Raw genomic sequence first — 72,089 nt, forward strand, 5'->3', positions numbered from 1 at the left:
AAAATCATACGATTACCTTGGGTAATTGAACATAAGATAGATCTAAGGACCTGCCGAAGGAGTTTATTGAGATAAACAGAAGAGCCTTTGTCCGACTCATATCACTTGGTTGAAGAGAGTTGGTACCAAACAGATTTGTTGTTCCTTTACTGTTTGGAATACAAACCAAAGGAATTGTTCCAAGTACGTGACTTATTCATAAGTTGGAGGCGTGGGAATACAGACGGAAATAGGTGAACTATAGGTTTAGTTGCTTGGTCTCAACTATACGAAGTTGTATTATTTTGTATAACGGCTTAATCCTGAGAGTATTCAATTCTGGACAAGGTCCCGGAGTTTTTTCTGCATTTACGGTTTTCCTCGTTAACAAAATCTTGTTGTGTCATTTACTTTATATTTCGGCATTATAATTGTTTTATTATAATTAAAGTAAATTACACAAACGTTAATTCATATTTAATTGATAAGAAATCCTATTGTGTTTGGTTAAGTCCGAACCTTTGTATCAAGTAAATATACTTCGTTGTTGTACTGTCTAGATCTCGTACCCATACACGATCACACGAAGTGTGAACCGATTAGTTGTATTGTCTCGACTAGACAATCACTTTCGGAGAAAGGACTTATAGGAAGGAAAAGTTTTAGCTTGAGGTATATTTGGGTACCCTCGCCTTTTGAATTGGTATCAGAGCAGGCAAACACGAAAAGGTCTAACAATCTGTGTTTGGTGCGATCCAACCTATAAGAATTGAATCTAATGAATGATTCAGTTAACGTAAAGCAAGACATCAAGAGTTTTGAATTAACACTTGATGATGGCATCTACGATTCAATATCTGAAGAAATCATCTCTAGAGATTCTACGAGACAAGTTAATCTTGTTAATAATGTAGAAACCGATGACGACTGGAAAATACATCTACAAGAAAGGTTAGATGAAATTTCCGACGATGATGACTCAGAATTTGAACAAGAAGTAGAAGAGGATATCTCAGAATACTCTAAACTGCTGGAACCTTTGAAAAATGAAAAACTGAGAACTTCGGATTTTAATGGGTTTTATGACTCCTCTTTGTCGTGAGAAAAGAAACTGAGGAAGGTTTTTCAAGGATATTATATTGGTTTCCGCATCGTTGATTATCTTCTTAAAGATCGTACAGACGAGCTAAATTCTGAGAAATTAGAATGTGAAATTCTTCGAAGAGATCTATTTTTGTCGAAAAAGAAACTTGTTGAATCTGAAGCAAAGGTTACTTCTCAACCAGAGATTTTGAAGAGAAAAAAGGTGTATATCTCTCACGAGAAAAAAACTTAGAGCTGATCTAGCTGGTGCTCTTGATAAAATCAAGACGTTGGAGGTAGAAATTTTGGACCTTAAAAAGTTCAATTTTAGCTCAAACAATTTAACCTCAATGTTAGAAGGAAGTAGAAATCATCGTGATACATGAGGATTGGGCTATAAGGGAATAGATGCTTAAAATATTATCAAAGAGGTAAAATTTGTTAAATCTACTAATTCTTCTCAACCAGAGGCTTCCACTGTTGTCAAAAATGATACTATTTCTTGTGAAGAAGTAAAACCAGTCAAGCCTAAGAATTGTGTTCAACCAGCAGCAATCAAAGAGACCACTTCTGATAATGTCAAGAAAGCAACAACGTTGAAGAAGAAGAAGAAGAAGAAGAAGAAGAAGAAGAAGAAGGAGAAGAAGAAGAAAACTCGTCGAGCTCCAATGCAAGAGGATCCACAAAAAGGTAACACTAAAACTCATACTTCATATGTTTATACTAAGCATTGTTATTATTGTGGTAATAAAGGACACTTGCAATGGGGATGCAAAGTTTGTAAGATGCAAGATGCACTTTCTATTGTATCAAACGAATTGGCTAAGTTTTCTCCTCATAAGAACTCAGATCGGTATTGTCCTAAGTTTAGACAAAAGAATTTTATAATGATAGTTCAAATTTTTCATATCAATCGAAAAGATCATTTCATAAAAGACCCAATTATAGAAAGAGAGATGACTTTTTAAATGCATAAACAAGATCTGATGTTCCAAATTGGAGAAAGGGTGTTTCGCAAAATATTCAAAAGTACAATGATCCTAATGGTATGAAGGAGAAAGCTTCTCCTGCGAAACCCAACTCTAAATGGGTCCCTAAGTCCTCCATAGCCAAAAAGGGACCAAAAGTTAGTCACAAGAATGACTCTCAGCTGTTAATTGTTGGTGACAATAATTACAAGAGTCTTCTTGAAAGACTAAAGAAAGACATCATGTCTGGATTCTCTTGTACTAGTGAACGTTGTGATAATGACACTCTTTATCACAAGTCAAAGAAGAAAAGCAAGAGATGGAACAAGAGAAAACAAACCAAGCAAGAGGTCAAGAATGATGATTCAGTCTTAGTCACTCGTGACGAACAAGACAAGGATTAACTCAACACAACCTAGTTGTGTTGGAATGTGCATGCTCACCTTTGTGCTCAATCTTATGAAGTGTGAGGAAGCATGTGAATCTGAGCACATGATCTCTCGGTTATTATATGACTAATTAACATCTTTAGGGAGATTTGTTTTCTTCTATACTCATACTTTCTCTATCTATATTTGAGATTTTGATAGAAACGGTAATTTTGAGTTTGTTATGTTGATATCTTCTGATCATATATGTGTAGCTCTTGTTTTTACGGTTAAAACGAGCCAAAAATCACTGAATTCGGACATCGTACGCAAAAGTTATGTCAAAAACAGTTTAATGTTGTGATCCGTCACAAGTAACTCTTGGGAACCGATCCTAGTACCATGTCCTAGGGTGAGAATCGATCCTAGTGAGAGGTCCCCATACGAAGAAGTGTAAAAATGATTTTCCCATAACTTCTTCGTCCTAACTCGGAATGACCTCATTCTTTTGCGTTGTTTCCGCAATTCAATTCCCTACAAGATAAGAGGTACTTTCAATACTTGATTTCATGTTGAATATTTATGTTGTATTGCAAATTGATTTATGATATGTATGTTTTCAGTTTTATTACCTTGATATTCGATCTCATAATGTTGTGAACCCTTATGGTTTGGGTGACTTTTTGAGTTAGCAGGATTAAGTTCTAGCCCATGTTGGTAGGATTTATCAAAGGATCATGAGGGGTTCTGATAGAAACAATATGTGAAAAAGTCACAATATGTTGAATCGGTTTGGTTTAGCATAAACGCATATGTCTTTCGTAAGTTTTCAACTTTTGCTTGCAATAGTTAAAAACCGGTTTTCAACCTTTCTCTGGTAAAGGTTGGTTGTTGTTATTCTTTTGTTTTACATAAGGATGACAACATAATGGTATTTCGATATCAATTCTCCCTGGAAGAAGAAGATGCGATCATATTGGAGAAGTGAATGCGAAATTGAGGTAACAATCTTGTTAGTTAATTGTTTTCCTGTTTAAGAAAAGCCTAATTTTATTGCTTATATCTTTTTGCTTTTGCTTAACAAAATTTTGGTACAATTGATGTTTTATTCCATTATGTGTGTATGGACGTGTGTGTGATTCAATTGGTTCCGGTTAGAAAAATTATTGTTATCTTGCTTTGTTGGGTGGTGTCAATTTTTTAGGCTTACAAACGTTTTGGTGCAATTGCAGTGCTTTAATGTTTATGTTGTTTCAATTGCTTCCGGTTGAGGTGAATAATTATGCAAGTTGATTTGTTTTGGTTTGTATGAATTATTTATGGCTTGACAAAAGAATATGTTTACGAGCTGAATTGTTTAGTCCAATTCGATTCCGGATAAGAGAAATTAAGTTAATTCTGATCTTAGTTAGACTTATCAAAGTGGAGGTTTCGGTTATTCAAGTCTAATCGAATGCCTTAACAAGAAATGCTAGTTAACTAACCTAGTATTTGGCTTGTTTAAAACCTAAAGGTCTAAGTTATATGGGTAATTAGTACCCGATGAGAAAAATAGAGTTATCTTTATTTTGGTTTTATCGAATGAAGCGATTGTATTTGTACAATCGGTTTAGCAAAGGAACTAATGTGATTAGTTGATTTTTGGTTTGTTAAACTAGTTGGGAAAATTTCTTCGGGCAATTATTTCCATGATAACATATCAAAACATAATTACTTTGTAGTTTTAGTTTTGATGTTGGTTATCAAAAATGATGTGTGGAACCCTCGTGCTTGACTCAACAGGTTGCAAGTCTATTTTGATATTTGTAAGATCCTTTTCGTATCCTTTTCGTGTTGTCCTTTATTTTTTTTCGTTTCTTTGTCATTTTGTGACAAAAAGGGGGAGAAATATATGGAGTAAACAAGTGATGCTGGTGCCAATTTTATATTGATTGGTGTCACTAGGGAAGAAGGACATTGGTGCTTGAACGTTTATCTAACGAAAGAGGAAAAGCATAGACTAAGGGGGAGTAACATATCATATGATTTGGTATAACAAAGACGTGAGGATTGAAAATATACCTATCTCACCTTTAGTGGGAGTATTAGCTTTGTTATTGTACTGCCGCTATTGCAGTTTTAAGGATTGAATGTATACAGGTTATGTGTTATTGAGTTCTGGAATCAAGTGTATGTGTAATGAATTCTTGTAATTTGTTTATCCATATGATGTAAGAGTTTTGTCACTAAAATTGACAAAGGAGGAGATTGTTAGAGCATAGCTCGGTTGAACCCACCAAGCGTTGGTATGTCAAGTTTGGTTGTCATATTTTAGTGAACCAAAACTCATTTAAGAGTCGCTTGATTAAATGTACTAGATTCAACTTCGTATATGTTAGCTTGAAAGTATTAGGATACGAGACATTACAAGTATTGTGAAGACTTGAAGAAGTGAAGAAGTAAGGAGCTACAACCACAACATCATCCTTCCACTTGAGGTTAGTGATATTTGACTTGAACGGTTTCATTTCCTAACGTATCTTTCAAGTCGTGCATATTGAAAACAAAACTGTGAAGCATGAACGCTCTAAATAGACATAGTATTAAGGAATACAATACGAAGTTTATTGCTTAAACATTAAACTTTGTAGATAAGACATCAACATAATCGTTTGAATGCTATTGTGATTATGTATGGGTATGAGGTGAGGATTTCATCCTAGGAAACAATGTTTTACATGTGTTTTAAGGACGTAATTTCATGAACTTGGTTTGTGAATCGAAAAGGAAATCGCCAGGGGTTATTGGGATTGTTATTCATTGCATATCTTATGAACAACCAATATGTGTGATTAGTATAACCGCTCATGACTTGTTTGTGTTCTTGGTAAAACTATTCACATTAGGCCTGACTTATGTATTGGTATGACTTTTATTAGTGAAACCGATCTTAAGTAATCACCTGATGGTATGATCGAGTTTGTGTAAGTTTGTAAGACCTAACTCTGGGTAAAGGGGAACCGATCCTAGTAAGAGGTGCAACACATCACAAAGGGGAATCGATCCTTGTATGAGGTGCAGCAAGGTTTATAGCAGAAAGGGGAACTGATCCTATGGACATGTGCAACACGTTTTTAGGCAAAGGGGAACCGATCCTATGGACATGTGCAACACATATAAGTTAGATACCATATATATGTCGGGAACCGATCATAGTACCTAGTCAACCGAATTTTGGGAAGCTAGTGTGACTATGCACAATACTCACATGGAGGTAGAACCGAAACTTGTTTTAGTAGAACCGTTAAACCCATGATTTGTGATTGAGTGTTCTTGATCAATCACATAGCTCTTTAAATTCAGATGAACCAGTTCTAAACTTGTTTGGAAGCGCCGTAAATCGGTTTCAAGTGTGTAAGTATGAAAGAGGACTTACAAAGTAAGGATGTCGACACACTTTGAACACGTGCATTAATGTGTATCTTTTATTGTTCAAAGATATTCCTTAACAACTAAAAGGAAGAAAATCCCAGGATTGAAATTAAATAAGTTAAGAATCTTTTAATTAAGATTTTTAATTATATATATGGAAAATAAGAATTAGTAATGTGCATTTACTAGTTAAAGATTTTCCAAGGAGATTTTCGATCAATATTTTGGACAAAGCATTCTCAGGAATTATGAAAACCGAATTTGAAAATTATTATTAAATATCTTGAGAATATTTTTGGTTTTGGGAATTCCTTGGTGTCCAAACTTCCTTGTCTATAAATACTTGAAGTTTGCATTTTTAGCAAACTAATCCTTCGTGACAGTAAACTTCCTCTGTTGTACTATTACTGGTAAAGCCGCCTATTCGGAGAGGAGAGTAACCTAATTAGGTGAAATCTCTTACGGCCGCTCAGTTTAAAATTTTCTTTGGGATTTAGAAGCTCTATTAGTACCGTTGGTGGGAAACTAGATAATTGTGGTTTATCTTTTGTTTTCGATTGATTTGATTGACTAACGGTGGTTGAAATTTGATTGCACCTAGTTTTATTATGCTTGAGAATCTTCTCTTATGATATAAGATTCACTCAAACTAGTTCAAAGTTTCGACAGGGATCTTTAGACTGATGTTAGTTCTAAAGAAGATCTAGTGATAATCCATTATTAACAGACTCCATTTTGTGTGTGATTGATCACAAGAGATTCAAGTAGTTGTGTGCAGGTGTTTATTGAAGATCTAAGAAGATTTGAAGACAAAGAAGAGATAAAATATTTCTGACTTGGTTATATATATAAATCTTTAGTGTGCACAATACTTGTTTCGATAAAAAGAGGATCCAACTATAATCGGTTTATCCTTGTGGTAGATTGGATTGATTAGTTGAGTAGATCGGCATCAATACGGTTCTTTGTGACTAAAAGTTTAGTTGCAGGAAATCCTACACTACACCCCTCATATGATTTCATTGTTGATCAGCTCATTTTTAGGTTTACACTCTTAATTTTATTGATTAATCTTTGAATGTTCTTACAAGAAAGATAAAGAAGTCAAGAATGATCTCTGCTCTGAAATTTCTCTCTCCTATTTACTTGTTTCTTACTCAAAAAATAGACCCCCCTCTCTTTACAACTCGAATGACTATTTATAAGGAAATACATAATGGATGACATCTAATCTGTCCTTTATTTTCAGATACAGTTTGCGACATTCTTGCAACCTTACAAATGTTAACTTCGCAAGCTCTCTAATTTTCGCAAGACTATCACATCTTTCTCATGTTCCTTGCTGACGTCGTTTCTGAAATTATTCTGCGACGCTATTGTGATGTACCATTGATAATTTCGCTGAGACAAAATTGTTGCGAGATTCTGATCCTACATCTTGCCTCTTCTTATATCTTCTCTGCAAAGTAGAGAATGATGTGAGAAATGTCGCAACTGCTTATCTTCTCATATTCTGCATTTATCACACGTATTCTTTCTTCCATTTATTTCTTGACACGTCTTCTGTAACCGTTACTTTTTAACCGCTTAAATCTTTCCGTATTAAACGTGTTTATTTTCTCGAGGAAAAATTCCCTCTATATATATTTCTTTTCACTCTCTTCTTCTTTCCTTTTATTCTTTCTGCAACTTCATCGTTCTTCTGCAAATTCCATTATTGCAACCTTTCTTCTTTCCTCTTCAATATTTTTAAGTTCTTCTTCATCTTCAAACTAGATATTCATAGTTCGTGATCTTCTTCGAGACAATCTCCCTGCTATCATTTTTCATGGATTCATCCAGATTAGTCTTCTCTTTTCTTCCTTATGAGTTTTGCTGAAATTGATATATTTGAAATTAATCTTGTTTATTTCCTTATGTGATGTTGTTTATGTGATTCCCATACTCTTGTTATTTCAGCAAAAGCGGCTCCAACACTAAATTTACAGTTCCGAACCCTAACAATCCCAAATCACAGCATAAATTTGTCGCACATAAAAGAAAGTCTGCGAATGAGAAGGTAGTAAGAAACACTATTTTTTTCTAATAACAATATTGTTGCCTCTGTTTCTTATCTAGATTGTAATTCGCAGGGTGATAAAGATCTTCATAAACCTCACAAGAAATCTCGCCACCTCAAGACTGTTCCAACTTCTGTTCCCTTCCACCTACTCATTTCTTCCAAATCTCCTGCGACATCTTCGCAAGATAAACCTTTATCTCCAATTCGTGAAGATGCTGCCTCTGATTTCATTTCTTCCAAATCTCCTGCGACATCTTCGCAAGATAAAACTTTATCTCCAACTCGCGAAAATGCTGCCTCTGATTTCATTTCTCCAGTTGATCTTTCTATGATTGAAATTCCCCTTGTGGACCTTTCTGCGAATGAAACCTCTTCTCTTCCCATTGAGAATGTTTCTCAACCTTATATCTCTACTAGTTCTCTACCCAAGTCTCTTCCTCTGTCGAAAGAAACCGTGGAAGGGATAGATATTCCTTTCAAGGTTTTATCTGAGATTCTGGATGATGGCAAGAAGTCTTCTACTGATTCCATCAAGTCTAATGTTTGCGAAATTCTAAGAAAGCATTTGGGTTCTGACAAAGATCCTTCGTAGACAACTTTAAAAAAAAGAATGTAATGCTCTTCGTCTTGAAAATCAGAAACTTCAGAATGTTTTGCTGGATCATGACAATCTTCGCAAGAAGAATGATGAATTAAGAGGTATCCTCATCTATGTCTTTAATTTGCCTTTTCGATGGTTTTATCCTTCCCATGTTTAATTATCCTTTAAATCCTCTTTCGCATGTTAAGCATTAAGTCAGAAACGAGTACTGGAGAGATATCAATTTGAATCTGCTGTTGAAGAAGCCCGTGTTGATAAAGAAGTCTTAATGGATTAATATAACCAATTAGATAACCTATATTCATATTCTCTTGATCAAATAAATAATCTTACCAATGAAAATACCCAATTAGTTCAAAGACAAGATCTATTAAGTAATGAAGTATCTCGTCTTTCTTATTCTTTAACCAAAGCTAATTTAGGGATGGAAACTTTATCAGATGAGAATAAAACCTTATCTCAAGAGAAGCGAATTTATATAAACAAGATGGCGATATCTTCGCAACAACTTAATATTCTCCAAAAAGTATGTGCTGACCAAGAGAAATCTCTTCGCTCTTTAAGAAATGAACTTAAAGAAGTAACAGAATCATCTATCGCTGAAAGAGGTACACTCATTCAAGGTAGAATAGCTTTAAGTGTGAAGCAAATCAGCTTAAAGAACAATATTCCAAATTAGAAGAATCTTATTCTTCTCTTGCGAAGAAAAATGCCTTCCTTGTTTCTAAAGAGAAAAATCTTCAGTCTCGATTTAAAGGTTTAGTTGGAGATAAATTTGATGACGCAATGGACCATTGGGAGAATAGTTGTCTATCCTTGATTCAACACCTTATTTCGCAAAAGGAAGGTAGTCATAATAGTTTGACTTCCTTAATTATCTTTTCTTTGTCATATCTCTCTGAATTCCTTATTTTAACAAAATTTTGTATTCTATTTTTCGCAGAGTCTGAGAAGAATCTTCATTCCTCTATTTCTGACTTGGAGGCTAAATATGCTAAAATTCGCAAAGAGAATGCCTTTCTCGTCTCTACCCTTACTGGTTCTCGCGATCGAGCAGAAAGAAGACTTGATTATCTTGCTTATTTTAAAGATATTCAAGATAGTAATCATCAAAGAGCACTTCTTTGCCAAGTTCATCTCCGGGCTGAAGTCCTTGTAAATGACATCTTAATGTCCAACTCTCTTCCTCCTACATCAATTAATCCTCTAGAAGTAGATGATGATGAAGTTCCTCGTCCTGCTGATAGTGATTATGATTACGAAAGCGGTGCGGAGGACAATTTCCTGGAAGATGAAGAAGAGGTTCCTTCTAAAGAAGTATATGCTGGTGTTAATCAGAATGAGAAAGAAATTTCTCCTGAAGAAGTAATTGTTGGCGATAATCAAAATGCTAGTCATGGCGAAGATCAAAGCCGAAATGAAGGAGGAGCTTGCGAGAATGTTGGCGAAGAATTTCTGTCATCTCCTGCTACTGATATTAATATTGAAGCTTGAGCTTCTTTTCTAGCTTTGTTTTCTTGAACTATCTTATTTTTATCACTTTTGAGAGTTACATTTTTCAATAACTTTGAAGTCAACTTTTCCTTTTAATATTTTTTTGATAAGAAAGATAATGCTTCTTGTATATCGATTCACATACTTGCCTCTCATTATCTTTCTTGCACAAAATAATCTGTTGTGAATGCTTATCATTAATTTTTTTTATCATATGGTCTTATTTTGCCTTCCTAATTAAAGGTCTTATTATGCCATCTCTTGTTATTGCGACAAAATCGCATGACATCCTTGCATTTTCATACAAAAACCCATTGATCTTGTCTTAACCTTTTCTTTTGTATTATGGCCTCTTCAGGAATGTTGCGACAATATGAAAGGCCTAAATATTCTTGCGAAAATAAAGCCCCATGACATTGTCGTCTTGTGACGAAATCGCAGGACGTCTTCGCACTTTCATGCGAAAACCCATTGATCTCGTCTTATCTTTTTCTTTTGTATTATTGCCTCTTCAGGATTGTTGCACAAATATGACAAGCCTTAATATCCTTGCGAATAAAAAGCCTCATGACATTTGCGTCTTAAGACACTTATCAGCTCCCTAATGGAGGGTGCCGCCCTTATCTCCCCCCTGGTTGCCCCTTCAAGGAGGCGTACTTCTACCATAGAAGGTTAGCTTCTCCCATCCAGTCTTAACAACAACCAGTTGTTTTCGCAGCCTCTTATCCCTTTTGCCTATAGGGCTTATGGTTACGATACTACACGCTAAGTGGGGTTTTCTTCAGGCCGAGTGCAGTATAAGCCAAGACTTGTCAAGAATGGCAAGGAAGCTTCAAACGCCCCCGACACCCTTGACTCAACCGTGTACCTCGGCGCCTTGATCAAATTCTGCACTCCTTGAGAGAGTCCTTATTACCTTAGTCTCCCAACCTAAGTCATATGCTTAAGTTAAGAATCCAAGGTGCCTCTCCCGGATGGGATTTATTGACCCCAAATCTCCATGACTCAGGTTCCGGTGGCGGTGTAGCCTTTCCCTGACCCATGTAACAGGTACCCCCTAATATGACGTACTTTAGGTCTTACATTTTCCTCTTGCGAAATTTTATTCGCGAACTAGGTGTACGCCATAAAGGTTCGCCCCTTTATTTTATGTCATTGTTCTGTGGTTATCTCTGCGACAATTTCGCACATCATGATCTTCTTTTGATATGAGTAATTCTGCAATTATTTTTTCAGAATTCATAACTTCTAAAAGCTTCTTACTGATAATATATTTTCAAATACAACCTGTTCCATGGTCTGTCTAATCTATGACCAACATCTCTCCCTTCTGGATCCATTAATCTATAAGATCCTGTTCCAACTATCTCCTTAATGATTTAAGGTCCATCCCATTTTTTCGCTAATTTTCCACCATTTTCTCGCTGATATATTGGTGTTTCTCGCAGAACTAAATCTCCTTGTTGAAATTCACGTATTTTGACACGTTTATTATATTCTCGAGCTAATCTTCGCTGGTAATTCTCCATATGTTGTAAATCTTTTTCCCTTTTTTCTTCTAATTCATCAAGTTTTTTTAAAATTAAATCCGCACTAAGATTTTTCTCCCAAGCTTCTCTTTTTGTTGTCGGAATAACAACTTCTGTTGGTACACCGGTTCAACTCCGTATGTTAAACAAAAAGGTGATATTCCAGTAGCTTCTCTTCTAGTTGTATTATAAGCCCATACTGCATTATGTACTTGTTCGCACCATGATCTGTGATGTCCTTCCAATTTCTTCTTTAATATATCTGCAATTGTTTTATTTGTTGCTTCTACTTGCCCATTAGCTTGTGGATACAAAGGAGTGGACTTTCCACATTTTATATTGAATGCATTAAGTAACATTTCTATATTCTTCCCCTCAAACTGTTTCCCATTATCAGATACCAACTGTGTAGGAATTCCAAATCTGCAAATGATATTTTCGAATATGAATGTAAAGATATATTTGTCGCGAATATGTTGTACTGCCTTCACTTCTGTCCATTTTGTTAAATAATCTGTTGCGACTATTAAGTATCTTCTTTGTCCAGTTCCTGGTAAAAATGGCCCCACAATGTCTAAGCCCCATTTTCCAAAGGGCCATACACTGGTTGAAGATGACAATGGTTCTCCTGGTGCATGTATTTTCTTTCCATGTCGCTGACAATCTTCGCAGCGTCTTGATATTTGTTTTGCATCTTCATGCATGTATGGCCAATAATAACCTTGCATTTTTTCTCTATGTGCCAAAGATCTTCCTCCACTATGATTGCCAGCATCTTCACTATGTAACTTTTTCAGCACCTTTTCTCCTTCCTCTCGTGTCAAACATCTGAGTGATGGTCCACTAAAGGATTTTCGGTATAGCAACCCATCTCTTAATTCATAATTCGTTGCTCGGCTTTTTAACTTGTGTGTTTCCAATCTATTTCTTGGTGTTTCTCCTTTCGCCAAATATGCGTGAAGTTCCATTCTCCAGTCTGCGACATTGTTCATTTGTTCTTCTTTTTCATTATCTATCATCATCACATCCACATCTTCCTCTTCTTTATTTATTGATGGTGACGGAAGTGTTTGTATTTTTATGCATCTCGCAGTTGGATCTGTCATCATGCTTGAGATGAAAGCAAAAGCGTCTGCGAGTCTATTATCCTTTCTTGAAATGTGCCTCCATTTTATCTTTGGGATTTTCGCTGATAATTCTTCAACCAGCTTCTTGTATTTCTTCAAGGATGGTTCATTTGTAGTATACTCTCCTTTTATTTGGCAAATAACTAGCTTCGAATCACTAGTGATCCTGGCATTTTCTAGTTTCATTTCTATTGCGAATTTTAAAGCATGTATCACAGCTTCATATTCTGTTTCATTATTAGTGGATGCAAATTCCAATCTGAATGAAAAATCCATCTTTATTCCTTCTGGCGAAATTAAAACAATTCCAAATCCATTTCCTTCTCCATTTGATGATCCATCTACCAATATTTCCCATCTACTTGGTTCTGTTAATAAATCTTTTGGATCTCCATGTTCTTCTTCTACATCCATCATTTCTTCTACTGCTTCATCTTCTTCTAAAGGAAATTCTGCCAAGAAATTCGCAACAACTTGTGATTTTGGTGAAGATAAAATTTCATATTTAATATCAAAATGGCCTACTTGTGCATTCCATCTCTGTACCCTTCCTGATCTTTTAGAATTCGTCATCACTGATTCAATTGGTACTTTTGTTAATACCTTTATCTTGTGTTCTTGAAAGTATATGCGGAGCTTAAATGATGCATAAACCAATGCTAAGATTAATTTTTCAATCTTTGAGTAATTCTTCTCAGCAGTATTAAAAGTTTTGCTAATGTAATAAATGGGTTTCTCCACTCCTGCGTCTACTCGCAATAACACATCACTTAATGCATGCGACGTTGTCGCAAGGTAAATCAATAATTCTTCTCCTGGTTCTGCCTTTTGTAAAATAGGTGTATTCATAAGATGTTCTTTGATTCCTTGAAAATCCTTTTCACATTCATCACTCCATTTAAATTTTGCACCCTTCTTGAGTATATCGAAAAAATATTTGCATTTGTCTGATGATCGCGAAATGAATCTCCCCAGCGAAGCTAGAAGCCCATTCAACTTTTGTACATCTTTTATTGGTGCCGGTGTTGGCATGTCACGAACTGCTTGCACTTTTTCTGGATCAACCTGTATTCCTTCCTTTGATACAATGTAGCCTAAAAATTTTCCCGATGCAACTACAATAGTACATTTCTCAGGATTCAATTTAATGTTATACTGCCCCATTTGTTCAAAAATCTCCCTCAAGTCTTGTACATGGTCTTTAGCTTCTTTACTATTTACTAACATGTCGTCCACGTATACTTCTAATGTTTTATGTATCCATTTTGCGAATACCTTCTCTACCATTCTTTGATATGTCGCTCCCGCATTTCGCAAACCAAATGGCATTTTCGTGTAACAATATAAACCTCTAGGGGCAAAGAAAGCAGTATGTTCTTGATCTTCTTCAGCGAGAGGAATTTGGTTATACCCTTTGTACCCATCTAAAGATGATACCCTATCATTTCCCGCTGTAGATTCCACCATTTGAGGAATATCGGGTAACGGAAAACTATCTTTGGGGCAAGCTTTGTTCAAATCAGTGAAATCTATGCAAATCCTGATTCCCTTGTTTTTCTTTGGGACAATTACCATATTCGCTATCCATTATGGGTATTTATCTTCTCTTATAATTCCTGCCTCAAGCATTTTCTGTAATTCTTCTTCTATTTGGGAATGGTAAGTTGTTGCGATTTTTCTTATTCTCTGTTTAAATGGTCTCAGATTTTTGTTAATCTCCAATTTGTGGCAAGCAATTGATGGATCTATTCCTAGTATCTCATCCATGTTTCCTGCGAAAATATCTTTATATTCTCGCAACAAGTTGACAGTTCTTTCTTCTTCTTCTATATCCATTTTGGTTCCAATTCTCAACATTAGAGGTTCCTCTACAGTCCCAACATTGATTTCTTTTGTTGGTTCTGCGGCAGTGTAACTGGGTTTAGGTTCTCCCAATGGTGTTGGTTCTTTTATTGCTTTTATGGGTTCTTCCCCTTCTTCCGAAATTTCGCTGGGTATTCCTTTTCCTTCTTTTGCCCTTATCATATAAACTCTAAATTCTTCTTCCATCTTTGCTTCCTTTGCCAATTTTCTGCGAAATTGTTTCTTTTTTGCTTGTTCTTCATAATGTTTTACTTCAATTTGATAACATAATTTCGCATTGTCAACATCTCCTCTAATGTCACCTATTCCATTTGGAGTGGGGAATTTAATACATTGATGCAACATTGATACCACAACTTTTATCGCATGTATCCATGATCTTCCTAATAACATATTATATGGCGATTCCATATCCACCACACACAATGTTACATATGTTTCGATTTCTCCAAGTGGAATTCGCACCACTATTTCTCCTTTAGGTTTTGTTGTGGATTTTCCAAAGCCGTGAACAAAATATGCTGAATTGGACATTTCTTCATCTTTAAATCCCATTCCCCGGAATGCATGATAAAATATTATATCAACTGAACTTCCTGTATCGATTAAAGTTCTGTTCAACATCCATTATCCTGCGGATTTTATTGCTGTATCCTTCTCTTTTCGTGTATAGGCACTGTGATGACCAACGGAGATGTATGGTTCAAATTTTCTTTTGGTATTTCTTCCGCCATGAATGAAATTTTTTGCTTTTCCCACTCTTTCAAGGGTGATATTTTTTCTACTTCCTTCAAAATTTCGTTTATGTATTCTTCCTTTGACGTTTTCATGAAATTCATTGATCAAGCTTTTTGTTATCATATTACACTCCAATCTTTTGCCATTTTCATTAATTATGCTCATCTTTCTTTTAACTGATTCACTGATTTATTTAATCACTTTCTTGATTTGAATATTCTCAATCAACAATCTTCAACTTTCGATCTTCAATTCCCTGTTTCTAGCGTCATTATGTAGTTGCAGGAAATCCTACACTACACCCCTCATATGATTTCATTGTTGATCAGCTCATTTTTAGGTTTACACTCTTAATTTTATTGATTAATCTTTGAATGTTCTTACAAGAAAGATAAAGAAGTCAAGAATGATCTCTGCTCTGAACTTTCTCTCTCCTATTTACTTGTTTCTTACTCAAAAAATAGATCCCCCTCTATTTACAACTCGAATGACTATTTATAAGGAAATACATAATGGATGACAGCTAATCTGTCCTTTATTTTCGGATATAGTTTGCGACATTCTCGCAACCTTACAAATGTTAACTTCGCAAGCTCTCTAATTTTCGCAAGACTATCACATCTTTCTCATGTTCCTTGCTGACGTCGTTTCTGAAATTATTTTGCGACGCTATTGTGTTGTACCATTAATAATTTCGCTGAGACATAATTGTTGCGAGATTCTGATCCTACAAAAAGTATTGATTGCAAAATATTACGATTACCTTGGGTAATTGAACATAAGATAGATCTAAGGACCTGACGAGGGAGTTTATTGAGATAAACAGAAGAGCCTTTGTCCGACTCATATCACTTGGTTGAAGAGAGTTGATACCAAACAGATTTGTTGTTCCTTTACTGTTTGGAATACGAATCAAAGGAATTGTTCCAAGTACATGACTTATTCATAAGTTGGAGGCGTGGGAATACGGACGCAACTAGGTGAACTATAGGTTTAGTTGCTTGGTCTCAACTATACGAAGTTGTTTTATTTTGTATAGCGGCTTAATCCTGAGAGTATTCAATTCTGGACAAGGTCCCGGGGTTTTTTCTGCATTTACGGTTTTCCTCGTTAACAAAATCTTGTTGTGTCATTTACTTTATATTTCCGCATTATAATTGTTTTATTATAATTAAAGTAAATTACACAAACGTTAATTCCTATTTACTTGATAAGCAATCCTATTGTGTTCGGTTAAGTATGAACCTTTGTATCAAGTAAACATACTTCGTTGTTGTATTGTCTCGATCTCGCATCTATAGACGATCAGACGAAGTGTGAACCGAATAGTTGTATTGTCTCGACTCAGTCCATAGACAATCACTTTCGGAGAAAGGACTTATATATAGGAAGGAAAAGTTTTAGCTTGAGGTATATTTGGGTACCCTCGCATTTTCAATTGGTATTAGAGCAGGAAAACACGAAAAGATCCAACAATCTGTGTTTGGTGCGATCCATTCTATAAGAATTGAATCTATGAATGATTCAGTTAACGTAATGGCAGGATTTGACTACTTTAAAAGATCGTGGTGGAAAACACGTATGAAGTATGTAATACTCTTTCCTAAACCTGTTAGGAATTATGCATATGTATGTCTCGAGTGACTTACACGATCATTTAAATATTATAGGATTGTACATCATTATGTTATGTAACAATGGTACAATAGCCTATGTGACAATCTGTATCTTGAAAAGGCATAAGATTCTACTTAAGATTTCTATGAAAATTGGCTATTGTGTTCTGACAAAATCAGGAATCTTAAATATATTTTGGATACCCAATCAAAGTATATACATATACATTTTGAGATATAGGACTGTGAATGTTTCGCTTTCTAGGATGCGGTTTTGGAAAATATGTGATCCTACAAGGAATAGGTTTTCAGTTAATAATTCTATTAATAATGGTTTGCTTCATACACCTCACAATTGTTTTAATGAAGCAAGTGATCTTTTGAAATATTATAGGAATTATGATTCTGATGATATTTTTAACAAGTATCATATTTTGTTCAAAGTTATTTCTGTATACTCTAATAGAAAAGTTTTGAATAAACTTCAATTAATATTATCAAATTCTGGTAATAAAAGAGTAAACATACTTTTGGAAAAAAAACTTGGAATCAATACGAAATAAAGATCCAGTCCATGAAAAACCGGTTTTCCAAAAGAAAGACCTAGATACAAAATCGGCATTGTCTCCCCACAAGTCTTGGTTTCCGATTTTGTTAGTATTTCCTAAAACTAGTTATTTCCGATCTTTGATCTCAAGTCTTCCTATAAAAGATAACCTCTTTCTATGTGTTCGAACTTATTGGGGAAGATTGATCAAAACCGCAACTAGGGTTTTTCATATTTTCGCAAGTATGAGAAAAAGGAAATCAAGAATCAAAACTACTGATGTTCGGGTCAGAGTTAATAATATTGACATGATCAGATTTCCTAACAATATTGATAATAGGCATGAATGTGTACGTTTCGTTGACAACTCTTGCTTTAGAAAATACGAAACACTCGATGGAATGGAATTTACGACTGAAAAGAAGTTTGATCCTGATGTCCAAAATAAGGATTATGTGAAGTTTGTTCAAGATCGGAACTGGGGAAATCTTTTTGATCTTGAAAAATATTCGCCTGATATGGTAAGAGTGTTCTATGCCAATATACACAATGTTGACCACGAAAAACTCAGCTTCGTGACTCTTGTTGGTCGATGAATCTATTATGTTAATCGTAAGACAATTTCTAATGCTATTAAGTACAATGTGGAATGTAATCACTTGGTTACTGGAGTTGAAATTGAACATGATACCATTTCAACATGTCTCATTGGAAAAAAGGCTAGCTGGGAAAATGATAGATTACCAACAAGGGATATACCCTTCCATCTGAGGGTTTTCGATAAACTTGCCTTAGCAACCATATTGCAAGTACAAGAGATAAGTCAGTTTGGGACAAGACGTTTGCTGAATTCGTCTATTTTATGTTAAAAGAAGATTCTCAAATAGATCTTTGTGGAATTATTGTCAACCAAATAATCAAGATATCAGATTCTCTCTCATCCTTTGGTATCAAGAGACATCTCGGTTTTCCGTGTATAATTACCAAAGTCTGTGAATCTGTTGCAGGAGATGACTTTGTTGATATGAAAAGCATTAGCGTTGTAACTGATAAGACTATAAGTCAAATTATAGGAGGACAAGCCTCCAACAAAGTGATTGAAAGAATTTCGCCAAACTCTTTCAAGAAGTCTCTAGGTATTCATCTTGAAAAGATTGGTAAGCAACTTGACTGTTTTCAAAAATAGATAGCATTTACTGCAAGAAAAGATTCAGAAACCCATAAAGGGGTTCTAAGCTTCGAATCCGAGTTTTGGAACCGTGAAGATGAAATTGAAAAAGATCGTCACAAGACTCTTTGTGAGCAAGTAATAGAAGATTGATTTGTCTTCAAGAATTAAGATAAAATAGACATCAATTTTTGATTTCCTTCATTGACTGTAATAAGTCTATTATGAATAAAGTTATTTGATTTATAATTTTTCTTGTGATGGTTTTTGATTTACATAACATGTGCTTGAATGCTTTATTTATTACTATGTATGTTTATGAGATGTTTGATTTCAGTTTTATTACCTTGATATTCGATCTCATAATATTGTGAACCCTTATGGTTTGGGTGACTTTTTTGATTTAGCAGGATTAAGTTCTAGCCCATGTTGGTAGGCTTTATCAAAGGATCATGAGGGGTTCTGATAGAAACAATATGTGAAAAATTCACAATATGTTCAATCGGTTTTGGTTTAGCATAAAAACATATGTGTTTCGTGGGTTTTCAACTTTTGCTTGCAATAGTTAAAAACCGGTTTTCAACTTTTGGTTGCAATAGTTAAAAACCGGTTTTCAACCTTTCTCTGGTAAAGGTTGGTTGTTGTTATTCTTTTGTTTTGCATAAGGATGACAACATAATGGTATTTCGATATCAATTCTCCCTGGAAGAAGAAGATGCGATCATATTGGAGAAGTGGATGCGAAATTGAGGTAACAATCTTGTTAGTTAATTGTTTTCCTGTTTAATAAAAGCCTAATTTTATTGCATATATATTTTTGCTTTTCCTTAACAAAATTTCGGTACAATTGATGTTTTATTCCATTATGTGTGTATGGATGTGTATGTGATTCAATTGGTTCTTGTTAAGAAAAACTATTGTTATCTTGCTTTGTTGTGTGGTATCAATTGTTTAGGCTTACAAAATTTTCGGTGCAATTGCAGTGCTTTAATGTTTATGTTGTTTCAATTGCTTCCGGTTGAGGTGAATAATTATGCAAGTTGATTTCTTTAGTTTGTATGAATTATTTATGGCTTGACAAAATAATATGTTTACGGGATGAATTGTTTAGTCCAATTCGATTACGGATAGGAGAAACTAAGTTAATTCTGATCTTAGTTAGACTTATCAAAGTGGAGGTTTCGATTATTCAAGTCTAATCGAATGCCTTAACAAGAAATGCTAGTTAACTATCCTAGTATTTGGCTTGTTTAAAACTTAAAGGTCTAAGTTATATGGATAATTAGAACCCGACGAGAAAAATAGAGTTATCTTTATTTTGGTCTTATCGAATGAAGCGATTATATTTGTACAATCGGTTTAGCAAAGGAACTAATGTGATTAGTTGATTTTTGGTTTGCTAAACTAGTTGGTAAAATTGCTTCGGGCAATTATTTCCATGATAACATATCAAAACATAATTACTTTGTAGTTTCGGTTTTGATATTGGTTATCAAAAATTACGTGTGGAACCCTCGTGCTTGACTTAACAGGTTGCAAATCTATTTTGATATTTGTAAGATCCTTTTCGTGTTGTCCTTTATTTTTTCGTTTCTTTGTCATTTTGTGACAAAATGGGGGAGAAATATATGAAGTAAACAAGTGATGCTGGTGTCAATTTTATATTGATTGGTGTCACTAGGGAAGAAGGACATTGGTTCTTGAACGTTTATCTAACGAAAGAGGAAAAGCATAGACTAAGGGGGAGTAACATATCATATGATTTGGTATAACAAAGACGGGAGGATTGAAAATCTACCTATCTCACCTTTAGGGGGAGTATTAGCTTTGTTATTATAATGCCGCGGTTGCATTTTTAAGGATTGAATGTATACAGGTTATGTGTTGTTGAATTCGGGAATCAAGCGTATGTGTAATGAATTCTTGTAATTTGTTTATCCATATGATGTAAGAGTTTTGCCACTAAAATTGACAAAGGGGGAGATTGTTAGAGCATAGCTCGGTTGAACCTACCAAGCGTTGGTATGTTAAGGTTGGTTGTCATATTTTAGTGAACCAAAACTCATTTAAGAGTCGCTTGATTAAATGTACTAGAGTCAACTTCGTATAGGTTAGCTTGAAAGTATTAGGATATGAGACATTACAAGTATTGCGAAGACTTGAAGAATTGAAGAAGTAAGGATCTACAACCACAACATAATCCTTCCACTTGAGGTTAGTGATATTTGAATTGAACTGTTTCATTCCCTAACGTATCTTTCAAGTCGTGCATATTGAAAACAAAACTGTGAAGCATGGACACTCTAGATAGACATAGTATTAAGAAATACAATACGAGGTTTATTGCTTAACCATTAAACTTTGTAGATAAGACATTGACATAATCGTTTGAATGCTATTGTGATTATGTATGGGTATGAGGTGAGGATTTCATCCTAGGAAATAATGTTTTACATGTGTTTTAAGGAAGTAAGTTCATGAACTTGGTTTGTGAATCGAAAAGGAAATCGCCAGGCGTTATTGGGATTGTTATTCATCGCATATCTTATGAACAACCAATATGTGTGATTAGTACAACCGCTCATGACTTGTTTGTGTTCTTGGTAAAAACTATTCACATAAGGCCTGACTTATGTATTGGTATGACTTTTATTAGTGAAACCGATCTTAAGTAATCACCTGATGGTATGATCGAGTTTGTGTAGTTTTTAAGACCTAACTCTGGGTAAAGGGGAATCGATCCTAGTAAGAGGTGCAACACATCACAAAGGGGAATCGATCCTTGTATGAGGTGCAGCAAGGTTTATAGCAGAAAGGGGAACCGATCCTATGGACATGTTGTTAGAGCATTGCTCGGTTGAACGCACTAGCGTTGGTATGTCAAGTTAGTTGTCAATTTTAGTTGCCAAAATGCATTCTTGATTTAGCATACTAAAGATAGTTTCGGACTAGATAAGGTCTAAGAAGTTGAATCGAAGCTATCCTTAAAGGATGAAGATTGAAGACTGCAACAAGATATCAACAAGTACTTCATCAATAAAGGTATGTGATTGATTTTATTTGGATTCTTGTTCAATTCTACCTTTCTAATCTATCGAGATAAATGCTCACTCTATGGAAAAATTCCTATGACGGTAAATGTACATTTATGTATATATATTTGAGGTTATTTGATTCATGACTTTGGTGACAATAACCTTTATCGCTATAGAGGATCTCATATTATAGTGAATGAGCTTACGAATTCAACGAGCCAAGAATCACTCAATTCCGAGTTATAACGATGAAGTTATGAGTGATTTATTAAAGTAATAATTATAAGTGTTGCTGTAATTGTTACAGTTCGTTAGTAGGAAACAATCCATGGACTGTTTGTAACGGTTCACGGACTTGGGCCCAATTACGTGACTAGAAGTTTTTTTTAGTCAAGTTGGTGATGTTTCCTTATCTAGGAAAGTTAGGTAATACTCCAAACATCTTTGATTACCATATTAAAGTGTTTGTGATTCCTTCCTAATTTAATTTGTGATTTATTCACATAAATACAATTTGCTAAATTAATTATTTATTTAATTATTTTGGCAAGAGTTATAACTTAGGAAAGACTCCCAAAATTAGGAGAGTCTTGAAAAAGGAAAATAGCTATGCTTATCTTTCAATCTACCTTTCACTATAAATAAAGGGTTCGTGAGTGCTACACGTTTTTTATCCCCTTTGGAAAATTGGTATATGTTTCATAAGGTTGTTTTCCATGTCTTTTGTTCTTCGTGAACAAGAGTGAGATAAAAGTCTTTGTATTGGGGATCACAAAGCCGAGTTGAATCTAATCTTCTTGATTGATTATACAACTTGTAATCTAGGTTTTTCACCTCTTGTCTATTATAAGGTTTTCTCTTCTGATATAAAACCATTCAAGAGTTGTTGATCATAAACCCTAGGTTTTGATAGATTTCAGTTTCTGATCGTATACCAACACTTGTTAGTCTAAATCGGAAGCTAGAAAGAAAACTTCGATTAAGGAATCTCGTAAAAATCCTTTTGAAGTTTTAAACAAGATATCTCTAGATTTATTCTAATTGTTCTTGTTGTAGAGTTATTAGGTTTCTCTTCCTATTTTTGAATAGTATAATAATCCCTAATCTACAAGTTTGTTTTGATATTAATTACTTTTACTTAGTAATTGTTTTTTCAAAGCAAAAACAAGATTTCCAAAACCTTGATTCACATCTAAAGGGAAATCAAACCAGTGTTTTGTGCAAACAAAATATCGAATCGTATAAATCGTGTTGTCGTATCTTCTAAAGAGAGCCTTGGGTTCTGCTAGAAGATTTACAAGAAGAATTCCTAAAGACAATTGGTTTTGTGTTAGGAGTTATATAAGTGTTTAAGTAGGTATTACATCTAGTCCGAATAGGTAGTAGGAAATTGGTGTAACATTTTATAATCAGTGTGTGTTTATTCTGGACTAGGTCCCGGGGTTTTTCTGCATTTGCGGTTTCCTCGTTAACAAAATTTCTGGTGTCTGTGTTATTTGTTTTCCGCATTATATTGTTTATCTTTATAATTGAAATATCACAGGTTGTGCGTAAGTTCAATCGATTGGGAATCCAACATTTGTTTGTTGATTGAATTGATTGACACTTGGATATTGGTTTTTGATACCGTCCAAGTTATTTATTATATTCAATTAGGCTCGCAAATTCCTATTTGTTTGATTGCGGATTAAATTAAGAAATTGAGATATAACTCTTTGATATACTTTTATTAAGATTGAGTCTGTTTTTCTAGTTGATTCTCTCGAAAGTATATTGGAGTTAGTCCATACAGATTTCCAAACGAATTATTGGGCGTGGTTGTTAGACCCCCGCTTTTTCAATAGGTATCAGAGAAGGCAAACACACTAAGACCTCATTAGTCTGTGTTTGAAGCAATCTGATTGTTATGGACTGAAGTGTTATCTCTATAAACGTACCACCAGTCTTTGATGGCACGAACTATTAATGGTGGAAAATTGTTATGTGTTCTTTTATTCAAGCGCGAGATTTTCAATCATGGGTTCGTATTGTTAATGGCTGTAATCCTCAATTAGTTACAATAGACGGTATAACTGTTGCAAAGGATATTGGTGAACATAGTGATCTCGAGATTCTTGATGCAAAGCAAAATTCTGAAGGGTTAAATGCTATCATCCATGCCATTACCCCAGATATTCAGCACCACGTTACTACGTGTAATAAGTCTAAAGATGCTTGGGATATCTTAGAAACCGTATTTGAAGGGAATGCCGCATAGAAAGAAGCGAGGCTTCAAAACCTAGCATCTGACTGGGAAAACCTTCGCATGTCTGATGATGAAACCTTTGATGAGTTTAACCAAATACTTTCTCAAATAGTTAACGCCTCATATTCATTAGGAAAAACTATTCCATAGAAAGTTATTACGTGCAAAATTCTCAGGTCTCTACCATCAAGATAAGAGTCTAAGAAAAATGCCATTGAAGAAGCAAACGATCTTTCTACGCTCTCCAGAAATAATCTTGTTGGAAAGTTAAAAATCTTTGATAATGAACACGCATCTAGAAAAGAGGCGATTTCTCTTAAAGCTGCAAACAATTTTGAATCCTCTAAGGATACATCTGGTTCGCCAGACACTAAGGATGTTACTCCACGACAATTTAGAAAACTCTTGAGAGACAGGAAAAAGAGTTTTTCTAAAGTTACAACATCTCCTAATGATGATGTACAATGCTATAACTGTCGTGGTTTCGGGCACCTTTCTTCAGTATGCCCTAGCTGGAGCCGTAGACAATCGGCATATGCAGCTGCTTTTCCTACTCTTGATGATGGACCCGAATATTGTGAGCACCAAGAGTACGCAGGCGAGGTTGCATTAGCTTCTGGAAAAATTCTTTCGGATACTGATTCTTATTCTGACGAAGAAGTGTTCCATGTAGATCCAGTTGCTAATAATCTTCTTAAGGAATGTCATCAGAAACTCTCGGAGGCTGAAAGCACCATTTTCAGTGAGAAAGTTAAATATGACAGACTTCGTATTCGGAATAAATACTTTCAAGACCAACTTGACTCTATTGGTGCAAGAGATTATCTCAACGAAATACAAATGCTTAAAGAAGAAATTGCCGGAAGTCGAGATCCGGAAATTACTCTTCAGACAAAGCTAGATAACTTGGAGAACACTGAGATGAACTTGTTATTTGATTCGGAACGAGAAGATCTCAAAGTTCAATGTGCATCATCCAAGAATGATCTAGTTATTGCACTTGAAAAGTTCAAAATGTTGGAAAAAGAAAACTCAAGCTTAAAAGAGAGTTTGTCTATAAATAGCAGCTCAGATAAATTATCCTCGATATTGGGAGCATGTAGAATTCATCGTGATACACGAGGATTGGGATATGAAGGAATAGATGCTCCTAGTATTTGCAAAGAGGTAAAATTTGTCAAAGCTAAAGATTCTTCTCAACCAAAACATTCCACAATTGACAAAAATAAAGTATCTCTACCAACTGCCGATGACAGGAAGATGTAACCATATCCGATACTGGGGGCCACCAAATTCAACGAGCGGGCACCAAAATCTGTACTGAGCAAATCAATAGCCACTAGATCACTGATCTAGTAACTTCATATGGAATTTGATAACACCCAGTAGTGACCTTAACAATAATAGTTTGTTTTTTACACGAAAAGGGAAAAGTAGATTAAAAAAATCAATTCAACACCAAGAAGGTATAGAATTGATGAAAACGATACAATAATAGCTTACAGATTCAGAATTAAAAAGAAACCAAAAACCGAAATAGAAAAAGGCCAAAATTAAGTTACGACATTATTGCCTCCAAATTATGAAAAATATAATTCAAGTGTATACCTTGGAAAATTTGTGCGCCAACAAAAAACAGTTGTAGATGAAAATTTTAACCTCTTGAATGATTTCTTCCAAAGTTTTGTACTTCCCATTAAAAACCCTTTCATTCCTCTCGATCCATACGGTCCACCATGCTACACACTGAATGATACCTCATATGTTCCTTCTGACACTAGAGTTTGAAATCTTTCTCCTCTTCCATTCTCAAATCGTATGGCGGACTGGTGTGGTTAGAAAACACACAAAAACTCTTGCAAGTATACAAGGCCAAGTTTTAGTATAGAAAGTAAGCAAGGGATCATTCCACAGAGACTTGGGGTGTATTGAAGTTTCCTAGATAGCTGAGCTAGTGACAGGCAGTGAACTAAAGAACCAAAGAAGATTCAGTGGCAGTGAGCCAAAGGCAGTGAAGTTAAGAGGCAAAGAAACAAAGAAAATTCAAGAACAATTTAATCAAAACAGAAAACAAGCAAAACAGTTGAAGATGGAAGTGTCTGAAGATGGGTGAGAATTCTCCTTCACCTAGCTAGTTCACCTTGGTTACATCCCTGTCATGTGGTTAGTTAACTACCTAAAGTCCTTGGATAACCCCTAGCATTGTCTATCTGATTAAAGCATAGGCAATCACAGGTCATTTAGGGTCTAGGTCTCTAACTAATATGGCTTTGTGAATCCCTTAGATTATGACTAACTCCTAGCATTAATGGTCTGTTTAAAGCACCACTAATCACAAGCCAGTGAACCTTTGGAATGTTACTAACCTAAATGTTTTGAGCTCAACAGGGTCTAACCCAATTGGCTAACCAACAAAGTTCAGTTGACTTCTCACCCTAGTGGTGAATTAGAACTTAACAAACATGATGAATCACATGAACATTAACATAACAAGAACATGAACATAACAGTGAAAAATAGAATTGCAAAAAGCATAACATAACAGGACATTGAAATTGAAATTGACCCAATTAGGGGGTATCTCGGCTAACCAAGAACACCTTCTACACATAATACATATCCCCTATTTATACCCAGGACACCCAATTAGGGTTTACAAACCAAATCCCTAAATTTCCCCCAAAAACAGTAAAACTAGGGTTTTAAATTCATCTCACCAATCATGATGAAAGTTGTTTCTGACTTCGACCCACGTTGCTACATCTCCTTCTAGCCTTCCTGCACGCTTCGAATTCGTCTATAGACTCACTTATTTTACTGATTTCTCACCTAGGGTTTCAGAGAAAGGAATGGTGAGAAATCAGTGAAATAAGGGGCTAGAGAGAGGGGGAAAAAGGGAGGGTAGGTGATGGTGGTAGATATGGCGACGTTTGGTGGCTGTGGCAGGTATGGAAGTAGCAGGTGGAGGTGATGGTGGCGGTATGGGTGTTTCTGCAGAGGGTATGGAGGAGGAGAGGTCGATGGAAGAAGGGGAAGGGGATGTTTGGCGATGGGTATAGGGTTCGATGGCTAAGGTGTTGAGCAGGTGTATCAAGATGGGTGTACCGCGAGCTGAAACCGCTGGATATGGAGATGGTAGGTGGATCGGACGGCTAAGAAAGAAGCAGCTTGTATCGACCGTAGGATGTAAAATACAACGAAGTCTACGGTGCGAGATTAGGTTAGGTGTTGTAGTGTTGAGCGGAATCATCGGGATTTGATGCACAGGCATAGGAGCGACCGTAGGATGCTGAAATGCTTCGATCTGACGGCTGAAATCCGAGACGGGCTTGGATATAGAAAATGGGTTTGGGTGAGGATTTTGGGCCTTGGGTATGCCAAGCCCATATCTTCTTTAAGAACAACTCTTCCTTCTTGAGCCCATTCCTAGCTTTTTGGTCTTCCGCACATCACTCTTCGCGGCTTCCTTGCGTAATTCCTCCTGGCTTTTCACTACTTTTCTGCTCTTTTTGCTCCGCAACTCATCCAATCTTTATTTATTACCTAAAAATGCAAAATTAAGTAAGAAAAATATTTATTCTTGAAAACAATGAAAATACAGAATATGGGATAAAATGTAGAATTAATGCACAAAAGATGAGTTAAATGCCAAGAAAAATATATAGAAATATGCACTTTTTAGCACTCATCAAATACCCCCAAACCTGAATTTTACTTGTCCTCAAGTAAAACAAAACTAAGGAAATCCTAACTATACCACTGTCGCTGGTCTCTCGAATGCATTTAGCGTATGCACTAAGCCTTTTAAACCACTAAGTGTCCCTAGTGGACGAGTTGAAGTCTCGTGAAGGTTTGCTTAGAACGTACCTACAAAGTTCTAGGTCAAAATATAAGCTCATATTCCATCAAATGTGACATGTGCAAAACAGTTTAAGCTCACAACAAAATGGAGATGTCAATCTAGCTATCGAAGGCACAATCCTAGCACTGATAACAAAAAAAGACATGTGATAAGAGTGTAAAGTGTATCTACACATGTGTAAAGAAAGATCTGAAGTTATGACTACTAATCACCAAGAGATAGTTTCTCAGGCTAAGAACTGAGGTCGAAATCTAGCTAGCTGTCCGGACTTTACGAGAATTGTGAATGAGTTGGAGGTATTTCACAATTACTCGCGTTGTACATCAATGGCATACACCCTCCTTGCTTATTACAATGAAACAACAAAAGATGACTCTTTACATGACTCTTATTTACATTGACTATTCTCATTTTATTTTTGGAACAAGAGATGATGGAATTGATAAGTACTTGATTTTTTTGTATTTTTCTGATATATATATATATATATATATATATTTTTTTTTTTTTTTGAAGGAGACACTTTTGATACATATACAAAAGGAAACAAAAGATTACATGACACTTTGCAAGAGGTATCCCTTTTTGATGCACCCAGTTAAATTCGATGGTTGTCTTTCTTAATGTAACCTCCACCTTCTATCCCAACCAACCAAAGAACAAGCTAGTCAAGTTTCGTTCAGTATTCTAAAGTGATTGGCAATCGTAACTTCCTATCAAACACCTTGAAGATCGAGGCCATACATGTATTGGTAGATCGTGCGCGTGCAAACTTCTTATCACTATGTGAATTGTGCTAGAATCAGGGTGCCTAAATATCTAGACTAAGACTCCTAATAAAAATACATATTTGCACAAGAGTCAACATTTCAAGGTAAATGAGCTCCATTTTTATGATTTTTCTAATTTTTTAATTTTTTTAGAATTTTGATTTTTCAAATTTTTTTGGAATTTTTCAATTTTTTTCAAAAAGAAGAAGGAGTTCGTTTTCAGTTATAGCATATTATCGTGGTATCTACTCTATACCCCCAAACCTAAACTAAACATTGTCCTCAATGTTTCAAAATATGGAAAGAATTAAAATGCAACATATGGAAAGGGACATGCTGAGTAGAGTAAAAGGAGAGAGAATACCCGATTTCGGCGAAAGCAGAATTAAAACTCCGTTATTCAAGGCAAAAATCCAACATATTTCAGCCGAGATCATATTGGATTAGCAAAATATATACAAAAGGAACTAAAGGGTTTTTTAAAATTTTATCTACTGGATTATATACAAAAAATTCACCATACACCAACAATCTAAAGAGTTGAGGATCAACCCAAAAGACAAAGTGTAAAGGTTTCAACAGCTTCACACAATAATAATAGGAAAGAAACGCAAGTGAAACTGTGAAACAAAATGAGCTACCCCCAAACCTGGATTTTTCAACGGATAAAATTTTGGAAACAAAATCTCGCAGTTTTGGGGGTTCATCATGTACAAGGTCTAGCTCAAAGTGAACTGTGCTAGGGACGGGCAAACATGCTAATTCCAACTGTGGTTCCTCAAATGTATTATACTTAGAAGCAAAATAGTCCAAGAGGACTTGGGAAGCACACAGTTCCAAACCTAGGTTGGGCATTCTCAGAAAAATTGGTTTTACAATATTGGTACAAACCAAATCTAGGTTGGGTGGAAGGCCATCAGATTGTGACTCGTGTAGGAGGATAGGCACATCATTACCAATCACATCAACATCTCCTAAGTCTTCTACAAGTGTCACAACATGCTCACAATCATCAAACAAATTGGCAAGATCACAATCAGAGTCATCAACATCATTAACAGATTCATTCTCATGCATTGGCAAATCAGGAGAAATATCACAATGTGACCTAGGTAGAGAATCAGACACATCAAATATATTTTCATGCATATTAGTGTCTACAGAAGATTCAACTATTCCTATGTCATGTTCATCTTCACAGAATAATTGTACGAATCCCATGTCAATATCAAAATCATATGAATTACAATGAGTATTAGAAAAAACAACATTCATGAAGGTCGAGGGCGAGAAGCCATATGTTATTGAACCAACAGGTTCCACAATATTTTCATGTTCTTCTAACATATCATCATAATCATCATCATGGTAGCATGCATATTGGTCCTCATTAACAGTGGTGGTGTCGTTAGTCAATTCATGTTCCTCTAAATTAGGTTCATATTCAACATCATTTACATGAATGGGACTAGACACTTCATTAGGGACAACATACATTTCCTCATGAATTTCCTCCTTTTGTAGGTGAAGCAAAATCTGATCTAAATATGCCTGAATTCGTGATGTAGATCTATCGAAGTTTTGCTCACTAAGTCTTAAAGCTTCTGTGGTGGAGTCTAAATTCATGGGAGTACAAAATTCTTCATGTTCAAATTGTGGTGATTGGTACATGTATGCATGGTCATTAGGGTCTACAAAATATTGATCGCAACCCTCAAAGGATTGATTATGGTCCCAATGACTACCATTCTCACAATTCATGGGCATTTCATACATTGGATTTTCTCTTGATGGCCTAAAATTATGCAAAATATGACAATGCTCAACAGGGTGGTCTAAACTACCACATGCGGGACATGCATAGATTTCAGGTTGCCTAAGAAAATTAGATGTGACAGATTCCTCATGTGATTGCATTTCTAAAGCTGCGATTCGAGCTTCTAATTGATCCACAAGAGATGATTGTGTGAGTGAGGCACTAGCAAAATGTTCATTTTCACGTTGTGGCGAATGATGCATGTGTGAATAGTCATTAGGGTTCATGTATTGATGCTCGGAACTTTGAAAATGTCCATAATAATTCCTATGACTATTGACATCATGGTCTATGGGAGGTTCATAACGTGAAGTTTGTCCATACGCAAGTTCTCTAAGGGATTCGTTGTATTCCCCAACTGTAGAAAAAGATCTATACATGATTGGGCTCAAAGCTCAAAATTTGGTTTTTAAGGGATTGGACTTTTTGGAAAAATTTGGTTTTGTTGGGAAAAATTTGGTTTTGGCGGGAGACATTTGGTTTTAATGGGAAAAAGAAAAATTTTGGTTTTTGTGTTGGGAGCAAGAATTTTGGTTTTAGTGTTGGGAGCAAGAATTTTGGTTTTAGTGTTGGGAGCAAGCCCACATTGGTGGGAGAAATTGTGTTGCCAAGGGAAGGTGAACTAAGCCCACAATGTGTATGCAAACTGAAGCCCAATGTAGCTTTTGAAATAGCCTAACTGTTGCTTGTTTGGTCGGAGGCCCAGTTGGACTTTCAAAAGTTCAGTTTTTCTAATTTAAAACTACAGGCCCAAATCAGTCTAACATCACAAACCCACAAGCCATTAAACAAACAAGCCCACAAGTAATTAAGATTACAAGCCCAACAAAAAAAATGGAAAAAATTATTACAAGCCCACAAATGAAGAATGGAAGCCCACAGGTTGGGTTCTCTTAATGGGTTTAGGCTTACTTGCTTAAGCACAGCCCAGCTGCTCAGTTAGGTTGCAAAAGCCCAGTTGGGCTTTGGATCATCCTAAGCTTTGCTTCAACACTCAAGGTCCAGTTGGGCTTTTCAGTTGCAAAGCCCAGTTGGGCTTTGTTCTTTTTCAGCTGCTTGGAATCAGCCCAGTTGGGCTTTGGATCATAGCAACAGCAGGACCAGCAAAATTGTTCAACAGCAAGTGGGCTTGTTCAATTGCAGCAGCTTGCTTTTGCACAGCAGCAACAGCTGAGGCACAGCAGCAAGACCAGGAGCAGCAGCAGGAGAAGCAGCTCAGCAGCAATAGCAGCACCACAAGTTCAGCAATAGCAGCTCAGCAGCAAGGCAGTAGCAGGATCAGGAGAAGCAGCTCAGTTGAGGTAGCTGGAAAGAAAGCTGCAGCAGCACAGCAGCTTGGCAGCCAAGGCAGCAGTCAGCAGCAGCATCAGCTCCACAGGAGCACTTCACAGCAGGTACCTGGACTCAGCAAAGATCAGTTTCTTTCAGCTGCACTACACAGAAGCTACTAAAACAGCAAGTTAAACTTGGTGTGGTTAGAAAACACACAAAAACTCTTGCAAGTATACAAGGCCAAGTTTTAGTATAGAAAGTAAGCAAGGGATCATTCCACAGAGACTTGGGGTGTATTGAAGTTTCCTAGATAGCTGAGCTAGTGACAGGCAGTGAACTAAAGAACCAAAGAAGATTCAGTGGCAGTGAGCCAAAGGCAGTGAAGTTAAGAGGCAAAGAAACAAAGAAAATTCAAGAACAATTTAATCAAAACAGAAAACAAGCAAAACAGTTGAAGATGGAAGTGTCTGAAGATGGGTGAGAATTCTCCTTCACCTAGCTAGTTCACCTTGGTTACATCCCTGTCATGTGGTTAGTTAACTACCTAAAGTCCTTGGATAACCCCTAGCATTGTCTATCTGATTAAAGCATAGGCAATCACAGGTCATTTAGGGTCTAGGTCTCTAACTAATATGGCTTTGTGAATCCCTTAGATTATGACTAACTCCTAGCATTAATGGTCTGTTTAAAGCACCACTAATCACAAGCCAGTGAACCTTTGGAATGTTACTAACCTAAATGTTTTGAGCTCAACAGGGTCTAACCCAATTGGCTAACCAACAAAGTTCAGTTGACTTCTCACCCTAGTGGTGAATTAGAACTTAACAAACATGATGAATCACATGAACATTAACATAACAAGAACATGAACATAACAGTGAAAAATAGAATTGCAAAAAGCATAACATAACAGGACATTGAAATTGAAATTGACCCAATTAGGGGGTATCTCGGCTAACCAAGAACACCTTCTACACATAATACATATCCCCTATTTATACCCAGGACACCCAATTAGGGTTTACAAACCAAATCCCTAAATTTCCCCCAAAAACAGTAAAACTAGGGTTTTAAATTCATCTCACCAATCATGATGAAAGTTGTTTCTGACTTCGACCCACGTTGCTACATCTCCTTCTAGCCTTCCTGCACGCTTCGAATTCGTCTATAGACTCACTTATTTTACTGATTTCTCACCTAGGGTTTCAGAGAAAGGAATGGTGAGAAATCAGTGAAATAAGGGGCTAGAGAGAGGGGGAAAAAGGGAGGGTAGGTGATGGTGGTAGATATGGCGACGTTTGGTGGTTGTGGCAGGTATGGAAGTAGCAGGTGGAGGTGATGGTGGCGGTATGGGTGTTTCTGCAGAGGGTATGGAGGAGGAGAGGTCGATGGAAGAAGGGGAAGGGGATGTTTGGCGATGGGTATAGGGTTCGATGGCTAAGGTGTTGAGCGGGTGTATCAAGATGGGTGTACCGCGAGCTGAAACCGCTGGATATGGAGATGGTAGGTGGATCGGACGGCTAAGAAAGAAGCAGCTTGTATCGACCGTAGGATGTAAAATACAACGAAGTCTACGGTGCGAGATTAGGTTAGGTGTTGTAGTGTTGAGCGGAATCATCGGGATTTGATGCACAGGCATAGGAGCGACCGTAGGATGCTGAAATGCTTCGATCTGACGGCTGAAATCCGAGACGGGCTTGGATATAGAAAATGGGTTTGGGTGAGGATTTTGGGCCTTGGGTATGCCAAGCCCATATCTTCTTTAAGAACAATTCTTCCTTCTTGAGCCCATTCCTAGCTTTTTGGTCTTCCGCACATCACTCTTCGCGGCTTCCTTGCGTAATTCCTCCTGGCTTTTCACTACTTTTCTGCTCTTTTTTGCTCCGCAACTCATCCAATCTTTATTTATTACCTAAAAATGCAAAATTAAGTAAGAAAAATATTTATTCTTGAAAACAATGAAAATACAGAATATGGGATAAAATGTAGAATTAATGCATAAAAGATGAGTTAAAATGCCAACAAAAAGGGATAAATATATGCACTTTTTAGCACTCATCAAATACCCCCAAACCTGAATTTTACTTGTCCTCAAGTAAAACAAAACTAAGGAAATCCTAACTATACCACTGTCGCTGGTCTCTCGAATGCATTTAGCGTATGCACTAAGCCTTTTAAACCACTAAGTGTCCCTAGTGGACGAGTTGAAGTCTCGTGAAGGTTTACCAGAGGTGTGCCTACAAAACCTAAGGACAAAATATAATCTCAGATTCCATCAAACGTGACATGTGCAAAACAGTTTAAGCTCACAGCAAAATGGAGATGTCAATCTAGCTATCGAAGGCACAATCCTAGCACTGATAACAAAAAAAGACATGTGATAAGAGTGTAAAGTGTATCTACACATGTGTAAAGAAAGATCTGAAGTTATGACTACTAATCACCAAGAGATAGTTTCTCAGGCTAAGAACTGAGGTCGAAATCTAGCTAGCTGTCCGGACTTTACGAGAATTGTGAATGAGTTGGAGGTATTTCACAATTACTCGCGTTGTACATCAATGGCATACACCCTCCTTGCATACAACACAAAAACACAAAAGATGACTATTTACATGACTCTTATTTACATTGACTATTCTCTTTTATTTTTGGAACAAGAGAGAATGGAATTGATAAATACTTGATTTTTTTGGTATTTTTCTGATATATTTTTTTTTTTTTTTTTTTTTTTACAAGGAAACACTTTTGATACATAACAAAAAGAAACAAAAGATTACATGACACTTTGCAAGAGGTAGCCCTTTTTGATGCACCCAGTTAAATTCGATGGTTGTTTTTCTTAATGTAACCTCCACCTTCTATCCCAACCAACCAAAGAACAATCTAGTCAAGTTTCGTTCAGTATTCTAAAGTGATTGGCAATCGTAACTTCCTATCAAACACCTTGAAGATCGAGGCCATACATGTATTGGTAGATCGTGCGCGTGCAAATTTCTTATCACTATGTGAATTGTGCTAGAATCAGGGTGCCTAAATATCTAGACTAAGACTCCTAATAAAAATACATATTTGCACAAGAGTCAACATTTCAAGGTAAATGAGCTCCATTTTTATGATTTTTTTCATTTTTTTAATTTTTTTCAATTTTGATTTTTCAATTTTTTTTGGAATTTTTCAATTTTTTCAAAAAGAAGAAGGAGTTCGTTTTTAATTATAGCATATTATCGTGGCATCTACTCTATACCCCCAAACCTAAACTAAACATTGTCCTCAATGTTTCAAAATATGGAAAGAATTAAAATGCAACATATGGAAAGGGACATGCTGAGTAGAGTAAAAGGAGAGAGAATACCCGATTTCGGCGAAAGCAGAATTAAAACTCCGTTATTCAAGGCAAAAATCCAACATATTTCAGCCGAGATCATATTGGATTAACAAAATATATACAAAAGGAACTAAAGGGTTTTTTTAAAATTTTATCTACTGGATTATATACAAAAAATTCACCATACACCAACAATCTAAAGAGTTGAGGATCAACCCAAAAGACGAAGTGTAGACATTTCAACAGCTTCACACAATAATAACAGGAAAGAAACGCAAGTGAAACTGTGAAACAAAATGAGCTACCCCCAAACCTGGATTTTACAGAAGATATAGTTTTGAAAACAAAATCGCGCAGTTTCGGGGGTTCATCATGCAAAAGGTCTAGCTCGAAATGAACTATGCTAGGGACGGGCAAACATGCTAATTCCAACTGTGGTTCCTCAGATGTATTATACTTAGAAGCAAAATAGTCCAAGAGGACTTGGGAAGCACACAGTTCCAAACCTAGGTTGGGGACTCTCAGAAAAGTCGGTTTGTCAATATGGGTACAAACCAAATCTAGGTTGGGTGGAAGGCCATCAGATTGTGACTTATGTAGGACGATAGGCACATCATTATTAATCAAATCAAAATCTCCTAAATCATCTACACATGTCACATCATGCTCACAATCATCAATCAAATTAGCAAGTTCACACTCAGAATCATCAACATCATCAACAAATTCATTCTCATGCATCGGCAAATCAGGAGAAATATCACAATGTGACCTAGGTAGAGAATCAGACACATCAAATATATTTTCATGCATATTAGTGTCTACAGAAGATTCAACTATTCCTATGTCATGTTCATCTTCACAGAATAATTGTACGAATCCCATGTCAATATCAAAATCATATGAATTACAATGAGTATTAGAGAAAACAACATTCATGAAGGTCGAGGGCGAGAAGCCATATGTTATTGAACCAACAGGTTCCACAATATTTTCATGTTCTTCTAACATATCATCATAATCATCATAATCATCATCATGGTAGCATGCATATTGGTCCTCATTAAAAGTGGTGGTGTCGTTAGTCGATTCATGTTCCTCTAAATTAGGTTCATATTCAACATCATTTACATGAATGGGACTAGACACTTCATTAGGGACAACATACATTTCCTCATGAATTTCCTCCTTTTGTAGGTGAAGCAAAATCTGATCTAAATATGCCTGAATTCGTGATGTAGATCTATCGAAGTTTTGCTCACTAAGTCTGAAAGCTTCTGTGGTGGAGTCTAAATTCATGGGAGTACAAAATTCTTCATGTTCAAATTGTGGTGATTGGTACATGTGTACATGGTCATTAGGGTTTATAAAAGATTGATCGCAACCCTCAAAGGATTGATTATGGTCCCAATGACTACCATTCTCACAATTCATGGGCATTTCATACATTGGATTTTCTCTTGATGGCCTAAAATTATGCAAAATATGACAATGCTCAACAGGGTGGTCTAAACTACCACATGCGGGACATGCATAGATTTCAGGTTGCCTAAGAAAATTAGATGTGACAGATTCCTCATGTGATTGCATTTCTAAAGCTGCGATTCGAGCTTCTAATTGATCCACAAGAGATGATTGTGTGAGTGAGGCACTAGCAAAATGTTCATTTTCACGTTGTGGCGAATGATGCATGTGTGAATAGTCATTAGGGTTCATGTATTGAGGCTCGGGACTTTGAAAATGTCCATAATAATTCCTATGACTATTGACATCATGGTCCGTGGAAGGTTCATAACGTGGCATATGCCCATAAGCAAGTTCTCTAAGAGTTTTATTTCCATCCCCAGGAGCAGACCAAAATCCAGACATGATTGGCTCAAAAGCTAAGTAACTATGTTACAAAGCTCAGAATTTGGTTTTTAAAGGGTTTGGATTTTTGGGAAAAATTTGGTTTTGGTGGGAGACATTTTTTTTTTTTGGCAAGTTTGGTTTTAATGGGATAATTTAGAAAAAATTTGGTTGTTAAAATGGGAGCAAGTAAAATTTGGTTTTTGAATGGGAGAAAAGTTTTGGTTTTTGAAATTAGGAGCAAAATTTTGGTGTTTTTTGTTCCTTGTCCTTCTTGTCGATGACCCATGCTTTCTTCTGCTCCTCTGCTACGAATTCAGTTCCCATCAACCTAGTTCTCTCATGTCAAAACCCTAACAGTGGGTAGGGTTAATGAAATGGGTGAAATAGGATGATGGGTTTTGTTGTCGGGTGATGGAGATGGTGGTGTTGTCGGGTGTTTGTGGTGGTGGTGGAACTCGAGGTCTGGTGGTGGCAGTGGAGTTGCAGGCGATGGGGAAGAGAGAAACTGGTTTTGGGAAGATGAGAAGGAAGAGATCGATGGGATTAGGATTAGGGGTTGTTTGGTTGGGAATAGGGTATGTGTTGCTATGGTGTGAGGCGGAGACCTCAAGAGTTGATGTACGGCGATGAAAATCCGTTGGACGATCCCATATAGATTGAATCGAACGGCTACGATGGAGAGGTATGTGTCGACCGTTGGATTATGGGATACAACAAAATTGACGACACCAGATGGAGTTAGGTGTTGTAGTGTTAAGCGGAAGTATCGAGGTTTGATGCGCAGGCAAAGAATCGACCGTAGGATCTAAATGTGATCTAATCTGAAGGCTTGGAATTTAGTTACTATGGTGTGTGATAGGAGCTTCAGATTTTGATGCGCGATGAAGGAGCGACCATCGGATGATGAGATGGATCCAATCCGACGGTTGAAAATGGAGGCGGGTATGGATATAGAAAATGGGTTTGGGTAAGGGTTTTGGGCCTTGGGTATGCCAAGCCCATATCTTCTTTAAGAACAATTCTTCCTTCTTGAGCCCATTCCTAGCTTTTTGGACGTGCGCTCCATTCTTTGCGTCTTCCTTGCGTAATTTCTTCCGGCTTTTCACTACTTTTCTGCTCTTTTCCGCTCTGCTATTCATCCAAACTTTATTTATTACCTAAAAATGCAAAATTAAGTAAGAAAAATATTTATTCTTGAAAACAATGAAAATACAGAATATGGGATAAAATGTAGAATTAATGATCAAAAGATGAGTTAAATGCCAACAAAAAGGGATAAATATATACAATATTTGGCAATCATCAAATACCCCCAAACCTGAATTTTACTTGTCCTCAAGTAAAACAAAACTAAGGAAATCCTAACTATACCACTGTCGCTGGTCTCTCGAATGCATTTAGCGTATGCACTAAGCCTTTTAAACCACTAAGTGTCCCTAGTGGACGAGTTGAAGTCTCGTGAAGGTTTACCAGAGGTGTGCCTACAAAACCTAAGGACAAAATATAATCTCAGATTCCATCAAACGTGACATGTGCAAAACAGTTTAAGCTCACAGCAAAATGGAGATGTCAATCTAGCTATCGAAGGCACAATCCTAGCACTGATAACAAAAAAAGACATGTGATAAGAGTGTAAAGAGTATCTACACATGTGTAAAGAAAGATCTGAAGTTATGACTACTAATCACCAAGAGATAGTTTCTCAGGCTAAGAACTGAGGTCGAAATCTAGCTAGCTGTCCGGACTTTACGAGAATTGTGAATGAGTTGGAGGTATTTCACAATTACTCGCGTTGTACATCAATGGCATACACCCTCCTTGCTTATTACAATGAAACAACAAAAGATGACTATTTACATGACTCTTATTTACATTGACTATTCTCTTTTTATTTTTGGAACAAGAGATGATGGAATTGATAAATACTTGATTTTTTTTTTATTTTTTATTTTTTTTTTTTTTTGACAAATGATACTGATTTTTACATAAGGTAGCACTTTTGATACATAACAAAAAGAAACAAAAAATTACATGACACTTTGCAAGAGGTAGCCCTTTTTGATGCACCCAGTTAAATTCGATGGTTGTTTTTCTTAATGTAACCTCCATCTTCTATCCCAACCAACCAAAGAACAAGCTAGTCAAGTTTCGTTCAGTATTCTAAAGTGATTGGCAATCGTAACTTCCTATCAAACACCTTGAAGATCGAGGCCATACATGTATTGGTAGATCGTGCGCGTGCAAATTTCTTATCACTATGTGAATTGTGCTAGAATCAGGGTGCCTAAATATCTAGACTAAGACTCCTAATAAAAATACATATTTGCACAAGAGTCAACATTTCAAGGTAAATGAGCTCCATTTTTTATGATTTTTTTTTTTAATTTTTTTTGAATTTTGATTTTTTAATTTTTTTTGAAATTTTTCAATTTTTTCAAAAAGAAGAAGGAGTTCGTTTTCAATTATAGCATATTATCGTGGCATCTACTCTATACCCCCAAACCTAAACTAAACATTGTCCTCAATGTTTCAAAATATGGAAAGAATTAAAATGCAACATATGGAAATGAACATGCTGAGTAGAGTAAAAGGAGAGAGAATACCCGATTTCGGCGAAAGCAGAATTAAAACTCCGTTATTCAAGGCAAAAATCCAACATATTTCAACCGAGATCATATTGGATTAGCAAAATATATACAAAAGGAACAAAAGGGTTTTTAAAATTTTATCTACTGGATTATATACAAAAAATTCACCATACACTAACAATCTAAAGAGTTGAGGATCAACCCAAAAGACGAAGTGTAGACATTTCAACAGCTTCACACAATAATAACAGGAAAGAAACGCAAGTGAAACTGTGAAACAAAATGAGCTACCCCCAAACCTGGATTTTACAGAAGATATAATTTTGAAAACAAAATCGCGCAGTTTTGGGGGTTCATCATGCAAAAGGTCTAGCTCGAAATGAACTGTGCTAGGGACGGGCAAACATGCAATTTCCAACTGTGGTTCCTCAAATGTATTATATTTGGAAGCAAAATAGTCCAAGAGGACTTGGGAAGCACACAGTTCCAAACCTAGGTTGGGAATTTTCAGAAAAATTGGTTTTACAATATTGGTACAAACCAAATCTAGGTTGGGTGGAAGGCCAACAGATTGTGACTTAGGTAGAAGAATAGGCATATCATTATCAATCAAATCAAAATCTCCTAAATCATCTACACATGTCACATCATGCTCACAATCATCATACAAATTGGCAAGATCACAATCAGAATCATCAACATCATCAATAAATTCATTCTCATGCATTGGCAAATCAGGAGAAATATCACAATGTGACCTAGGTAGAGAATCAGACACATCAAATATATTTTCATGCATATTGGTGTCTACAGAAGATTCAACTATTCCTATGTCATGCTCATCTTCACAGAATAATTGTACGAATCCCATGTCAATATCAAAATCATATGAATTACAATGAGTATTAGAAAAAACAACATTCATGAAGGTCGAGGGCGAGAAGCCATATGTTATTGAACCAACAGGTTCCACAATATTTTCATGTTCTTCTAACACATCATCATAATCATCATCATCATCATCATCATGGTAGCATGCATATTGGTCCTCATTAAAAGTGGTGGTGTCGTTAGTCGATTCATGTTCCTCTAAATTAGGTTCATATTCAACATCATTTACATGAATGGGACTAGACACTTCATTAGGGACAACATACATTTCCTCATGAATTTCCTCCTTTTGTAGGTGAAGCAAAATCTGATCTAAATATGCCTGAATTCGTGATGTAGATCTATCGAAGTTTTGCTCACTAAGTCTTAAAGCTTCTGTGGTGGAGTCTAAATTCATGGGAGTACAAAATTCTTCATGTTCAAATTGTGGTGATTGGTACATGTGTGCATGGTCATTAGGGTTTATAAAAGATTGATCGCAACCCTCAAAGGATTGATTATGGTCCCAATGACTACCATTCTCACAATTTATGGGCATTTCATACCTTGGATTTTCTCTAGATTGCCTAAAATTATGCAAAATATGACAATGCTCAACAGGGTGGTCTAAACTACCACATGCGGGACATGCATAGATTTCAGGTTGCCTAAGAAAATTAGATGTGACAGATTCCTCATGTGCTTGCATTTCTAAAGCTGTGATTCGAGCTTCTATTTGATCCATCAGAGATGATTGTGTGAGTGAGGCACTAGCAAAATGTTCATTTTCACGTTGCGATAAATGATGCATGTATGAATAGTCATTAGGGTTCATGTATTGCGGCTCGGGACTTTGAAAATGTCCATAATAATTCCTATAACTATTGACATCATGGTCTGTGGGAGGTTCATAACGTGAAGTTTGTCCATACGCAAGTTCTCTAAGGGATTCGTTGTATTCCCCAACTGTAGAAAAAGATCTATACATGATTGGGCTCAAAGCTCAAAATTTGGTTTTTAAGGGATTGGACTTTTTGGAAAAATTTGGTTTTGTTGGGAAAAATTTGGTTTTGGCGGGAGACATTTGGTTTTAATGGGAAAAAGAAAAATTTTGGTTTTTGTGTTGGGAGCAAGAATTTTGGTTTTAGTGTTGGGAGCAAGAATTTTGGTTTTAGTGTTGGGAGCAAGCCCACATTGGTGGGAGAAATTGTGTTGCCAAGGGAAGGTGAACTAAGCCCACAATGTGTATGCAAACTGAAGCCCAATGTAGCTTTTGAAATAGCCTAACTGTTGCTTGTTTGGTCGGAGGCCCAGTTGGACTTTCAAAAGTTCAGTTTTTCTAATTTAAAACTACAGGCCCAAATCAGTCTAACATCACAAACCCACAAGCCATTAAACAAACAAGCCCACAAGTAATTAAGATTACAAGCCCAACAAAAAAAATGGAAAAAATTATTACAAGCCCACAAATGAAGAATGGAAGCCCACAGGTTGGGTTCTCTTAATGGGTTTAGGCTTACTTGCTTAAGCACAGCCCAGCTGCTCAGTTAGGTTGCAAAAGCCCAGTTGGGCTTTGGATCATCCTAAGCTTTGCTTCAACACTCAAGGTCCAGTTGGGCTTTTCAGTTGCAAAGCCCAGTTGGGCTTTGTTCTTTTTCAGCTGCTTGGAATCAGCCCAGTTGGGCTTTGGATCATAGCAACAGCAGGACCAGCAAAATTGTTCAACAGCAAGTGGGCTTGTTCAATTGCAGCAGCTTGCTTTTGCACAGCAGCAACAGCTGAGGCACAGCAGCAAGACCAGGAGCAGCAGCAGGAGAAGCAGCTCAGCAGCAATAGCAGCACCACAAGTTCAGCAATAGCAGCTCAGCAGCAAGGCAGTAGCAGGATCAGGAGAAGCAGCTCAGTTGAGGTAGCTGGAAAGAAAGCTGCAGCAGCACAGCAGCTTGGCAGCCAAGGCAGCAGTCAGCAGCAGCATCAGCTCCACAGGAGCACTTCACAGCAGGTACCTGGACTCAGCAAAGATCAGTTTCTTTCAGCTGCACTACACAGAAGCTACTAAAACAGCAAGTTAAACTTGGTGTGGTTAGAAAACACAAAAAAACTCTTGCAAGTATACAAGGCCAAGTTTTAGTATAGAAAGTAAGCAAGGGATCATTCCACAGAGACTTGGGGTGTATTGAAGTTTCCTAGATAGCTGAGCTAGTGACAGGCAGTGAACTAAAGAACCAAAGAAGATTCAGTGGCAGTGAGCCAAAGGCAGTGAAGTTAAGAGGCAAAGAAACAAAGAAAATTCAAGAACAATTTAATCAAAACAGAAAACAAGCAAAACAGTTGAAGATGGAAGTGTCTGAAGATGGGTGAGAATTCTCCTTCACCTAGCTAGTTCACCTTGGTTACATCCCTGTCATGTGGTTAGTTAACTACCTAAAGTCCTTGGATAACCCCTAGCATTGTCTATCTGATTAAAGCATAGGCAATCACAGGTCATTTAGGGTCTAGGTCTCTAACTAATATGGCTTTGTGAATCCCTTAGATTATGACTAACTCCTAGCATTAATGGTCTGTTTAAAGCACCACTAATCACAAGCCAGTGAACCTTTGGAATGTTACTAACCTAAATGTTTTGAGCTCAACAGGGTCTAACCCAATTGGCTAACCAACAAAGTTCAGTTGACTTCTCACCCTAGTGGTGAATTAGAACTTAACAAACATGATGAATCACATGAACATTAACATAACAAGAACATGAACATAACAGTGAAAAATAGAATTGCAAAAAGCATAACATAACAGGACATTGAAATTGAAATTGACCCAATTAGGGGGTATCTCGGCTAACCAAGAACACCTTCTACACATAATACATATCCCCTATTTATACCCAGGACACCCAATTAGGGTTTACAAACCAAATCCCTAAATTTCCCCCAAAAACAGTAAAACTAGGGTTTTAAATTCATCTCACCAATCATGATGAAAGTTGTTTCTGACTTCGACCCACGTTGCTACATCTTCTTCTAGCCTTCCTGCACGCTTCGAATTCGTCTATAGACTCACTTATTTTACTGATTTCTCACCTAGGGTTTCAGAGAAAGGAATGGTGAGAAATCAGTGAAATAAGGGGCTAGAGAGAGGGGGAAAAAGGGAGGGTAGGTGATGGTGGTAGATATGGCGACGTTTGGTGGCTGTGGCAGGTATGGAAGTAGCAGGTGGAGGTGATGGTGGCGGTATGGGTGTTTCTGCAGAGGGTATGGAGGAGGAGAGGTCGATGGAAGAAGGGGAAGGGGATGTTTGGCGATGGGTATAGGGTTCGATGGCTAAGGTGTTGAGCGGGTGTATCAAGATGGGTGTACCGCGAGCTGAAACCGCTGGATATGGAGATGGTAGGTGGATCGGACGGCTAAGAAAGAAGCAGCTTGTATCGACCGTAGGATGTAAAATACAACGAAGTCTACGGTGCGAGATTAGGTTAGGTGTTGTAGTGTTGAGCGGAATCATCGGGATTTGATGCACAGGCATAGGAGCGACCGTAGGATGCTGAAATGCTTCGATCTGACGGCTGAAATCCGAGACGGGCTTGGATATAGAAAATGGGTTTGGGTGAGGATTTTGGGCCTTGGGTATGCCAAGCCCATATCTTCTTTAAGAACAATTCTTCCTTCTTGAGCCCATTCCTAGCTTTTTGGTCTTCCGCACATCACTCTTCGCGGATTCCTTGCGTAATTCCTCCTGGCTTTTCACTACTTTTCTGGTCTTTTTTGCTCCGCAACTCATCCAATCTTTATTTATTACCTAAAAATGCAAAATTAAGTAAGAAAAATATTTATTCTTGAAAACAATGAAAATACAGAATATGGGATAAAATGTAGAATTAATGCATAAAAGATGAGTTAAAATGCCAACAAAAAGGGATAAATATATGCACTTTTTAGCACTCATCACGGACCTATAACTATACAGAAAGAAAAGCCATACGGCTCTAGCTAGTGGGTTCACAATGTAAAAACAAATGGTGATTAGACTCTAGTGATTTCGTACAAAGTAGGCAACCATTAACCATAATGGATTCATGTAGGTGTCTAAAGTAGGAGACGCATTGTAATATAAATTCCAAACAAAAAAGATCATCTTTTGTGGAATTTTAGGTTCCACAAGCATTTGTGTGGAAAGAGTAGCAAACCTTCAGCCCCTAAGACCCTGTAACATTCAACAACACAAAAAACATGTGTACCTTGCTTCCAAATTCTTTGATCCTCTCTACAGCTACTAAAGTTGAAATAAGAAATCAGGTTAATGAGATGCGCCACCTCAGCAATTTCATCTTCTTTTAGATTTCTACAAAGCACCATGTTCCAATTCATGATCTGTTGTTGATATCTATCATATCATCAAGCATCTTGCATCCTATTAATTATATACATATTTGGAAATAACGGTTGCAGCATTTGTCCATTGAACCATTGGTTTTTCCAAAAAAGAATTGTATTTCCCGAATTAAACCTGCAATGTTGTGTTGCCTCACATCTCCACACTCTTAAGTGCCAGTCCATAAACTTTTCCCCACAAGTTTCTTTGTTGAGGTAGGAAAGAAAGCTCTACCATTTCCAACAAATTTGTGTTTCATAACTTTTCTCTACAAAACATGTTCTTCATTTCCATATCGCCAAATCCACTTGGCATGTATAGCCTTATTCATAAGTCGTAGCTTCATTATTTCCACTCCACCATCTTCTTTAGGAAAAGTTAATTTTTTCCAGCCAACCAAACTCCTTTTATGTTTTTGATTTAAAGTACCCCATACGCATAATTTTTTTTGAAATTTTTGTAGTATCAAATTCCTACTCCAATGGAATTAACTTATTTTTTAATAGTAAGATACATCATTGAAAGTGAAGCGATCAGACGTCCAAAAGAGGCTTCACTCTCAACCATATTTTCTATATTTCCTACAGCTTCCAAAGTACTCTTCTGCAATTAATTTTGACGCTAGAAATGAGCTCATGGGCTAGCAGAACATGCTTTATATTTCTGACCTGCGATACGTCTGTTGATGGGGAAAAACGATTTGCTGGTTTTTCAGAAAGTGGAGAGAGGACCGTGCGGACAGAGACTCCTCAACCGAGCAAACTGCCTAACCTCAAACAGATGCACTGCACGGGAGTGCTTTGAGTTCGAGAGATCAATTTGTAGGACTCCGGCCTAAACCAAGAAATGGTCGTTCCAGAGTCAATTCGGTCACAAAGATGGAAGAGGGTCGATCTGTAGGAGGGAAGATGAGAAGTGTGTGAGATCAATGGTGATCAAGGATTGTGAATGTGTTGTAGGTTTATGAAAATGAACTGTTGGGTTCAAATAAGTTTGAATTCTGTTCAATTGAGAGAGATTGTTGCTCACACGATGATTCTTAGTTAGACGATAGATGTTGTATGTCTGTGAATCGTGGATTCAAAGACTTATTTATATTGCAAGAATGTAGACACATTGATCTCCAGTAAGTGTGACGGTTTCTCGAGTGAAAGAGTGGGAAAGTGGGAAATCGTGGTTCAACCAGTTCCAGGTCGTGTAGAGACTTGGTTGATTGTCCACCCACTACTTTGCTAACTCCCTCAACTGCTTACACGATTTACTCACATTTCTCATCGTGGATGAACACACGTGCCGTAGGCCTCCAGACCAAAACCCTAATTAATATCCCCCATTTGACATGATTGATGTCTCATGATTTGTGGAATCTGCAGGGCAGATGTGTATTTAATTAGTCAATTGTTGACTCGATTAGACGATGAGTCTAAGTATTGTTCAGTCGAGCATGGTTGCCGAATGTTCTATGATTCATGGATTGAACATGTCTGCTGGGACGTATAGTTCTTGAATAAATGTTGATAATTGGATCAACATGATGAATATTGATAGTCTGAGCAAATATTGCTCTTCTGAGAAAATATTGCTCATATGATGAATTGTCAAATATTGATAGTTGAATCAATATTAATACTCTAAGCAAATATTGCTCGTCAGAGTAAAATTTCTGAATATTGATAGTTGAATCAATATTCCTCGTCTGAGCAAATATTGCTCATTTGATGAATTACTGAATATTGATAGTTGAATCAATATTCCTCGTCTGAGCAAATATTGTTCATTTGATGAATTATTGGTAGCATGGCCAAATAAAATATTTAATAAAATATTGGTAGATGGACCGAATATTATATAATTAATTAAGATGTTGATTGCTGGATCAATCATAAAATTATTAGTGTTTAAACTTACTCAGAATTAGGATTTGCAGAGCATTCAGTTCGAAACCCTAATTTTGATCGATTGCTGATCAATTGACGATTTAATTAAAATTACTCACTGAGTGAAGGAGGGGATGGCTATACGGGATGAATGGCTGACCATGTAGCGTCCATGTGCTCGAGTGAGCATGTACCAAAGTCCTTTGTTGATCAGTTGGTGAAAGGATGATTAAATGTTGGTTTAATCATTTATTAAAATAGTGCTCGTCTGAGCATTAGGTAATAAAACCTAATTATGGAGAGATGAGGGACTGACCAAGGGGTATGAAACCGGCGTTGGTGGTTGTGGGACTAGCTGGTGGTCGAATGAGCAAATTCGAAATTGGTTGGAAAGAGTTTGAACCTGGATCCTTGCAAGCCTAAGAGACGACCTTGGTTGGTCAAGGTGGCATGCCCGTGTTACCATAGTGTCCCCGTCTCAGTCCTGAGAATTTTGGTATTTTCTGGTGCGCGTTTGAGCAATATTTTGGATTTTCAGAAGAGTTTGATCTTGACTGAAACTCTCGATTTTGCTCAAATGATAATATTTTGAGAATATTAAAAAAATAATATTTTAATATTTTTCGTGAGTAGCCTAGTCGGTCATGTGACCATTTGACTTTTTAGCTTTTTGATGGTTTGAGAAATATTTGAGAAAATATGAAAAATTAGGGTTTTTGCTCAAACGAAGGAGTTTCATGAGATGAAGGAAATAATAATAAGAAGAAAAATATGGGATAATAGGATGTGGGATCATCCACGACTAGGGAAAGGCCGGCCGGCTAAGTGGCCCGGTCCCTTGACTCCTTTCCCTATTTTTTATTATTTTTTCATCGTTTGAAGGAAAATATGGAGAAACTAAGAGTTTTGCTCAAACAAGGAAATTTGCTCGAATGAAGGAGTTTTCATGAGATTAGAAAAAATAATAAAATAATGGGAGAGGCGTGGGGTCGGCCAAGGCCGCATGACCGGACGGCCGGTGGGTCCGGTCCCTAAGCGCCTCTTTTATTATTTTATTAATATTAATTTTCTCCCCTATTTTGCATAGGTTTCCTCGTTCGTCCATATTTTTGAATGCCCGTTCGTGCATTCGGGTGCTCATTTGCGCCTCATTTACTAAGTACACTCGCACCATTTTCTCGGGGCTTACTCGGTGATGGCCCAGACGCCCGATCAGTGAATATTTATTACTATTTCATGGAATTCAGCTGAGAATCAGCCACGAAACAGAGTAATAAAATAAAATGATTATTTGTTACTAATCCATGAAATCCAGCTGAGGATCAACCATGGAATAGAGTAATGAGATAAATATATTATCTTCTAGGAATTCAATTGATGAATGATACGCTAGAATTAACCTATGTGCAGAATCGAGATATGAGATAATTGAAGCATCATACTCGTTCTGAGGGGGGTGTATAGTCAGGGAACAACGAATAGCTTGACTTCCTAAAGGCGTTAGGCTCTATACTAGCATGCAATATGTCTAGGAGCCGCCCAATCATTAAGAGATTCTATACACGATCTCTCAGGGAACAACGAGCAGCGTGACGTCCTGAAGGCATTAGGCTTTATACTAGCATGCAATATGTCTAGGAGCCACCCAATCATTTTGATGCTATGTAGAGGTGATGATGAAATGTGTGAAGCATCGAAAGCTCGGCTGAGAAGCTTTTCGAGAAACACATTCATCATAGCTCTGAGAGGGATACTCTCTCAGCAGAGGTCGTGAAATGGTTGACGGATCATAAAATATGAATCTTCACATACATTCCTGTAGTCGGGTCAGAAACATGCAATATCATGATTTTACGATTTTAGTCTTTGTCGAAAATCCACCGTTAGCAACGTCATCATCAAAATAGTATGAAATATCATCTTCGAATTGCAAATGATTAATCTCAGGTGCATCAGATGCCGGTCAAAATCCAGCCAATAAGTTCAACAAGAAAAAGCTTTTTTGATTAGCAGGGGCCGGTCTCTTCTTTTATTCCAAACTAATTTCCAACGCACATTTCAAAAAATAAATAATAATACAACGCACATTCATATCCCGATATCTACACAACCACCCGCACCCCTTGAAGGCTAATCTCCTACATCAAATGTCAATTCTTCAAAAGATTGATACAAAGAATAAAGAACAAACGGCATTCTTAATTTATTATAACCAAATGGGTAGAAATTGATGATTCCCCCAATCATAGGATACACAACAACCAACAGATCCAATCATTAAAATTCAAATTAAAAGCGAAGGCAAAATGTATATCTGCCGCCTATTAAAAACCAATAAGTTTGCACAACTAGTATGGGTTGGTAGATCAGGAGGAGAAGTAGCTAACGGGATGTATGGGGATACAATCAGAGTAGCTGATGTGATGTGACTTAAAACTATAATATGCTTGCAGGACCAACATTTGATTTTGTGCTTATTAGCGAGAGATATGTGGGGCTAGCTCATCTGCCACCCTTGGATCTTAACTTCCATTAGTCACGCAATTGAATTATGGGTGAAAATTAACGGCGATTTTGCGTTTCCCCCTCAAAATAAATGGCTATTTTATATTTCCCCCTTTTTAAATTATTAATTGGTAAAACTCCCTTTAACGTGGATGCATCGTAACTAGCCAGTTAAACCCAACACGAGCAGTGCACCCGTGTGATACTAAATGATGACAATGCAAGTAGAGATAGTTACCCTATACGTGGCGTCTTCTGAGGCTAGCTTTCACATTAAAAAAATAAAAACAAAGAACACACCATCGCCGTTGTACCTCACTCCTATAATTTTACTCGGTCATCGGATTCCACATTGCTGGAACCTTAAAAAATCACTCCCAATTTTTCACAATACTCAAACGCCCTTCACGCAATCACCAAATCTTTATCCAAATCAAAGCATATCCAAAGAAGATTTTCCTACTGGATTATATAGTAACGCCATTAATGGAGAGTTCAAAAGATTGTTTTAGTTAAGTAACCATGGTGAAAATCTTAATTCAAGAACTTACATATCATGTGATAAATCATCATATGCACTATCCCATCAATAAACTCATAATCAATTAGTAAATCCTATAAGCAAATGTTGTTGTTTCCCATATCAACTTTATTGTTGATCCCCTGAGAACGTCAATTATAATATATCAAAATCCATGCCCGCATCAATTTTATTGTTGCTGCTGTTATGAGTGGTGATGTTGGATTGAATTTATCTCTCAAATCCAATTAGGGCTTAATTTTGGGTATTTTTCATCTTGGTTTTGTTCATCTGATTTAGGAATTAAACGATGACAGGGAAGAAAAACTGAGGGAGAAACTAATTTTCCCCGGAGAATTAGTTGCAGAGAAATACTGGCGAAGACGAAAGAGATGACAAAGAAGAAATAGATCTGATATATGTCCGTTCATCCATTTCAGTTGATTGCAACCGCAAGATATCAAATCGTTGTTCTTCAAACACGTGTAACTAATTTTGGATTTTCCATTATGTTATTTTATTATAGTCACACATGCACTACACGTGCAGGATTTAACTGTCAGTTACGACACATCCACATTAAAGGGGGTTTCACCAATTAGTAATTAGAAAAGGGAGAAATGCAAAATAGCCATTTATTTTCGGGGGGAAACGCAAAATCCCCCAAATATGTAACTACCCAACCCTCCATCAAACTCTTAGCCGGAGACTCGTATTCTACTATGACAAAATGATTGATAAACTTTGTTCTTGACGGCTAACGATGCATCAAAAATGATTTTAGTATTTTGTTAGAGACAATCATTGACATGAAAAACTGTAAACAACATTAAATTGTGGTATTTTACGAAAGAAATCAAGGCTAATGATAGGTTTATGAACTGTGCCAGTAATAAACCGGTCAACCTCATTTTTTTTTATTTTTTTATTTTGATAAACAAGGAACCTTTTCATTAATGGAAATTCGAGGTTACAATGTGTTTAAGATCGCAAATAAGAGAATGCAAAGTAACAAGAATATACCGTACAAGTACAATACCGAGAAATCCGACAAGAGAAAGAGAAGGATTACCGGGGTAAGACAAATACAAGTATGAGTAAGATCCGATTAAATCAGAGGAAGAATGGGTTTTCTCGGAAGTAAATTCCAACCATTTAGTTTGTTTTTCTTCTTTAGAAAGATATGCTCCCAAAATAGGAGTGATTTGCTCAAATCTCTTGTAACTAGTGATGAAGCTTCTGTCGTCAAAGAAATCACCGATGAAGATGAAGATTTCGTCGTTGGAGAGCATCACTATCGATCCTGGAACCCAACCCAATAACCAAGAACCGCCATTAAAGCAAAGATAAACCTCAAAAGAATAGATAAAACCACCATAATGGTGTAGATAAGTAGAAAACATAATAAAAATTAAGATAAACCTAGAAATCTGCTCAGATCCTATTTAAAATGGACCAGATCTGAGCAGAGAAGGGTTGTTTTTGATGATTTTGTTGAAGAAGAAGAAGGGGTGAGAGCGAGAGGAGAGCCCTCCGTCCTAAATTATTAGTCTGCTTTGACTAAGTCAAGATATTAAGAAGACCGAAGGAGTGTAAAAAACTACCCCTAGTAAATGATATATTATTACTAAAATTAAAAGGAGTATATGGAGTATGTAAAAAAAATACATTGTTAATTATAATATTTATAGAAATATTTAAATAGAAGATAAAAAACAAAAATCTTTATGGATTGATTTAGTAGATTTGTTTTCTATTAAGGAAGATATCATTTAATATTTAAGTTGGTGATATTTAAAATAATTTTATAGTTGTAAAAGTTTGAAGGATATATTTGAGAGTTTGACTAAAAAATATGACTATAAACAGAAACTGGACAATATTTTTAGGACAGACGAAAATAGAATAGAGGACAGAAATTTTAGAACAGAGGGAGTATTTATTTCCCGACCAACCTCATTGTTTGGTACTTATTTCCTTTTACTTATTTCTACCAATGCATTTCTCCTTTATCGATCAAAATAATTGAAGAAACCCTCTGCCGGACCTCTTGAGAAGTATCACAAGAAATACATGATAAAAGTCCTTATTTACTTGTTGAATATACATGGGGGAAATATTAATAGCTGTAATCAGATTGCAAGAGTCGTAGAGCAAAGCTGTAAAAATGTTCCTTTTTTTTTTTTAATCCGATTCAGTCTTTAAAAGACAGAAGAGGCAGTGCTAAGCGTGCATGAAGCTGGAATGCACGGTTGTTATTAGGGCTGCACACTAACCGCACCGAAACCGCAAACCGCACCGAAACCGCACTAACCGCACCGAACCGATGATCCAACGGTCGGTCACGGTTTTCATTTTAATAACCGTTAGATTTACGGTTCGGTGAACGGTTCCACCCATAACCGCACACTAACCGCACCGAACAACCGATTAGTATGGACCGTCGATTAGTTTTGATCCTGATTAATACTAGCCGTCTAGATTAAAGCCTCCACCATATATATTCTGGAAACCCTAATCTCTTCGTCATTTTCTCTTCTTCGTTTCTCTTTCTCTTCCTCTCCCTCTTCATTTTCTCTTCAGCGGCATCCTTCACCTGAATCACCTCAGTCGCCTCCACCACCAGTAGACAGCAGACCACCACCACCTCCATCAAGAGCACCACCACCTCTATGGCTCTATCTAGTAAGTAAATAGGTCACGGGTTTCGATTGATTTGTTTGTTTTTCAATTTCTAGGGTTTTTTTTTTAATTATTCTTCTGTTAGGACTTAGGGTTTCTTTTATCGAAATCGTTTGCTTGTTGTTTTGTGTTTATCAATCAATTTCTTTTGTCAAATCTTATTTTTCTGATTACAGTCATGGGTTTTTTATTTTAGGTTTTGGTTGAGTTAAGGGAGTCTGATTACAGGTAACCTATCTCTCTTGTTCTGATTTGTTTGGTTTCATTTCGATTTTGTTGAATCAATTGTATATGTATACATGGTTCCGTTATTTCTTTAACTAAATTTGTGTGAATATCAATCCGTATTACAGATTTAGATCTTATTTGAATTGGATTGTGTTGAATCTTTGTTTTATCCTTAGGTAGATGTTTTGTTAATTTTGTTTTATTAATACGTATTGAAAAACATGAACTATGCTGATTTTGTAGTTGTTGATGATAATTTAATATATTTATGAATAAAATAATGAACTTGAATATGTGTTTTGTTAATTCTTTCATCATCCAGCAATTCTGTTTCTATCTGTAGTCTGCTGATTGATAATGAAATCAGAATTTATTGATACAATCTAGGTAGACCTGATAATCATTTTGATTTATGATCTGTAACTGTGTGAAAAAGGGTTTAATTTTTGCTTAAGATTTTTGCTTAAGTTTCTAAACATACTTTATAAGGTCTGTTCATACTTGACACTTCAAATCAAACTGATGAGTTTATTAGGTAGGCTTCTGATTTGTGTTTCTTTTTGAATTTGGGTATAACTCCATTAAACCCTTACTAGGGGAGTTTCTAGCTCTAAGTGGAGTGTATCTTAGGAGTTTGGATAACTGTTTAGGTTTATTTAAAGCCTACCCTGTGCCACAACTTTATTTTTGTTTTCAAGTTTTACATAAAAAATTCCTTAGAGCATATGAACTGCTTTATTTAGTTCATATGCTCTAAGGGTTTAATTTTTGCTTAAGATTTTTCTTGTGTAATAAGTAAGAACTAACTTGTTTACCTTTGGCAGGGCAATGATTGGATCAAGTTCAGCTTCATTATCAAGCTGCAAGATGGCAAATGTATCTCCCTTTCCATCCACTGCAGATGGTTCTACTGATGTGACACTATCTATAACACCTCAAGTTGATGCTACTCAAGAAACACAAGCTACACAGCAGGCTACACCTACACAGGACCGTGCACCTGAAGTTGTACCTAAGAATAAGGGGAAAACTAGATCAAAAGTTTGGAATGACTTTACAAGGATCAGCGAAGAAAAAGCACAGTGTAAGCATTGTCACAAGAAATTGCAAGCACATAGTAGAGGAAATGGAACTTCCAGCATGAAGACACATTTAGCCACATGTCCAGAGAATCCCAACAAGAAGCTCAAGGGACAAAAGAGTTTGGTGTTTCCACCACCAAGGCCTGGACAGTCATCACAACTGGTTGCTGTAAGTTATGACAAGGATATGTGTAGAAGAAGATTGACTGAGTTTGTCATCATATATGAACTTCCATTTAGAATTGTAGAAGGAGAAGGGTTTAGAAGATATAGTGAACAACTTGAACCTAGATTCAAGGTGCCAAGCAGGATGACCATTTACAGAGATCTTTTAATTATGTACAAAGATGAGAAAGAAAAGTTGAAGAAATACTTCAAAGAAAGTAAACAAAGAGTCTCTCTTACAACTGATACATGGACCTCTCCAAAAAACTTCAATTATATGCGTGTGACAGTGCACTTTATTGATATCCATTGGAAACTTCAAAAGAGGATCATCCTGTTTTGCTTGATCAAGGGTCATACTGGAGAGGAGATTGGGAAAATGCTTGAGAAATGTTTGTTGGATTGGGGTCTAGAAGATCTTTTTGGTGTGACTTTGGACAATGTCAGTGCAAATACTGTCGCAATTGAGTATCTTCAAACCAGTGTCATCAATTGGACATGAGCAGTAGTGAGAGCTCAATACATGCATGTATGATTACTTTTCTTAGCTCTATTGCTATGTTTATTCTATACTTCTTTGTGCTTGTTACTGATTTTTTGATGATATTTCCTTGTTCCATTCTTATCAGGTAAGGTGTGCTGCGCATGTTCTTGCGCTTGTTGTCAAAGATGCTGTGTTGTTGTATCACAAGTCAGTTGGAAGTATCATATCAGTTATCAAGTTTGTTACCGGTTCTCCCTCTAGGTTGGCAAAATTCAAAAATGTGCTGCTCTCGAGAAGATTGATTGTAAGAAGATGGTTTTCCTTGATGTGAAGACCAGGTGGAATGCTACGTATCTGATGCTTGAAGCTTCCATTCCATATGAAAAAGGTATTTAAGAGGTTAGAAAGGGAGGACAAGAGCTTTCGTTCTAAGTATATTTTCAAAGAATCTGAAAGTGAATCTTTACCTAATACCGATGATGATACTGTTGTAATTGATAATGAAGATTATTATCTTAGTTTATCTAGTGAATCTGAATGTGAGGTAGATGTATCTAGAAAGAATAATATTAAGAAAAAGAACAAGCCCCGTCATCATGCTCCCTATGCTGCAGACTGGTCATATGCTAGGTTTCTTGTTAAGTGTTTAAAAATCTTCTTTGATGTTACTGTTAAGTTCTCGGCTTCAGTTCAGGTTACTTCACATGAATTTCTGTGGCAGTTGGCATTGATCCATGAACAATTGGTTCGTCTTAGAGCTATAGGAAACCGAGATCCTCATATTTCTAGGATGGCAGAAATAATGTTTCGGAAGTATAACGCATATTGGGGGGATTATGAAGATATGAACTCTGTTATGTATTTTGCTAAGTTGCTTGATCCTCGGGAGAAAGAATCTGGTTTGAAATTTGATCTGGAATGTTTGTATGAGCAAGATGATTTCAGGGTTACAACTGTTTTGAAGGCTGTGAAACAAGATATGGGAAGACTTTATGATGAGTACACCAGCATGTATTCAAATGCCAATGCAGAGGAAGGTGAAATCATTACTTACTATTGATCATCATTAGTTCATTACTTAATATTGCTTATCTGCTTTTTATCATTATTTACTATTGATTTTTCTGATGTCTTAGGTATTGGGTCAACAGCTGCTGCTGGTGTTGATGACATGGTTGTTTCTGTGCAAGAAGAGAACATTGAGGATATGCTTGAATCAAGGAATAAAAGGCGAAGAATGGATGTTCATAGTACTAATCCAAAGTCAGAACTTGAAAGGTATTTGCTTGATGACTGTGAAGCGTCTACCAGGGAGTTTGATATTCTGGCATGGTGGCAGGCTAATAGTACCAAGTACAAGGTGCTATCACTTATGGCGAAGGATATTTTGGCAATACCAGTGTCTTCTGTTGCATCAGAATCTGCATTCAGTACCGGAAAGCGCATTCTTACCCCATGGAGAAGCTCGTTATCTGCCAGGACAGTTGAAGCACTTCTCTGTACGCAAAGCTGGTTGCAGAAACCTATCTCTCTTGATTTTCTGTGTGACTATGTACCAGATGACAATTCCAACATTGAAGATGGTAATAGAATCTCTTCTCTTTTGACTTGAAATTTGAATGAATGTTATCTTCTTTTATCTGTTAGATGCAGACTTCATTGAATATATTTGAATATTTCTTCTTTGCATTCTTGTTGCAGACATTTTGGGAAAGGATGAAGATTAAGGGGATGATTGGCTTGAGAGATGGATGGACTGCAATCTTTTACTGATCTGCTACTTGAGAAATGAAGATCAAATGGATGGCTCTTTTTCTTTTACTGGCAACTCTTTATACTACTTTCTTTTTAACTTTGGTTTCATCAGACTTTTTGGTTAATCTTTAGACTTAATCTTTGGTCAACTTGTTTGTGAACTTCAACTCTGTTTTTAATCTGTAGACTATGGTTATCTTGTCAAGACTTAAGTATGGAATGTAGTATCAGTTTATTAGAAATTCAGAAATTCAGAATGTATTTATGTACAGGTGCAGGGTATAGGTGAAAACCGAACCGAACCGTAACCGAACCGAATACTAAACAGTTCGACTGCGGTTTTAATTGTGATAACCGCACCGAACACAGTTAGGTGAACGGTTTTAGCTATAACCGCACTGAACCGAACCGTGTGCAGGCCTAGTTGTTATTATTATCATGATTCAGTGTCTGTATTTATGGTTGACAGAGGACACAGTATGTATAATTTGCATACACAGATATATTTCTTTCCTTCGTCATCATAATCTTCTTCTCGATGTCCTATTCGACCTCCGAAAATATGAAGAGTGGGTTCAAAAAAGACTTAATTCAGACTTCAGAGATATGGATGATTAATTCAATCTTTTTCCAAATTATTGCTGTTTTTATTCCAACTTTTGAGGTGGTTTTGTCTTAAAAATAGCCTTCACTTATTTGATCTAGCTAAAACTTTAAAAAAAGAAAGAAAAAGACTCCTTGAACTTTTATCTGCCACAACAATATCGTCTGCCATTTAATTTGAGCTAGGCAATTAATGGAGGGCACAGATGATATGCATGAATGTAATGCAGTACCCCCGCAGGCAATCTTAATTACCAGTTGCGTCATGGATGGGTGAAACTCTGATCACACAGAGAGGATGCAAATTGTTGTGGCGCCGCAACAATCCATCATCCGCCCTTTCGATCAAATTTATTTTGTTACCCGCAAACATCTTAGACATCCGCGCTGGACGAGAGAATGTACAACCATATATTACCATGTTAGGTAAAATTTAAAAATGGGAAGACCCATTTTCTTGTGGGACGAAAGAAATATACTATGGATACACTATAAAAAAATCTACCTGTTGATACAATATATATCGTCACACCTTCAATATAGGTGTTGCAAAAGAAAATTTCTAATCATAGTACTTCTTAGATACAGTTAAAAGCTATAATTTACTGTTATAAAATGAAACTTTTGCCACACAGCTGTAGCAACAATATGAAAAGAGTGTGGTAAAAAAGTATAACCTCTTACTGAAATAACAGGGAGTGGATGCAGGAATAGACTTCTTGCCGCATGAGGTTATTATCGCGACGCTAGTAAGGGTTTATGCCATAACCATTGGGTGCTACAATATGTTAAGTTTCTTATAATATGACGCATATTGTTGGGGTATATATTTAAAAACATAGTTTTGTAATAATATGCCAAAGTTAGAGAGATAGTATGGTGGCATTGTTTTGAGCTCCCACACTATAGGCATGGGTTCAATTCCCACCCCACACAATTTCACTAGGGTATATACTATTTATACTATATATTATATTACATTAGTCCGGGAGCGGGGCCTTGGGGGTCTTGGGAGGTCTGCTGATCCAGAAACAATTTTTTTGCTGTTTTTAACTTAAATTTTCAAAACGTATTAAGATAATTATATCATGATTAATTACAGTTAATGTTGAAATTTTAATACGGCCGTTTTTTTGCTGTTACAAAGAAATTTAATTGGCATTTAATCGAAAATTAATTTTCCATTAATTCCATTGATTCTTTTTGATTATAAAAAAAAAACTGGTTTCTGGAAGAAAAGATATAGAACGTTATTTTTATTTCGTCAAGTTTTTCTGAGCAAGTGTTGTTGAAAGAGTTATTATTGATTCGATTTCTCAGTGCAGAGAAATCGAAAGAGATAAGCTGTTTTATCCCATAGAGTTTCGACAAAAAACTGACTGCTAGCACAATCAAGAGGCAGAGTCGCGAAACACCTTAAAGATAGCGACCTAGTACGCGACTCAGCAGTTTCTTTGTGTAATTTGATTATAGTGCTTTGTTTCCAACACATATGCTGGCTTATTTTCAACGTTCAATAATCTACTTCAAGGAAATAATGCATGTCAATGTTAGCTAAGTATCAAATCCATAAACAAAAATACCCCTGTTTTATGGAAAGTGATACTTTCGTTTCATTTTATTTTTCCATTTTACATGACAATATACCGGTTAAAAGAGTAAAAATATTATTTTTCCTGAAACCGAGGAATATCATTTTTGGTATAAATATTGAAAACTAAAATGAGCAAATACGGCATGATACAATACATTAATGATTATGACGGGCGGTGCTTCTTCTGTATATAGCATGATGATTGAGATTTGATTGAAACTGTAGCCCTGGTGATCTTATTGGGATTTTATTCAATATTTATATGGGTATAAGTAAGACGGTTAACCGCTAACAACCATGGCCCATGCCCATTTGATTGACAAAATCTTGCAAGCACGTAATGGATGGGATTCGACACGCTTGGTTTTTTGAGTCGGATCGTTAGCTTGTCCGTTCTATAATGTCATCCAAAATCTTAATTTCAGTAAAACTGCTAGGTGGGTAGTATGAGAGATGCAAATTTGAAAATGTAACAAAAAAAAATAAATTAAAAGACATGAGAGATAATGTTAATTCGCATTGAAAAAGACAAATTTTAATGGATCATTCAAATTCACCGGATGGTATTTCCCGTTTGAACAATGGGGTGGCCCCCTCCCCAACTCGGTGGTTGGGTGGGTGTGTGTGTTAGGGTTGGGCCCACCCCACTGTGAATCCCACGGTTAGAGCTGCATATGGGTGGGTCGGTTCGGGTTTTACCTAAAATCAACACCCACCGCTAGTACATCGGGTTTTAGAATTTTAAACCAACTTAGTCGGACCGCTCTTCGCGAGTTTTAAACAGTCTGTTTCGAGGCGATCGAGTTCGGTTTTAATTGCGGGCTAATCCAGTTCCTGACAACAACAACATCAGTAACGCAATCAGAGATATCAACTGAATCAATTTAGAGCAATCAATTCAAAATTATTGAAATCCTAGAAAAAATATTTCTTTAAACCCTAGAAAGAACAAATCACTCTCAACCCATTTATAGTTTGTATGATTCATATATAATAATAATCTTAGATGAGAAAAAATAAAAACCCCTATATTTCATACCTAGTTCATAGTTGAAGATGAAGATTTTTGCCTGTGTATGTTGTTTTCGATTGGTGTTAGACTATTGGTGAAGAAGTGGTTATTATTGATGAGCAGTTTTTGAATCAAAGAAGAAGAATTGGTGAAACTCAGTACTCTTTCAGATCACATGACTGAAGAAGAAAAATTGAGGAAGAAGAAGAAGAAAAAATCGAGAGGAGTGGAGAGAGTAACTGATTGAGATATTAGAAGAAACAAGGTCTTTTAGTTTCTAGGGTTTCAAAAATTGGAGGGCTAGGATTAAATTTCATCAACGACCTGTAATTATCTGGGTTTATGGGCGGGTTCGGTCGGTATTTAGTATCAAACCATAAACCGATCCAACTATATCGGGTTTTTAGATTCATAACCATATACCAACCCACTACGTGTCAGTTCGGTTTAAAAACCCACTTTCATCGTGTACGGGCGGGTTCTGTTTAGTGGCTCGGTTCTTGTGCAGCTCTACCCAGGGTCACTTTATCATTTTCGTTTATAGAAAGTGAGGTTTTATATTCTCCAATGCAAGTTAACATCATCTCTAATTACATTTTCCAATGCAACGATTGGCAGTTACCATGTGCAACCATATACAAGATAACTAAACCTTTTTGTTTCACATGGAATTGGTATTCTATAACAACCTTGAGTTTTAGTGTATTTTTCTCAGGTGTTTCCGTCTCTAATGTATTTGATCCAGATTCAATGAAATTAATAAATTTACTCTTTCCAGAAGAAAAAAAAATGTCCTTGAACTTTAGTGTCAAAAAGGAATTATTGACCGTCATCATCTAAAAATTGTATTTCCAGTGATGTCGTAAAAACTAGGGGTGTATGTTATGATAATAGGAACTGAAACCATTAGGAATCATAATCGACTGAAATAATCAATTTTTCTCCTATGCTATATGAACCGACATCAATCCATTAACATGCGAATTAGAAATTACTGTGCGAAGAAGGTATGTATAAAAAAATTCTAAATTTCTATTTTATTTTAATTATTTCATGATACTCTAAATCTTTCTATGTACATTACAATTTTTATTTTTTAATATTTTCATTCCGAAACAAAATTGAATTATGAAAATATTTCATATTAACCAATGTTTAACATCATAGTAATAGGACCTTAATGATCGAAAAGTGAAGTGTTAGAGCTTTTCTCCGTTGAAACCACCAAGCGTTGGTATGTCAAGTTTGGTTGTCATATTTTAGCTCCAAAACTCGAAGTTGCTTGAAGAGATTACTAGAGTCAACTTTGTTTGGTTAGACTACAAACATTAGAAATGCTGATACTTTCTCGTGTTACTCTGAGGAACCTGAAGACGTATCGACGTCAACGAACACATCATCCTTCTGTTCGAGGTTAGTAATAAATATGTGACTTGTTTCCATTTCTGTTTACGTTTCTTTCAAGTTGTTTAGATTGAAAACGTCTCTAGTATTAGTGATTTAATGATTCTTTTATGATCAAAGTGTCAAAGAATTAGTTGTTTTATACAAATTTGGTATATGGATTACGAAGTATAACTTTTATATTTTGAACTTTGTAAATGTGACATAACACTATCTTTGTAATTCATTACTAGTTAGTATATTGAACTTTTGGGTTGATTCTTAACTATATGAGTTTAAGGAATTAGACTTCCTAAATTTGTTTCGTAGTCAAAAGGAATCAAATACCAAGTGTACATCTTGTGATTGTTATCTTCTTAGCAATTCCTGTCTATATTAGATCACACAAGGTGTGCCTTAGGTTGACATTGAAAAGATTATGGCGTACTTGGTACCCTCGTCATTTCACAAAGATAGACGCTTAATTCAGTGAACTATCTACGAAGAGGGAACTGACATAAGTAACGATCTGTTCTTTTAACAAGATAAGACAACAAAATATTAAGTAATTACTCTGGGCGAATCTAAGCCATATCCTTAACAAGATAGGCAATCAAAAGAATTGCTTTCTTATGTAAGCGCTATGGGGGTTAAATTGTTACTTATAAAAATTATGGGTTTTATTTTTATGAGTTGAATAATTCATAAGAGGTAGAATCAAGATTTGTTTAAAAAGAAGGTATTCAATCCAACCCACATCACCATTTGGTCGAATTTTTTTGTTCCTATAACCAAATGGATTAGCAGGACTATTTTTATCTTTTTTTTTTTTAAATTCAAGTAAAGAAAAATACTTAGCATCTTTAGATTCTAATGTACTTACTAAGTTGCAGGAAGTGATGATACGCCAGATCGGGTCAAGGGTCCATAGTATAGTCAATTGAAAGCCCCCAAGCCACGATCATTTCTTTTGTCTCGTCAGTCTATAGGTACACTAGCGAACAAGCTACAATGAGGTTCTTCAGGCGTCTAGTTAATTTTGTCGTGCTTTCTCCTACAACAAGAGTGAATAGGCGAATCGAAGAAGCTTCCTTCGCTGAATCAACTCCATTGGTGTCAACGATATGATGTTCATCTCTTTGTTACGAGAAGCTCGCTAGAATATATGAGTATGTATAATTCCATCCAGTTTGAAATTTTTTCTACAAGAGTTCTCATTCAAAAGGTACTAGGAAACAAATGCGTCGGGATCCATGTGACCAGGTCATTAGAATGGAGTAGGGCTTAGAATTCATGCTTTCTTGTTCCACTTCTTCAGATGATATGATGGGTCAATCATTTGCTTCATTGGTTCAAACGACTTTCAGTTACATGAATCTCTTTATTTTAGAAAGGTTATGATGTATTACTAAATTACAAGGCCAAGGGGGCAACAGATACAGGACATAATTCTTCAAACGATTCATGTCGTTGAGTATGCTTCTTTGTTAATTTGTTATTGGATTAGCTCGATATTCTTCGTTGTTAAGTGCTAGGTAGGCTAGCTGGTAGATGAGGCTCTCCAATTCTATCAATTCCTTGATAAGCATGTTCAATGATGCTTCTCAAACTGCTCTTTTTTCCGAACCGAATGGAAAAAATTCAAAGCATAGGTTACACCACTAGTAACGGGCCTTTCAAAAGCAATTTTTTTCTTTATATTGTGCAAATGTTTTCTGAAAAAACAAGAGAGACGTGTGTTGAGGGGTGGATTTAGTTTTGGTTCTACCCGTCCTAACTACACCAAGTGACCTCACTATACCAAGAATAGTAAGAGAGAGAGTTTTCTTTCCATTGTACCTTGTCCTTATTTTTATAGACTTTCCCAAAAGTCCCTCCTTTTATGTAATCAAGACACATGTTTTAAACCTCCTTAATTACTTTTAATGCCATTGCTTAATATAACCTCCTTCTTATTTGTTAATCCCTCCTTTGTCCCTTTTACCTCAAGGGTATTTCTTCGTTAGACTTGGGCCTAGTCTCCAAGTCCCCATATCTCACACTAGGTTTATCTCTCCCTTTAGGGACACCCCAAGCCTGTTAAGGGGTTTCATTTTTCATATATTAACATTAGTCTCCTGACTGTTGGGTCAATTTTTAAATGACCCAATAGTCATAAAAATCTTTTTTGATCTCCCCTCCCTTCGCAAGCAGTTGAGATAAGGATCCCTTCCTCCTTATTGACTCTATGATCATGGGCGACACTTAACCTTCCATCGTGAGGATTTCGGTTTCTTTCGGTTGTCATTCCCTCTGCATAACTTCCACGTTCAGTCCCTGAGATTCTCTATATATAACGTTAGTTTGTTTCCCCCTCATCTTTCTTCTTCTTTCATCCTTTTGAACGTATCCCTATACTCGCCATGTCTAGCAGTTCCGCCAGTAGTTCGTCTGAAGAATCTAGTGAATCTGAAGGGACCATGAACGAAGGTTCGAGGAGACCGAGTACTCGGAGCAGGATGAAATCCTTCTACCTACTCTAGCAGATGGTAAATCATATACATCGCGGAGTTTACAAGCGGATCCGCTCTGAAACGCGCGCTGAGGCTAAGGGAGCTCCGTGAAGGTAAGCGCGTTTTTCCTCTTGACGATGTCTTAGTTCCTCGCCTTCTGAATCCTCTTGTATTACCTTATCCTTCTGCCCCTAGATGGCTCATGCAACTTGAGTCGGAGACTATGAATGCTTTTGCGTTTAAAACGGTGCCGCGAATGGCTATTCATCGTGGCGACTATGATCTTCCCCTTATTGATATTTGGTCCAAGTCAAAAACTCATCCGGTGTGGCCGCATTGGGCATCCCACATACGCTCCAATCCTAGTCACGCGGCTACCCTTCGTAGAGCTGGTATCGATGAAGCCATAAACTCGTCTCTTAAGCGAGAAGTGAAGAGATGTATATGCGATATAACACGGCATTTTTGTCGTTGGGTTCCTCCTGTTCATACTCTTTTTACAGAGTGGGGAGAAGCAACCATCATTCTAGAGGATGTAGTCGCCCTAACAGGGCTACCAATCCACGGTAGTCATTCGTATGACGAAGCTGCTGTCTATGGAGCGCTGAACGACGAGGACAAAGAGCTGTGTACTTATTTGTTGAAATGTAACGACGATTCCCGTCGTGAGTTGGTGCGGAAAGACCAGGTGTTGCCAAAACAAAGTGAAGGAAAGAAAGTTGCTGGCTCAGACAAGAAAGGGGCATGTTCATCTGTTGTGAAGGGGAAGGCTAAGTGGGTTGAAGGGAAGAAGGTTCATTCGACGCGCCCAACAGGCGAGCGACTACTGTCTAGCTCTATTCGCGCATATGAGGCGATCCACGCCTCGTCGGCTCCTTCAACAGAGGCTGGTCCTGAATGGGTTACTAAAACCAATCGTCGTGCCTCCTTTCCTCTATGGCTGAAGTATTAGGCTCTGCGGGTAGTTGATGGAAAAGTTCTTACCCCCAAGCGAAAAGAGAAAAATCCTCGCACGGAGTTGGCTGCTTTTATCTTATTTTTGCGTTGTCATGTTGTGTTCGAATACAGTACCCAGGATATCATTAAAGCTGAACTCGTGCTAATGGCAGTGTTGTTGTCTCGTGGCGTCTCTTTCCCGCTTGCGCCGATGTTCTTGGGTAGCTTGTATCGCCATCTAGATTTGTTCTTCCAGGACCTTCAGACAGTGGGTTCGTCTCACAAGATTGACACTTATATCCCGGCATCCTTCATGCAAGCATGTTATTGAGAGCATGTTCCTCCATGCGCGCCTGATCCTAATAAGCTAGCGATTCACCGTAAGGAGGATGTTAAGCAAGACGATGGTTCGATCGAGAGGGTCCCCGTTGTTTAAGGCTACCCGCGGATGGCTCTTTAGATCTTAAGGGGAAAATACCCAAGGGCGATGTTGGCAAGCACTTGGACGTGGCTAAGGACTTTGCACCATTTCCTTACCCAGACGGTCGATCGGGTCCAGCGCATTATGATTTCACTGGGCCTTTTGACACGGAGTTAGACTCGACGAAGCTTCTGACAGAAAAATATTTTGATTCGGCGATGGCCGTGTTGCCCGGTTATATCCCTGGTTTCTATGCTGGCAAGTTTATCGCCATATCTTATAACAATGATCGTGTAGCTCGGCAAGTCGGGTTTGATCAAGGGGTTCCCCATAGATTTCCTCCTTTGGAAATCTCTGATATTGGGGATGTCATCGCTAGTTTTGATCGTTTTTCTTTAAGAGGGAGACGCGTATGTATGATCGAGGGATCAACTTTTCATTCAAGCAGCCTATCCCCGCGTGCCACTTAGCGGTTACCGAAAGGCCCCACGAGTACCATGATTTCTTACGGCGTCGGGCTTTGAATTTTCTTTTGCGCGAATCATCTCCTCCTCATGACCTGTCTATTCAAGACCTTCGAGTACTTCATACATCTGGCCGAATTAAACTTGATGATGCCATAGATGTTGAGCATCGCCTCGTTCCAGCCAATAAAGGTCGCCCTTTAGAGCCTTTAGTGACTTCTTGGGCTCCTCCTGAGGGTCATGAGCCCATACAACCGAAGAAGGGATCAAAGTCGTTTTCCAATCATAAGCCTCCACGGGTAGATGTGTCAAGGCCACCTGTTAATACTCTGACTACACAGGTACTTGTAATTCCCTTTATTTTTCATTCGTCTTTTATCTTCGCCCCCTTTTCTCTTTGATAAAATGGATAATAGGGGTTGCTTTCTCAGGAAGATCCTCATTCCAATCGCGCGGGGTGGAATCCCTTTTCTCATGTAATGGAAGAGTACTTGAACATTCCTGAAAGTGATTGGATTGAGAGGAGTCTTGCAAAGAAGGCCAGGCGAGAAGCATCTAGGTTACCTGCTCCGCGCCCTTGTTATTGTGCTAACATTTCACCTTTACAACCCCAGCAGGGCCGTCGGAGGAGCGCGTCACAGCCTCCTAGAAGCGTGAGTAACAGTCCTACTTCCTCGTTTGTAGACCAGTTGAGGGACCTTGGGGTTAGTCTTCCTAAGGGCTCTGGTTGGGTATCTCAGCGCCTTCATGTATCGTCAGTCCATCCTCTTCGGGCTGAAAATGTCCGTGCTATGGGGAACTTCCAGTGTCCCTCAGTGTCGTGCTGCAATCAATGAGCCCATATGGATCTAGTCTGTCAGTTTTCGGTGGGTCTTCATCCCACGTGGCACCAACCGTTGGTGATCCTGCGGGTAATCTCCTATTTAATACGTGTCTTCGTTTTCATCATTATTCTTTCCTCTTACTTTCCTTTTCCCTTCTTTTTTTATTTTATTTTATAAATCTAAGTTGTTTATCGCAATGGTGGTCATCTCTCATTTTTCAGGTTCCACTAGTGACTCTGAGTCGTCTTCTAGTTTTTCCGCGTCTCATCCTAACCCTGCTGATATCTCGCCTGGTTTGTCTATTCCTGAGGTCAGTTCCCTGTCCCTCTTTCTATCTATATATATTTTTTTTGTTTTGTTTCCATTCGTTTGTTTGCTAAAGTTTCGTTATCAGCGCCAGGATATGGGTAAGAAGTGTAAGGAGACTGTTAAGCCTGACATGGATGGCGTGCGACGTGTTTCCCCTGGCGCTGAAGGGTCTGGAAAACGCGCCCAGACAAATGGTAGTGGTTCCTATGCTCCTTTGGAGAAGTAGACTGATATTCATGTTTCTGAAACACTAGTTTTTCCCGTTTTGTCAGAAAATTTCGAGGATGTGCAGTTTCGCTTCCCTTTGGTAGTGAGCATTGTCGAGGCTGGGGTAGACCCCGCCACTCATACCCTCATTCACGGATTTTGGGTTCCAACGTTTTTTCCGCTGCTTATAGGGATATTGTGGAGCGTGGTGGTGGTCATATGGCAAAGACGAGCCTTCTGGACGTTCGCATTCTGTGTTACATGACTAGAAATCTCTTGGAGGTCGTCGATCGACTCACGCGTGTAGGGGATGATTATGTTGATGTTGCAACGATGCGTAGCTGGGAGACTACTGTGCAGTCCGCGATCAACGTTCAGTTTCCGATAACGTGGTTGGAGGAATTGTTGGCGAAGGTGAAGAGTCGTAATTAATGACCCTCGTGGCCGGCTTACAAGTCAGATTTATAATCTAGAGGAGGAGCTGGGAAAGCGTTCTGAGGCAACTGCCAGTAAGAAGGCGGTGCTGAATCTGTTGCTTGCTGATGTTGGGGCATCCAACGACGAGGTGCTACGAGCTGAAACCGCGGAGGCAACGGTTCGCGCGGAACTTGAGGAAAAGCAGAAGGAGTTGGATAAGCTTTACCCCCCCTTTTTTTAAGTGCTTCTTTGTGTTGTCTTTCCCTTTATCTTCTGGATGATATATTTGATGTTTGTTTTAGTTGTTTTTATTTTTTGTGGGATATTGATATGATGCTTGATTGATTATTAGTTTGATGTTGGTACTTTCATTATTCTTGGCTTCTTGAATCGTTGCCTGTTCATAATCTCCTTCTTTTGGTTTCCATGGATACGTGGGTTTGGGTGGGCGTTGATTGAACGCGCCTACTTCCCCCTTTTTTGGGGTGCAGTGGGTATTAGTGAAAGGCACCTTCTTCCACACACACACACACCCCTCCCTTTTTTTTTCTTTTGTTTTTTGAAGGGTGCTGGGTGGGGTGGGAGCTAGTGAAACGCGGCTTCTCCCCCCTCTTTTTATCGAAGGGTATTGGGCGGGGTGGGTGTTGATTGAACGCGCCTATTTCCCCTTTTTTTTTATTGAGGGGTGCTAGGCAGGGTTGTTGTTAGTAAAACGCGTCTTCTCCCCCCTCTTTTTATCGAAGGGTATTGGGCGGGGTGGGTGTTGATTGAACGCGCCTGCTTCTGCGACATCTTTTTCTTGGGTTTGTGTGCCATGCCTTGGGATTTCTGATGAATCTGTAGATTTTTCAGTCAATCAGGCACCATTGGCCTTCCTAAGACCTTTTGTAGATTTTTCGGTCAATCAGGCGCTATTGACTTTCCTGAGACCTTTTGTAGATTAGTCGGTCGATCAGGCGCCATTGGCTTTCCTGAGACCTTGTATAGATTTGTCAGTCAATCAGGCGTCATTGGCTTTCCTGAGACCTTCTGTAGATTTTTCAGTCAATCAGGCGCCATTGGCTTTCCTGAGACCTTCTGTAGATTTTTCAGTCGATCCGGCGTCATTGGATTTCCTGAGACCTTTTGTAGATTTGTCAGTCGATCAGGTGCCATTGGCTTTCCTGAGACCTTTTGTAGATTTGTCAGTCGATCAGGTGCCACTGGATTTCCTTAGACCTTTTGTAGATTTGTCAGTCGATCAGGCGCCATTTGGTTTCCTGAGACCTTTTGTAGATTTGTCAGTCGATCAGGCGTCATTTGGTTTCCTGGGACCTTTTGTAGATTTGTCAGTCAATCAGGCGCCATTAGCTTTCCTGAGACCTTTTGTAGCTTTGTCAGTCGATCAGGCGTCATTGGCTTAATTTCCTGAGACCTTTTGTAGATTTGTCAGTCGATCAGGCGCCATTGGCTTTCCTGAGACCTTTTGTAGATTTGTCAGTCGATCAGATGTCATTGGCTTTCTTGAGACCTTTTGTAGATTTGTCAGTCGATCAAGCGCCATTGGCTTTCCTGAGACATGGGCACGAGCCTCCGGGTATGGTCGCCAAATGTTGAGGGGTGGATTTAGTTTTTGTTCTACCCGTCCTAACTACTCCAAGTGACCTCACTATATACCAAGAATAGTAAGAGAGAGAGTTGTCTTTCCATTGTACCTTGTCCTTCTTTTAATAGACTTTCCCAAAAGTCCCTCCTTTTATGTCATCATGACATATATCTTAAACCTCCTTAATTACTTTTAATGTCATTCCTTAATATAACCTCCTTCTTATTTGTTAATCCCTCCTTTGTCCCTCTTACCTCAAGGATATTTTTTCGTTGGACTTGGGCCAAATCTCCAAATCCCCATATCTCACACTAGGTTTATCTCTCCCTTTAGGGACACCCCTAGCCCATTAAGGGGTTTCATTTTTCATGTATCAATAAGGTGTACTAGTGTAGTGTTGCAGTATTAGATTTAAACCAACCCAATCTTGATTTCAAAGCGGAGTTTTTCTATTCTGACCATGTACACAAAAAAATGCATATCAATTTATAAATTAATAACTATTTTCATCACGTAAAAATGGGCCTTTTATTTTTATTATTTTACCTATTTTTGGGCAATAATAAAAAACTAAAAGACTCACTATTATTTTCATCCTGTGAGAATAATCCATAAAACTTATAGCGCATTTGAAAACTAGAAACAGAAGTCAAAAGCAAAGATATTTTGCTTCACAAAAAATTAATTTTTGTGTTTTTAGAAATCGTTTTAAAATTTTATATCCACTTGTTGCTTTTTGATTTTTAGAAGTCAAAAAATTAGTTCTGAATGTGCATCCAAACGTGCTATTAGCCTTAGCCCTCCTCCCTTAGCTAAAGGTGTGCAACTAATCTTATTTGGAAACTTAAAGTGAAAAAAGTCAACTTGAATGGTGAATAATATTAATATATATGTATGTCACTAATATTCCAAAATGATCCAACGATTACGGCCATGTTAAACTTTGACCAACTAATGTAAATATTATCACATGGCAGCAACTTGTGATTCTTATCTAATTTATTTAACACAGAAGACATATCAAGTGTCATGGCACATTCATCAACAATATGGCCAACTCTTACTATACATGTGCACCTACATAATACGTTATTTGAAAATCCTTTTACTTTATGTTATAGACTTTCTACGGTATCTTTTATATTTGGCTAATTCAAGGTACTCAATGAAAATCATTTTGTTAAGATCATTTGTTATTCAATTACCTAAATTAAGAAAAACCTAATCCATATTTGTTCATTGTCTTTGGCAGAGGGCATGGGCAGTGTGAAGTGTTTGAGCACACACGATCCGGCTCTCCGTAGAGCCTTTTTCACTCCAGGTGAAATTATCTAATAAGAACAGATAATTTAAGGATGTTGCAAAGCATCTGTTTTATTTTCATCAGTCTTAGTTTTTAGTATAGGAATTTGGTTTTGGTTTGGTTTTGATGTCGTTTGACATTTTTCTTCGTCTTTGGAGCGAATATATCTTCGCTTTAATTTGTGCGGTTTTGTCTTTATCTTTATGGTGATTCTATCTCCGTTTCCGAGGTGACTATTTCTTGGAATTTTTGTTGGTATGTGTTTGTTATTTTGGATTATTCAAGAACATCAATGATTCAACTCAGCGGCGTTGCGATTTCACCTTCAATCCAAGAGATTTGGGGCATCCGGGTTCGTCTCAAACAATGATTAGAGCAAATTACTTCTCTATTTCAGAAACATATCTTTTTGGAGAAGAAAACTATCCTAAATGGTCGGATTTTATTCCGATTTATACCATCCTTCCTCCGATAACCGATAACCGAGGTCCTTTTTCCAGTAGCAAGTACCAGGTAGGGCAGAGATAATATCTCGTGAAGATCTTATCTCCAAAATATGACTAAGTTTCTACACCGGCTCGCCAACCTGAGAAACCTGTACAGAGACAGTAGTAAATCCTTGGTACATTCCGTGTCGCGGGTGGAACAGGGAGTGGACACACTATTTTAGTAGGGTTTACGCATTCGCGACCGTTAAAATAGCATACCCACTATATCCCTGCCCAAGGCTTGTAGGGCTACCAGGAGGAATCCCCCCTTTCACGATCCTGCTTCCTGCATAGCTACAGGAGGGAGTCCCTCCCTTCACAATATGCTAGGATGATTTCACATGTTCACCGTTTCAAGGGAAAATAGTCGATACCTTTTCGACAGATAGGCACATGGACCAAACGAGTCTTTCCCTAAGACGACTCAGGGAAGAAGCTGAAGAGGTAGTTGGGCTTGTTTTCGCCGCGTGGAACGGGAGGACAACTAGCACCGAAGACCAAATACCACTCATACGCAAACACGTATTTTCCATCAAGGAACGGCCGTTTCCAGTAAAACAAGTCAGCCAAGCTTTTAAGACCAGGCGAGCACGAGCATCAGGAACAAATTGTTTCAAGCGGGCACGCTGTGTGCGAAAGATCTATCTTACCAACGATACGTAAGATTAAGCAACAAACAGGGGCACCATCGATATCTTATCGATAAGTAGGCAACATAGGAACCAAATTTGGGCACGACACGTGCATGAGGAGGTACTCGGGCTTATCGTTCACCACTCGGGGAGGGGAGCTAACAAGCACTCGAGAACCAAACACACTCATACGCCAACACGTATTGTCCATCGAGTAACAATCGTCTCAGGAAAAACTAGCAACTCAAGTCAGTGGTGACGAGAGAAACACGAGCTCCCGAGATAAATCATTCCCAATGGACACATTGTGTGCGAACATACATACACGGTCCAACTCAATCCGGGAATAGAAATCCTACCTCTTTCACGTGAATCGCTGCTCTCCACTTCTGTTTATCCAATGCATCTTCCTCACCTAAATTCCGCTTCTCCAAGTCATGCTTCACCGACTCATCCCACGTAAGTTTCGGTCGGCCTCTACGTTTCATCCCACCCTCCCCGCGCAGGATGCGTCCTACGTGAACTGGCGCATCAGGAGGTCTTCGGTGTAAGTGCCCAAACCAACGCAACCGATGCTGGGTGAGCATCTCATTTATTGGTGCTACCTTCAACTTATTGCGAACGTATTCATTCCTGATGCGATCGTGTCTCATGTGTCCGCAAACCCATCTCAACATAAGCATCTTAGTTGTGCTCAGTTGTCTGACGTCCCGATCCTTCGTCGCCCAGCACTCAGCGCCATAAAGCATCACGGGTCGAATCGTCGTTTTGTAGAACTTTCCTTTCAACTTAAGGGGGACTTTCCGATCGCATAGGACACCTTTTTCCAATCTCCATTTTGCCCATCCTGCTTAGGTCCGATGTCGAATGTCCTCTTCAATCCCACTATCGCTTTGGAGCATCGAACCCAGATATTTAAAGGAATCCTTTTTAGGCACTAGTTGTCCGTCGATCAAAACATCCCCTATATACCATCCTTCCTCCTCCCTACAAAAATTGGATACTATTACAGTTCATCGCTTTTTCTCTTTGCCATTTATTTGTAATTTGTATTTGAATTTGAATTTTCTTATTTTATGATGTTCTTGATTATCTTGTAAGCATCCATGTAACCTCTATTTTTCTATGAAATAAAATGTTACATGATATCTCAAAAAAAATAAAATAAAATAAAGGATGTTCGTGGACGCACCCAAAAGAGGGTACTATTGGCACATCTGAATCCTAATATCCTACGACATTTGGATTCATTAATATCGAACAAATTGTGTTTTCACCTATTAATTTGAATCAGATTTTTTCATCCAGATATTAGATAATATCCGACTCGAATTAAAAAATAAATATATACAGTAGAAACTCTTTAAATTAATACTCGTTAAATTAATTATCCTTTTAAAATAATAAAATTTGATGATCCCAACTAGGCTTGCACAAGCTAAATTTAACTCGCTAAATTAATAATCTCTCTAAATTAATGAATTTCTCTGGTCCCAAGGCTATTAATTTAAAGAGTTTCTACTGTAATTACTTTTGTAAAATAAACAAGCATTATGTAAGTAAATAAA

The sequence above is a fragment of the Papaver somniferum genome, chromosome 7 (assembly GCF_003573695.1).
Source record: "Papaver somniferum cultivar HN1 chromosome 7, ASM357369v1, whole genome shotgun sequence".
In the NCBI taxonomy this organism is placed as follows: domain Eukaryota; kingdom Viridiplantae; phylum Streptophyta; class Magnoliopsida; order Ranunculales; family Papaveraceae; genus Papaver; species Papaver somniferum.